Here is a 72,089-nt window from a genome sequence, read left to right as displayed (position 1 = left end):
GTAGTCACCAGGAAATTTGATGTTATGGAGTTCTCTTTATTTTTCAGCATGAAGTACATGCAAATTGGTCATCATTTCAAATCAAAATGAGTCACTTCCAAATAAATGAGACCAAAGGGATACGAACAAGGTTGCCCTCAAGGTTTGTAGCTTCTTTTGTTTCCAAATATAATGAGCCTGCTCATAACAGCTTTATAATTGATTTCTTAGTCCCATTGTGGTTTGTGTGCCTAAGGCTTTCTCTGCTCTATGTTGTGCATCGTCTCTTAGCATCTGAATGACTCGAGTATGAAAACTTCATTCCTGGAATAAATTGAATAAGAATATCCATTTCCAAGCTCATACTGGAAATAACCTCAACCATTTTGTTCTCATAGATGTAATATTTACCTTACATAACATTTTGAGATGTTAGGTTTAGTAGGCAAGTTTTATGAATTGTAACTCTGAATGTGAAGGAAATTGGACAATCAAACAAGCAAATCAATGGCCTCAGATTTCTTGCTCACCATTCCTTCTCCACTTTTCTGTTGAAAATCATTTCATGAAACCTGCTGCTTGGGAGTGAAGTTTTGTTTAGGAAGTGTTAATTTATAAAGTATGCTGAGCAGCTTTAATAGATGAATTTTGTGCTCATAGATTCACAGGTATGCAGTACGGAACCAGAAACTATGGTCCAACTCATCCATGCTGAACGTGACACTTGTATGAGCCAAACATGTTCAACCACTTCCACTGGCAGTTTATTCCATTTATGCACCCACACTCTGTATGAAAAAAAATTCTCCTTGGATCTTTTTTAAATCTTTCTATTCTCACCTTAAGCCTATGATTCCCTCTCCCAGTAAACAAGACACCCTACCTATGCCACTCATGATTTTATACACCACTATAATGTTTTGCCTCAATGTCCTGTGCACCAAGGAATAGCCTACCAAACTTTTCCCTACAGCTCAAGCCCTTCAGTCCTATCAACGTTCTTTAAATGTACTATTCTGATGAACTGAATATAATATCCTTCATGTCTGACTGACCACAGAGCTTGACCTTGTGATAATCAGTTCCAGTCACAAACCTCCGTATTGGAAACACAAATATATGGTTTCAAATTTATTAAGCTCCCCAGAATGAAGAAATGATTACAGAAGAGTGCTTAAGTCAACATTACTATTGCTGATCTATTTTTAAACTCTATAGATATTTTTAAAGAAAACCCGGTAGACATTTTTCAGGCAGGTAGCTAATCAGACAGCTGGCTATTCAGGTTGATGATTATCTGAGCAATCTATTCACCAATGGGCATTTAGCATGATTTCATCCTCTGGACGAGTGGGATCACTCTGCTATGGAGAGGGGAGACTGCCTTTTGATCGCTGGTGGGATCTCTTTGCTATGGAGAGGGAAGACTGCCATTTCATCGCTGGTGGTGTTACTCTGCTTATGAGAGGGGAGACTGTCTTTTGATTGCTGGTGGGATCTTTTTGCTATGGAGTGGCGAGACTGCCTTTTGATTGCTTGGGGATTTCTCTGCTGCCAAAGCAGGAATGGCCTGCCACTGTGCCTGGAAAATGCTACCCAGGTTTTCTGCATTTTGAATATGGGCTTGGATTATAAACATTTATCAGTCTTATAGTGTCTTATATTCTGTGTTCTTCAACCAGTTTTTTTTTTTGCGTATGGGGGGATGGGGATTTAGTCGATGTACCTGTTCAAATTTTGTTTTTCTTGTGTAGTGAGGAGGGGTTTGGGGACTGATGATCATGCTGTAGTTCTTTTCTTTCTTGCTTTCATGGGTATCTGGGGAAGAAGAATTTCAGAGTTGTATACTTTGGTAATAAATAATCCTTTGAACCTTTGTTATAAACCTGAATGGCGGCAGACCATTTAACTTCAAGAGTAGAGGTATTAAAGCAGATACAAAGATTTGTTCGTTCAGCATTAGGATCTGCACATACAGGTGTCCCCCGCTTTTCGAACGTTCGCTTTACAAACCTCACTGTTACGAAAGACCTACATTAGTACCCTGTTTTCGCTTTCAGAAAGTGTTTTCACTGTTATGAAAAAAAATTCAGCGTGTGATAAAAAATCAGCGCACGAAAAAATCAGTGCACGATAAAAGGCAGAGCGCGCCCCGAGCAGCCGCTCTTCCCGGATTGGGAACGGCATTGCTTTAACACGAGCCTGTGAGCAGCCATTTGCAAAATAAGTTCTATGGTATCGGAAAAGCCTGAAAGAGCTCGTAAGGGTGTTACACTTACGGTAAAACTAGACATAACTAAGCGTTTTGATCATGGTGAACGAAGTAAGGACAACGTGAGTTTGGCTTGTGGAAGTTGACGAAGATGATGCTGAAGAGGTTTTGGCATCCCATCACCAAGAACTGACAGATGAAAAGCTGATGCAATTAGAAGAAAAAAGGATAACAATCGAAACCAAATGAGTAACGATAAAGTACGACTTTAATTTTGCAAGGGTACGTCGGTTTGGGAGATATTTGCAGGATGGTTTGAATCCTTATTGAAGAACTGTGTGATAGAAAAATGCGCGGGGCTCAGCAGTCAAGCAAGCCTTCCACATCAGCCACAGCAGACTACGAACCTCGACCTTCGACGTCAAGGCGGGCAGTCATAGGAGAAGATGAACTACCTGCTCTACTGGAAACAGACGATGAGATGACACCCCAATGTCGCACCACCCCAACCCCCAGGCCATGGACAGATAACAATTCGCGGAGAATGCAATGGTAGCCAGGAGACACACAGCACATCTTTAAGAAAAAAGCTGAAATAAACATGCTAGTTACGTAAGTGCCGCCAACACGTAATTGTCGGCCCAGATCAGAGGTGATGCAATCAGAAATCAGCACTGACCTTGGCCGACAATTACGTGCTGGGCAGCACCTGATGAATTAGCATGTTTATTTCAGCTTTTTTCTTAAAGATGTGCTGTGTGCCTCCCGGCTATCGCTGGACCCCTGGGTGCTTCGCGGCAATGGATCGGTTGGTGGCCCGAAGGCTGGGGGCCACTGCACCACCCAGCCTGCGACGACTCAGTCTAACACACCATCATCAGTGTGCTCTGCGCTGTCTTCCCGATTCCGGTAAGTGATACTACACTGTACATACATTATTTCTACTTTATACAGGCTGTGTATTTTTACATGTTATTTGGTATGATTTGGCAGCTTCGTAGCTTAAAGGTTACCGGAGAGCGTTTGCGCCGTGTTTTTGCCAACAGCGCTTGCGTGAGATTTTCTGCCAAAGGCGCTTGTGTGAGATTTTCACTACGGAGAAGAGTTCAGTAATGATTGTGGAAAAGTATTTCTACCTTATATAGGCTGTGTATTTATCATATTATTCCTGCTTTTATTATATGTTACTGTTATTTTAGCTTTTATGTGTTATTTGGCATGATTCGGTAGGTTATTTTTGGGTCTGCGAACGCTCACAAAATTTTCCCATAAAAATAAATGATAATTGCTTCTTTGCTTTACAACATTTCAGCTTATGAACCATTTCATAGGAACGCTCTACCTTCGGATGGCGGGGGAAACCTGTATTCTGTTAGGATTCGCCATATATTTGTCAAGAATTGGAATCTTGGTTGATACTTCTGCCCTTCATTCTGAATTCATCCTTGTGCAAATCCTCTGACTTTGCTGCTGCTCTTCTTGGAAGTTCCTTTTAAAAGAGATAGCTTTGTAATAGTCCAAGAAAAATCTAATTCAGAATACATGTTTAAATTAAATCCTTGCCTGAGGATTTTGTACAGGCAATGAAAGGCAAACTCAGCACTTGTGCTGACTGCTCAGGCCAGCTTTCTTGGCTTGTCTTAGTTCCCTTTCACTTTCTGTGGGCATAATTTGGTCCCATTTCCCCCGTCATCATCCTTATTTCCATCAGTGACTTTCGAGCTGTTGACTGAATGCCTTGGACTGGGAAAATAGTCCTTCCACATTAGGACATGCGAACTCCAGGGAGTTGAGAAAGCAGGCAATACATGCAGATGGTGGATCCTTATCAGACAAATCTCATAAATTTATTAGTGCCCTACACATACCATTAATAATATAGTCAGTTACTTTCCCTGCCACTGATTCAGATTATTTGGTCTGTGATCTCTTCATTTCCCCTCTCTTCCTCTTGTATATTGAGACTGTATTTGTTACTTTCTAATCTGCAGGGATCATTCTCATTTTTGGAAAACCTGGAATATTGAAACCACTCTGAGCCTACTACTTTTAACTTCTTAGTTATCAAATCCAGGAAATTGCTTAGCATTGACTCTCATTAATTTCCCCAGTAATTTAAATTACTAATGTGGATTACTTTTATGTTTCTTATTCTTATTGGACTATTGGTTCCTCACAGTTTCAGGGATAAATTTTGTTTCATCTACTTTGAAGATAAAAAGAGATTATCTAATGTTCATGCTATTTCCTTATTCCCCATTATGATTTCTTTTAAGGTCATTGAGTTATAGTGTTATACTGTATGAAAACAAGCCATAAGACGATAAGACACAGGAGCAGAATTAGGCCATTTGGCCCATCGAGTCTCCTCTGCAATTCAACCATGGCTGATCCTTTTCTCCCCACCTCAGCCCACTCCCCAGCCTTCTCCCCATAACGTTTGATGCCGTGGCCAATCAAGAACCTATCAATATTCACCTTAAATAGACCCAACAAACTGGCCTCCACAGTTGCCTGTAGTACCAAATTCCACAAATTCACCACCCTCTGGCTAAAGGAATTTCTCCGCATCTCCATTTGAAATGGATGTCCCTCTATCCTGAATCTGTGCTCTCTTGTTCTAGACTCGCCCTACCATGGGAAACATTCTTTCCACATCTACATCTACATTCTTTCAACATTCAAAAGGTTTCAATGAGATTCCCCCTCATCCTTCTAAATACGAGTGAGTACAGACCCAGAGCCATCAAATGTTCCTTGTATGATAACCTGTTCATTCCCGGAATCATCCTTGTGAACCTCCTCTGAACCCTTTCCAATACCAGCTCACCTTTTCTTAGATAAGGAGCCTAAAACTGTTTAAAATACTAAAAGTGAGAACTCACCAGTGCCCTATAAATCCCCAGCATCAAATCCCTACTCTTATATTTTAGATCTCCTGATATGAATGCTAACATCGCATTTACCTTTCTCACCACTGACTCAAGCTGCAAATCGACCTTCAGGGAGTTCTGCACAAGGACTGCCAAGTTTCTTAGCATCTCAGATTTTTGGAGTTTCTCCTATTTAGAAAATAGTCTGTATTTCTTATACCAAAATGCATGACAACGTTGTACTTCATTTACCATATTTCTTGCCCATTCTCCTAATCTGTCCAAATCCTTCTGTTTCTACAAATCTACCTGTCCCTCCACCAATCTCCGTATCATCTGAAAACTTGGCAACAAAACCATTGTATTTTATCATCTCAATCATTGATATACAGCATAGAAAGAAGCGGTCCCAAAATTGACACCAACGGAACACCACGAGATCTGGAAGCCAACCAGAAAAGGATCCTATTATTCCCACTCACTTCCTCTTCCCAATCAACCAATGCTCTAACCATGCTAGTAACTTTCTGTAATACCATGGACTCTTAACTTGGTAAGCAGCCTCATTAGATTAGATTAGATTCAACTTTATTGTCATTGTGCCAAGTATAGATACAAAGCCAATAAAATGCGGTTTGCATCTAACCAGAAATGCAAAGAATAGTGCTATTTACAAAATAACTGCGAATAAAAATTAAGTGCTACAGCACACAAACATAAAAGTACTGAGACAGTACAATATGGGTGCAATACTGCTTAGCACTGTGATGTGAGGTTCAGCAGGGTCACAGCCTCAGGGAAGAAGCTCTTCCTGTGCCCGCTGGTGCGGGAGCGGAGGCTCCTGTAGCGCCTACCGGATGGGAGGAGAGTAAAAAGTCCATGGTTAGAGTGAGATGCATCCTTGATAATGCTTTTCACCCTGCCCAGGCAGTGTTTATGGTAGATGTTCTCAACGGTGGGCAATTGGGTGCTGATAATCTGCTGGGCAGTTTTCACCACACTCTGGAGTGCTTTGGGGTCTGATACGGGACAATTGCCATACCACACTGAGATGCAGTTGGTGAGTATGCTCTTAATGGTACAGCGGTAAAAGTCCGTCAGTCTCCTGGGACAGAGGTGAGCTTTCTTGATGCTCTGTAGGAAATAAAGGCGCTGTTGCACCCTTTTGATCAGAATGGAGGAGTTCAGGGACCAGGTGAGATCCTCAGAAATGCGAACACTAAGGAATTTTAAGCTTGATACATGCTCCACTATAGCTCCGTTGATGTAGGTGGGGATGTGAGCATGGCTCCTGGCATGCCTGAAGTCCACAATGATCTCCTTGATCTTCTGGGTGTTAAGGGCCAGGATGTTGTCGGCACACCACGCGGCCAGGTGCTGGATCTCGTCCCTGTAGGCTGTCTTGTCATCCCCTCTGATCAGGCCAACCACTGTGGTGTCGTCATGTGTGGCATCTTGTCAAAGACCTTCAGAAAATTCAAATACACAACATCCACTGTATCTCCTTTATCTATCCTAGTTGTAATCTCATCAAAGATTACACGTTTGACTTCCCTTGTCAGACGTGGTGTCATGGTCCGGTCTGTGAAGTCTGCATTCCGGTTCATGGTCCAGCCCATCAATTCCTTATTCTGGGTTTTCCTGTTTTCTCTTGTCCCATTGGGTGCCTTAATTGAAGCACCTGATTCTTGTTTTGGGCTGGCACATAAATACCTCTCAAACCAAGGATTTGGCTGCTGGACTGTTCTCTCTCTTGCTCCCTCTTCCCTCCCTTCTGAATCCCTGGCAGTTACTTCTACACTAACCTTTGTCTGTAACCTTCACCTGCTACCTTGCCTGCAACCTCACTTGTATTGCTGTCAAGTTCAACTGCTGGAGTGAGACTGGAGCTTTGCCACGCCAAGATAAGGAATTATCTATTGTTGAGGTTGGAACTGTCTCTTTTTGTCCCTGTGTTTAGTATCTGTGTCAAAGAAGAGTCCTGGCCCTAGTCCTGTTCCCAAGGAGAGGGGTCCTGGCTCTGGGTTCTGTGTACAAGTCCTGGCTGTATGTCCTGCTCCCAAGGAGGGGTTCTGACTCTGTGTAAAACCCCAGCCCTTAGTTCTGTTCTCAAGGAGGAGTCTAAGGCTCTGTGTTCCAAGACCAAGTCCAGCTGCTGTGTTCCAGCCCTATCCAAATCTGAGCTTTGTGTCCTCATCTAGTTCTGGTGCCTTGCCCAGCCCTGGAGTTCCTTGCTCAGCCTGGTGCTGGATATTCATTGTCCTGTGCTGGGATTCCTCATCCTGTCCTGTAGCCATTTCTTGTCCTCGCCTAGATCCGGGGTCCAGACCAAGCCACATCCTAGAACCTTGTCCTGTCCAAGTCAAGGCTTTGTGTTCTCATCCCGTCCATGTGACTCGTCCTGTGCAGGAGTTCCACATCCAGTCATGTAGCCACATCCTGTCCTTGCTAAGATCCTAATCCTGAGTCCTAGCCCAGACCCGGGTTCCGGTTCCGAGTCAAGACCTAGCTTCCTAGTCTCCACCAAGACCCAGGTTCTGGGTCCTTGTCCAGGCTCTGGTTCTGGAGTTCTGTGTTCCTAGTCCAGGCTCCTTGTTCTTAGTTCTACATCTGTCCTGTGTTTCTAGTCCAAGTCCTTGTCTAGGCCCTGAATCCTAGTCTCGTCCAGGACCTGTGTCATTGTCCAGCATTGTTTCTTCCTGTCTCACCTAGCTATCTCGATAACCCTAGTCCTGTTCCTACTACTTCAGGGTCTGTCTTGCATTTGGGTCCACCGCCAACATGCCCCCTTGTAACACATGGTTTTGCTATTTGAGTGTTTTTGTTTTTGGAATACATCTATGCTGTACCTTCCTCATTTCTCCCAAAAACTCAGGCCATTTCTGCTCTGCTGTCATCCCTGCCAGCATCTATTTCCAATTTCCTTTGGCCAAATTTCTCTCATACCACTGTAATTTCCTTTACTTCACTGAAATACCGCTACACCAGACTTTACTCTCTCGCTATCAAATTTCAAGTTGAACTCAATCATGTTGTGATCACTGGCTTCTAAGTGTTCCTTTACCTTAAGCTCCCTAATTGGCTCTGGTTCATTGCATAATAGTCAATTTAGTATAGCTGATGCCCTCATGGGCTCAGTGACTAGCTGCTCTAAAATTCAACAAATTTGACCTCTTGACATCAATTACCAACCTGATTTTCCCAATCTACAGGTATGTTAAAATCTCCCATGACTCCTATAACATTGTCCTTTTGACACACCTTTTTTATTTCCTATTGTAATCTGTAGTCCACATCCCAGCTGCTGTTTGGAGGCCTATAACTGCCATCAGAGACCTTTTACCCTTGCAGATTTTTAACTGAACCCACAAGGATTCAACATCTTCCAATATGTCACATCTTTCTAATGAACCTTGCCACTCCCTTTACCTACCTTCCAATTCCTCTGATACAATGTGTAACCTTGGCCGTTCAGCTCCTAGCTACAACCATCCTCAGCCATGATTCAGTGATGGCCGCAACATCATACCTGACAATCTGTAAAAGTGCAACATGATTATCCACTTTATTTCTTGTACTCCATGCATTGAGATTTAACACTTTGAGTACTTTATTTGCTACCCTTTCTGATTCTGCATCCCTAATGCACTGATACTCACTGTACTGGCTGCAAACTTGTCCTATCATCTGCCTGCTCTTCCTGACAGTCTGACTGCATGGTATCTTTTCGTTTTTACCATCCATCATATCCTGAGTCCTTTCACTCCAGTTCTCAGTCCCCTGCCATAATTAGTTTAAACCCTGCTCAACAGCTCTAATAAACCTGCTTACGAGAATATTGGTCCCCTCAGATTCAGGTGCAACCCATCCCTTTTGTACAGGCCATACCTTCCCCCAGTAGAGATCCCAATGATCCAAGAATCTGAAGCCCTGTCGCCTGCACCAGCTTCTCAGCCAAACATTTATCTGCCAAATCACTGGCATGTGGTACAGGTAGCAATCCAGAAATCACTACCCTGGAGGTGTTGCTTCATAGCTTTCAGTTAGCTCTCTAAATTCTCTCTTCAGGGCCTCTTTCCTTTTCCTTCCTGTCATTGGTACCAATATATACCAAGGCATCTGGCTGTTCTCCCGCCCCCTCCAAAATGTTGCAGTCACGATCCGAGATGTCCCTGACACTGGATCCTGGGAGGCAACATACCATCTGGGTGTCCCTCCAAGTCCACAGAGTCTCCTGACTATTGAGTCCCCTATCACTACTATTCCTCTCTTCTCCCTCTTTCCTTTCTATACCACAGATCTATGTTCAGTGTCAGTAACCTGGTCTCCGTGGCAATTCCCCTGGGATGTCATCCCCCACAACAGTATACTTATTATTGAGGGGAATGACCACAGAGGTCATCTACACTAACTGCCTATTCACCTTCCCATTCCTCCTCCTGACAGTCACCCAGCTACCTGCCTCCTGCAACCTAGGGGTGATTACTTCCCTGTAATTCCAATCAATGATCTGCTCACTCACCTGTACAAGCTGAAAGTCATCCAGCTGCTGCTCCAGATCCCTAACATGGTCTTCAAGGATGCACCACACAGACTAAGTTCCCTGGGAGACTCTGGATTTCCCAAGACTCCAACATCCAGCCCTTCAGCCCAAATCATCCATGTCGACTGTGTTGCACAGCAGGCTGACACCATCTGCACTTGTTTGGCCCTTAGCCATTTAATTTCTTCCTGTGCGGATAACAATCTAGCTGTCTTTTAAATATTGCTAATGTGGCTGCCTCAATCACTACTTCTGCCAGCTTGATGGAAATGTGCACACCTTTTATGTAAAGAAGTTGTGCCTTATGGCTTATTTAAATCACTTGTCTTTTATCTTGATGCCCTGTTGTTTTTAGCACCTTCTCTTTGGGGTAACGACTATGGGACCCTGTCTCAATTTTTCATGATCAGATATACCTCCATCAGGTCACTATTCAATCTCCTATCTTCAAGGCTATAAAGCCTTCGTCTCCACAATATCTCTTGTAATTCAGGCCCCCAAGTACAGACAACATTCCAGTAATTTTTCCTGCATCCTTCTAGTATCATAAAAAGGCTAATCTGGGTTACTGCTAAATTTGGGAAGTGGGGGGAGTTGGTGAGGGGAGGTGAACTAATAGCTAATATATTTGCGGGCAGGTTTGTTAGAACTGTTGGGAGGGTTTAAAATATTTTAGCAGGGGTTGGGAACCAGAAAGATAGGATTGAGGATGGGGCAGTTTGTCTACAAGTTGGTGTAGTGTGTGGTAAGACTGAGGAAGGACAGGCAGATGATAGAGCAAAATTGCAGTCAATGGGATGATTTGAAATATAAGATGCGGTGGAAATCAGAAAGGGTGATGAATACAGGTTTTTAGGTGTCATATTTGAATACACAGAGCATACAGAATAAGGTAGATGATATTGTTGCGCAGTTAGAAATTGGCAGGTACGACGTGGTAGGCATCACTGAGTCATGGCTGAAGGATCATAGTTGGGAGCTTAACATCCAAGGATACACATTGTATCGAAGGAACTGGCAGGTAGACAGATGGGGTGGTGTAGCTCTATTGCTAAAAATGAAATCAAATCCTTAGAAAGGGGTGACATAGGATTGGAAGATGTAGAATTCTTATGGGTAGAATTAAGAAAATTCAAGGGTAAGAAGACCCTGATAGGCTTCACATACAGGTCTCCAAATAGTAGGAAGGATGGGGGATTAAAATTATAGTAGAAGATTTAAAAAAAAGGCATGTAAAAAGGGCAATGTTACAATAGTGATGGGGGATTTCAATATGCAGATTACTTATTCCTCTCTGTGACACATCAGGCTGCAACCTTGCCATTGCTTTAGCATTTTGTCTGCTTTTTATTGAGGTTGAGTTACGCGCACAATACTCAACCCAGCACCGACTGAACGTGTGCAAGAAGCAGGCGAGATTTGAACCCCGGAGCACTCACCTCAAAGTCCGGTGCTGACACCATGACACCACTAGCCTGCTGCAACATGCAGTAGATTGGGAAAGTCAGGTTGGTCCCAGGAGAGGGAATTTGTAGAATGCCTACAAACAAGATGGCTTTTTAGAGCAGCTTGTGGTTGAGTCCACTCAGGGAAAGGCAATTTTGGATTGGACGTTGTGTAATGAACCAGATTTGATTAGGGTGCTTAAAATAAAGGAACCCTTAGGCAATAGTGATCATAATATGATAGAATTTATGCCAGACTTTGAGAGAGAGAAGATGAAGCCTGATGTATCAGTGTTACAGTGAACTAAAGGGAATTACAGAGGCATGAAAGAGAAGCTGGCCGAAGTTGATTGGAAGTGGACACTAGTAGGGATGACGGCAGAATAGCAATGGCTGGAGTTTCTGGGGGCAATTTGGAAGATGCAGGATAGATATATCTTGAAGATGAAGATGTATTCCAAAGGGAGGATGAGGAAATTGGGCTGACAAGGGAATTCAAAGATGGCATAAAAGTAAAAGAGAGGACATATGATATAGCAAAAAATAGTGGGAAGTCAGAGGATTGGGAAGCTTTTAAAAATCAGCAGAAGGCATCTAAAAAGCCATAAGGGGAGAAAAGATAAAATATAAAAATAAGCTAGCCAATAATATAAAAGAGGAATCCAAAAGTTCTTCAAATATATAAAGAGTAAAAGAGAGTTGAGATTGGATATCACACCGCTGGAAAATGATGCTGCAGAGGTAGTAATGGAGGACAAAGAAATGGCGGTCTAACTTAGAACGTATTTTGTGTCAGTCTCTCTGTGGAAAAGACTAGCTAAACGCCTGAAACTTGAGTGTTACAGGGCAGATGTGAGTGTTGTTGCTAAGAAGAAACTGAAGGTAGATAAGTCATTTGGACCAGATGGACTATAGCCCTGGGTTCCTAAAGAGGTAGCTGAAGAGATTATGGAGGCATTAATAATGATCTTTCAAGAATCACTAGATTCTGGGATGCTTCCGGAAGACTGGAAAATTGCAAATGTCAATTCCACAAATTAAGAAGGGAGGGAGGTGGAAGAAAGGAAATTACAGACCAGTTAGCCTGACTTCAGTAGCTGGGTGATTGTTGGGATCAATTATTAATTATGAGGTTGTGTGGAACTTAGAGGCATATGATAAAATTGGCCAAAGTCAACATGGTTTTGTTAAGGGAATAACCTGTTTGGCAAATCTGTTAGAATTCTTTGAGGAAATAACAGGCAGGATAGACAAAGGAGAGTCAGTGGATGTTATTTACTTGGATTTTCAGAAGGCCTTTGAGAAGGTGTTATACATGGGGCTGCTTAACAAAATAAGAACTCAAGGTATTACAGGAAAGATACTAGCAAGAATAGGACGTTGGTTGACTTGAAGGAGGCAAAGAATCAGAATAATGGGGGCCTTTTTTGGCTGCTGGTGACTAGCTGTGTTCTGCAAGGGCTAGTGTTGGGACTGCTACTTTTCATGCTATATGTCTTGATTTGGATGATGGAATTGGTAACTTTGTGGTCAAATTTGTGGATGATACAAAGATGGGTGGAGGGGCTGGTAGTGGTAACAAAGCAGTAAGTCTGCAGAAAGACTTGGGAGACTGAGCAAAGAAGTGGCAGATGGAATTATAGTGTAGGAATGAGTATGGTCATTTACTTCGGTAGAATGAATAAAGGCATTGACTATTTTCTAAACAAGGAGAAATTTCAAAAATCAGAGGAGCAAATGGACTTGGGAGTCTTTGTGCAGGATTCCCCAAATGTTAACTGGCAGGTTGTGTCAGTGGGTTGATGGTAAAGAAGGATAATGGGAAGTTAGCATTCATTTAGAGAAGATTAAAATTTAAGAGCAAGGATATAATGTTGAGGCTTTATAAGCCATTGGTTATACAACTCTTAGAGTATTGTGAGCAGCTTTGGGCCCCTTATCTAATTAGAGATTGTCCAGAGGAGGTTCATGAAAATGACTCCAGGAATAAAAAGGTTAACGTAAGAGGAGCGCTTGATTGCTCTAGGTCTGTACTCACTGGAATTTAGAAGAATGAGGGGGAATCTCATTGAAATGTGTCGAATATTGAGAGGTCTGGATAGAGCGGACATGAGGAGGATACTTCTTATAGTGGGTGAGTCTAGGACCTGGCAGCATAGCCTCAGGTTAGAGGGGCATCCATTTAGTACAGATGAAGAGGAATTTCTTTAGCCAGAGGACAGGGTATCTGTTGAATTCATTGCCATCAACAGTTGTGGAGGCCAAGTCATTGAGTATATTTGAACTGGAGATTGATGGGTTCTCAATTAGTCAGGACGTCAAAGGTTATTAGGAGAAGGCAGTGGAATATGGTTGAGAGGGATAATAAATCAGACACAATTAAATGGCAGAGCAAATTTGATGGACCAAACAGCCTAATTCTGCTTCTATGTGTTATGGTCTTTTAATATCTTCCATATAAAAGCATAACCAAAACTGTACACAGTACTTCAGTTGTGGCTTCACCAATGTCTTGTATCACTGCATCATTACTTCTCATCTCCCTTTCTCAGTGCCCTCACTGATGAAGGCCAGCGTGTCAAACAACTTATTGACCACTCAATCTTCTAGTGAGGCCACTTTCAATGAAGTTATTAACTTGCACTTCTAGATTCATCTGTTCCATTATACTCCTCAAGGCCCTACCATTCACAAATCCTACACTAATCTGATCTTTTGAAATGCAATATTTCTCATTTATCTGGATTGAAAGCTTCTTGCCAATTCTCAGCTCACACGCCTAGCTGATCAAGATCCCCCTGTAATTTTTCATAAGTTATCTACAACACAATTTGTTATAGTGCCATCTGCAAAATTTACCAATGATGCCATGTACATTCACATTCAAATCATTATTATAAGTTATAACCAACAAAGGCTCCAGAACTGATACCTGTGGCATGCCACAAAGACAGGTTTCCTGTCTGAGAAACAACCCCTGATCATCCCCCTCTTCTTCCTACAACGGAATCAATTATAAATCCAATCTGCTTTTTCCCCCTATCGAAACATCCAGACTAGCCTGCCATGAGAATCCTTGTCAAAGGCCTTGTGAAAGTCGATATAGACAATATCCATTGCTCTACCCTCATGTATCTTTATCTTAGCTTCTTGAAGAACTCCAAAGCCATGCTGACTGTTCCAAATCAAATCCTATCTCTCCAAATGCTGGTAGATCCTATCCCTCAGCATTTGCTCCAGCAAGTTATTCACCACTGATGTCAAAGTCTTTAGCTTGTTGTTTTCCTTGTATATTCCTTAATGTTTTAAAACAAAGATATCACATTAGCCTTTGGAACTTAGCCTGTGGCCAAAGATGAAGCAAAAGTGTCTGTCTACTCTATCTTCATACAAAGTCCAAGAATGCACTGTCTCTTGTATTTTTGTCTCTTTCTTAGAGAAAACTCCTTCCTAAAGAGTTTTTTAAACTAATCTCATCTTTACATACCTGAAGAAATCTTTAAAATCCATTTTCATGCCTTTCTAGTTGAATCTTTTTCTTTGTTAATTTCTTGGCCACCCATTACTGAATTCTAAAATCCTCAGCTTTTCCATTCATGTTGAAAACACTTTAAGCCTATTTGTTTAATATATTGCTTTCTTTAAGTATTCTTGCAAAGCACTTTAGCTGCACTTGAGCCAATTTCAAGCAAAGGAATTTGTTTATTCTCAACCTGTCCTCATCAAGTAGCTGTTGAAACAAGAAGTGATCAAACATGATGACATAGGTCCTCCTGAAGTTTTAAACTCAATATTAGAACATTTCTCAGGGACTATAACCAGAATATATATTTTTCTATTAGTAACATGCTTATAATTTTATCCTCAGTACAGGGGGCTAAATATGAATTTATCTCCAGATGCAAGGTCATCAGATAGCATTGTGATGATAAACTCAGGATATTTGTGGTGAATGGCATCTCTGTATTTTAGAACATAGAATTAAAATTAACAAGCAAATTCAACAATCATAAGCAGAGTAGGGATAGGAACAGAAGTCTGAATGTTTAGGAGAAAACAGTAGATGAAGTCTTCAGAGAAATACAATCAGTTTATTTATTGTTCAGAATTTTGTAAATAGTTCCAAAGGGTCACTGGCTTCATATTGTCAGTTTTCAATTTAATGATGTTTCTTTTGTACTGGAGGGAATCTTGAGATATAAAATCTAATTTGAAAGCTTCAATGACCTATTCACTTAAAAAGAGCTGACTTTATCATTTCAAAATGATGTGATAGAGCTGGAGAGGGTGCAGAGGAGCTTCACCAGGTTGATGCCTGTAACATTGTCATATAGATGCAAACATACATTATGTTTTAGACCTCAGCTAATTTTCATAATACTTCACCTCAACTTATGTTTCATTTAACAATATATATTAAAATTACCCATGTAAAATATACTTCAGGTAATAATGAATCATTGTAAAATTTGATTATATAAGGCATATGGTCAGAAGCTTATCTCTTTGCAACTGGCCATGCATTGAATATTGTGTCCAGTCTTGTATTTCTACTCCACTCTCCTAACAATACCCTATATCCCTTGATTTTCTCAGAGTCTAAAACCCTATCAGTCTCAGTCCTGAATATAATCAGTAATTGAAGGGACAATCATTTGGAGTAGGAAATTCCTAAGATTAATAACCTTCCCAGTGAAGAATTTTCACCTCATTTCAGTCCTAAATGATTGATCCTTTATCCCAAACTGCATGCTGGTTCTGTAGTCACCATTCAGACAAAGCTGCTGCTTAGGCCTGTCAAATCTTTTCAGAATCCCAGAGCAGAAAGCCACATGTTCTTATCTTGAGAACAGTTGTGGCAGAGATGGGGAAATTAAGAATTAAGGATGGTATCATTATAAGATCAGGATGGTTGGAGATATAATCAAGGTAGTTGAGGGAGTTGCTTGTCTGTTATTTGTGGTTTGATTTTACTGTATTTCTTTGTTCTACTGTGAATGCTTATATGAAAATGGATCTCAGGGTAGTAGCATATGGTGACATATACAGACTTAGATAATACAGTTACTCTGAATTTTGGTGAGCTTGTGAAAGATAGCAGTGGCAAATCCATCTCCTGGGATTTGACAGACCTAGAGAAGCATCAGAGATCATCCAGGTGAATTTGAGAGTAGGGTGGAAGTTGGTGGCAGTGGAGATGAAATAGGGTTTTCAGAATCTCATATATTTCAATGAGGTTATTATTATCAGGGACTCAGCAAGGTGATGGGCCCTTTCAGCTCAAAGAGCCTTCGGCACTCACATGTCTTTGTATTTTGTAAATTCCAGTGATGCTCATCCAATTCAATCTCACTCTATCTCCCAGGAATTAACCTTGTGAACTTTTCTTTCAATGCCATAAGTAAATACTTGTATAAGCATTGAGAATCCAGTTGCAGTCTCGCCAAGCTCTGTAGAGTTGGAGCCAGAATCTTGCACCAACCATTTACCTTCCTTAGTACTTCACCTGTCTGTTGTTAGGGCTCTGTGCCTCTGTACTAAGAGTCTTAAATCCCTGTGAAGATCAGCATTGAACAGTTATTGCCATTTTAAAATATGCCATGTTTCCAATGAAGTGTTCTTTCTATAACCTTGAAAAGCTGTCATGATTGTGGTTTTTTTTTGCCTTTTCAACTGTCACCTAATGAAATTATGGAAAAAAATATTGTGTTTTGAACATTTTTCATTATTTAACCTCAGACCTAACCATGCCTTTTGCTAGCCAACATCAAACCGGTGTGTTTCTGATTAGATTATTATTGCTGATTTTCCCTTTTGCTGATCCAGTTAATATTGGAAGAATAGGTAGCATGCTGAGATAAAATGGCCATTAATCCACACTGTTAGTATAGTTCTGGGTTCTACTTTTGAGTTCTTTGTATAGGTCATGGGCCTGTATTCAACATAAATATAATCTTGCACATCAGCCAGGTAACACCATCTTGTTATGCAAAGCTAATAGATATTTAACCAAAAAAAAACCTGCTGGCTATAATAGCTGCAAGAGGTGGTTCAACTAAGTATTGAGCAAAAGGGATGAATACTTTGAACTGCTGACGTTCCAGTTTTTGAATTTTCAATATCTCATGCTTTACAATTTTCCTCATTTTTTGAGCTCAACTGTGTAAAAAGGAGCATGTGATTCACAAATAAAAGATATCGGTTACATTATTAAAGTCCCTGGCTGTAATACTCATTTATGTGAACAAAGTTAGGGGCTGAATACTTCTTCAAAGCACTGTACCTACAATTATTCCTATTTTAAACAGCCTTACAGGAAGCTGTCAGTAATCAGACTGACTGTATCCAAATGGAGAGAAAAAGAAGTATAATTTGATGTCTTAACAATATGAACAAATGATAAAATTTTAGAGACAGTGTGAATGAGCTGTAATTACAGTTCATGTTTTCAGGAAGAGCAGAATTTTGCACAATGCATATTCATTAAGTTTCTCTGAGCTGTGCTTCCACCACTGACTTTAAAATGTTAAGTACCTATTATAAATAAGAAATTGACTTTATAGCTCAATTACTTCTATCCTAGCTGATTGGAAGATGATTTGGCTAAAAATAACCTGCAAAGTTATTCTGTCACTCTGCATTTACTATGACTGCTTGTCCACTGCATTCACGGTGACATTAACTCTAGCAGCTTGTCTTTCTGCTGACTCCCGCTGTCAGCCTCACAAGATAGACATCATTCTGGTGAAGACGGTGAACAAGTATTGCAACAACATCAAATACACTATGTTATTTTGACAGCAGCCTACTGAATACTACTTTCCTCTTTCTTACAAGGATTCAATCTTGTAGAAAGTAATCACATTGTTATACACACAAAAAATGCTGGTGAATGCAGCAGGCCAGGCAGCATCTATAGGAAGAGGTACAGCTGACGTTTCGGGCCTTCGCCAGGACTAACTGAAAGAAGAGATAGGAAGAGATTTGAAAGTGGGAGGGGGAAGGGGAGATCCAAAATGATAGGAGAAGATAGGGGGAGGGATGGAGGTAAGAGCTGGAAAGTTGATTGGCAAAAGGGATACAAGGCTGGAGAAGAGAGAGGATCATGAGACGGGAGGCCTAGGGAGAAAGAAAGGGGGAGGTGGAAGCCAAGACAATGGATAAGGAGTATAGTGAGAGGGATAGAGTTGTGTCATTTGTTTTTCATTGCAACTTGTACGGGCTCCAAGCAGAAAGGAAAATAAGCCATTTTAGGAATGAGTGTGGGTTAAACAATCAACAGCATGGAGAGAAACTTCAGAGGTGGTTTGAAGTGAATGTAGGCATCCTTCCCTCCCAATGTCTGTTGGCTGAATGAGATCAATTGACTTGATTTTTATGCAAAAATAATTAAATTAACTTTTTTTTTCAAATGTAAACATAATAAGATAAAACAGTGTAAAATAATAAGATTTATGATTAACTTATTGGAAGAAAGTATAGAATTAATCATTAAAACTGTTCATACAACCCCAGGCCATTCAGAAATCCAGTTAAATTAACACAATTTAGGGCATATAATGTTTATTTTTCTCTTCTGATGCATCTTTTAATTCAACCTTTGGATGAAAAAGAGTATCCACAAAGTAGCTATTTTTCTTGGAAATAGGACGCACTGATTTGTGAGAAGCATGTTAGTTTAGTGAGTATAATTTCTACAGCAACCTTCTGTTGAATGTTAGATCAGATTCATCTTTGACAAGTGGTAATTTTAGAGATCTGCCCAAAAAGTGCAATGTGTGTATCAACATGTTCCAAACTTCAGCACCATGGAACAACATTATGCATAGAGGCCAGGTTCTGGTACTCCATTGATAACCTTTACATTAAGTCCAGTGACATCTGATAACACACTCAGCTGAGAAGCTGAATGAACAGGTTTTTTCTAGCCCCTCAGCTGTACACCAGCCATAGCAAAGAGGCTTTTTGGCAGCACAAGTAATCAGATGGTCATTGGCTTAGTATATGATCGGGCTCCTTGCTTTCTATTGATTGCCTTTCTGCTTGTGACCTGCTCCCTCAATTGGAATGAGCAAAGCAACAAAACCAGCACAACCTTGCAAGTCTGTGGCTGCAAAAGGTTAATGTGGCCATTGGGCTAGTGCAGGAGTCAACCTAAAGATGTGGACTAGTTCCAGTCGGATCCATCCTATTTATTCCATTCAAAGAAGTAGGATAAACACTGTTGTATTCAGTGTAATATTGCAGGAAGAACCATTTGTATTTTAGCAACAGTTACTTCTAGTTTGTTACATGTGTATTGATAATGGTGGAAATACAGTATGTACACTCTGGTGTAAGAATTCAAGATTAACTCATGGGTGATTAATATTCATAAGATAATAACTATATAAATTGTATTTGAGTTATGAGTATGTTATTTACTCATTACTGTATTGGCAGTGGGTTTGATTGACAATTAATTAGACTTTTGTTTGACACTGATAATTGAAAAATAGTAGAACAGAATTCAAAGCAAAATGGATAAATTCCTGTATATCAATTTCACTTGAAGTTACTGGAGTATAGTTAGGAAGTCAAATGGACGTTATTTGTCATTAAACAAAAGAGCTTGCAAAAATACATACCTCCTTTCTGCTATTTAGAGACCAACATACAACTAACTTAGAGTGAGGCTCTCACTGGAAACTTCTCCCCAAGTATTTTGCAGTGTATTCCAAGAACAATTGTCGATCTCTAAAGTGAACAGGGCCAATAATTGTATGAGCCACAAATGCTCTAGCACACGATGAACAATATCACATCTTCACCTGAAGATGTTTCTCTATATCTGAATGCTTCAGGAGAACCATCGACCAAAACATGCCCTGTGATAATCTCATCAGTCTGACAACCCATCTCTAACTGTAACTTGAAATCAGAAACGCGCTGAGGGGTGCAATAACCATAACCTTTCACTCAACATGGAAAAAAAAACAAAGAAATAATTCTCAATTTCAGGAAATCAAGAAGGTACGAACAAGCTACACCACCCATAAATGGTGAAGCAGTGGAAAGGGTCTCCAGCTTTAAATTCTTGGAAGTGAACATCACAGCAGAGCTCTCTTGGACCATCTACATGTCCTTGATACTAGGAAAGGCTCAGCAGCACCTATATTATCTTATAAGTTTAAAGAAAGCAAATCTTCCCCAAAAGCTGCTGATAATCTTTCACCAAGGTGTAACTGAGAGCATGCTGACTTACTGCATGAGAGTATGGTACACTACCTGCAATAAGATCAATCAAAGAGCATATCAATGAGTGATCAGGACTGCACAGAACATCAGTAGGATACAACTACCAGATATGGAAACCATCCACAACTCATGATGTCTACGGCAGGCTCACAAAATCATGATGGACTCATCCCACGCTAGTAATTACCTGTTCAATCTCCTACCATCCAGCAGTTGCTGTCATGCAACTGAACAATGGGAATCACCTACGCTCTGTCTGCCAGAGAAAGCAGGATCTCCCAGTGTCCACACATTTTAATTCCACGTCCCATTCCCATTCTGATATGTCTATCCACGGCTTCCTCTACTGTAAAGATGAAGCCACACTCAGGTTGGAGGAACAACACCTTATATTCCGTCTGGGTAGCCTCCAACCTGATGGCATGAACATTGACTTCTCAAACTTCTGCTAATGCCCCACCTTATCCGTTATTTATTTATATACACACATTCTTTTACTCTCTCTCCTTTTTCTCCCTCTGTCCCTCTCACTATACCCCTTGCCCATCCTCTGGACTTGCCCCTCTCCCTTTCTTTCTCCCTAGGCTTCCAGTCCCATGATCCTCTCATATCACTTTTGCCAATCAACTGTCCAGCTCTTGGCCCCATCCCTCCCCCTCCTGTCTTCTCCTATCATTTCGGATCCCCCCCTCCCCCTCCCCCTCCCACTTTCAAATCTCTTACTAGCTTTTCTTTCGGTTAGTCCTGTTGAAGGGTCTCAGCCCGAAATGTCGACTGTACCTCTTCCTAGAGATGCTGCCTGACCTGCAGCGTTCACCAGCAACTTTTATGTGTGTTGCTTATCCAAAATTGATGGTTTAAAAAAATATTTGAAATGGATATTACTAGAAAGAACAAAATTATTTAACTCAAAAAATCTACGAAACTGAAACCAAGTTCTTAATGTATGTTTAATAATGGGATTAAAGTCTTGTCTATTAATCTTAGAAAACAAAAAGGAAAGAGCAGCTCCCAATAACGAGGCCAAAGAGAACCCCTTCGTCCAGTTTTCCTCCAAATCCAACCATGAAAGACAATCATGTATGTCTGAATAATGAATCCAAAAAGTAATATATTGAGCAACATACATCAAAGTTGCTGGTGAACGCAGCAGGCCAAGCAGCATCTATAGGAAGAGGCGCAGTCGACGTTTCAGGCCGAGACCCTTCGTCAGGACTAGTCGACTGTGCCTCTTCCTATAGATGCTGCTTGGCCTGCTGCGTTCACCAGCAACTTTGATGTATGTTGCTTGAATTTCCAGCATCTGCAGAATTCCTGTTGTTTGCGTTTAAAAAGTAATATATTGAATTTTAATTGCCCAATAATACATTATAAAATTTGGCAAAGCCATACCACCGTCCTTTTTTAATTTCTACAGTAAGGGTTTACTCAGTCTAGGATTTTTATTATTCCAAATATAAGGTAAGATTTTAGAGTATATTCTGTCAAAAAAAATGTTTTAGGAACAAAGGAAGGAACTGCCTGAAATGTATATAACAATTTCCGTAGAACTATCATTTTAATAGCATTAATTTGACCTATTAATGATAATGTCATAGATGACCATTTAGAAAGCATTTGTTGGGTGTAATCAATTAATGAGAGAAACTTATATTTATACAGGTCCTTAAAATTTTTAGTAATTTTAATACCAAGATAAGTAAAATAATTTTTAGCAATACTAAAAGGTACTTGATGATATTGATCCTAGTAATTATTAATGGGAAACAACTCACTTTTATGTAAATTTAATTTATATCCAGAAAAACTACTGAATTCAGAAAATATAGATAACTTAGAAGGATTAGATTTCCTAGGATCTGAAATATAAACTAACAGGTCATCTGCATGCAACGAAACCTTGTGTACTTTGTCCCCTCTCTTAATACCCTGAACAGTATTGGAATCTCTAAGAGCAATAGCAAGGGGTTCTAAAGCCATGTTAAATAATAAAGGGCTAAGAGGACATCCCTGCCTAGTGCCTCTGTATAATCTAAAGTAAGGAGATTTTTGATTATTAGTTATAACCGCAGCCATAGGGGCTTGATAGATCAATTTGATCCAAGAAATAAATCCTGGACCAAAATTAAATCTTTCCAAAACCTCAAGTAAGTAAGACCGCTCCACCCTATCAAAGGCTTTCTCTGCATCAAGAGAAACAACACATTCAGATTCCTTAGATAGAGAAGAGTGAATAATGTTTAATAATCTTCGACTGTTAAAATGTGAATATCTATTATTAATAAATCCAGTTTGATCATTGGAAATAACACTAGATAAAATACTTTCAAGTCTATTAGCCAAGATCTTAGAAAGAATTTTAAAATCCACATTCAGTAGAGAGATTGGTCTATAGGAAGTGCATTCAGTTAACTCTTTTCCTTTTTTAGGAATTAATGAGATTGATGCTTCATAAAAAGTTTTCGGGAGATTCCCGGAGGATATAGAATCAGTGAAAATTTGACATAAATGAGGTGTAAGTATTTAATTGAAAGTCTTATAAAATTCCACTGTATATCCATCCGGTCCCAGAGCTTTACCTGGTTGGGAAGAGGATATAGCCCTTGCTATTTCATCTTCTTTAATAGGTGCATCTAATGTATTCATATCTTGGTTAGAAATTTTAGGTATATTCAATTTTTGCAAAAATCTATTCATAAAAGTAATATTGTCTGAAAATTCAGATTTATAAAGGGTAGAGTAGAAATCCATAAATGCCTTATTAATTTCATAAGGATCTACCGTTTCAGTTCCATCAGGTCTTCGTATTTTCAGGATCTGTCTTCCAGCCATATTTGCTTTTAACTGACCAGCCAATAATTTGCCTGACCTGTTCCCATGTATATATAAAATTGGCTTTTAGATTTAAGAAGTTGCTGCTCATTGGGAAAAGTCAAAAGCAAATCATGCTGCGTTTGGAGTTCCACCCTTTCCTTAAAGAGATCTTCACTCGACATTACTGAATAAACTTTATTTATTTCTTTAATCCTATTAGTAATCAGTAAAAGTTCCGCCTTGGTTTTCCTTCTTAAACCTGCTAAGTATGAAATTATCTGTCCCCTAAGAAAAGATTTCATCGTATCCCAAATAACCAAATTTGGCATTCCTGCAGTTGTATTTAATTCATAAAATAGAGAAATTTGCTCTTTAATAAAATTTACAAAGGTTGAATCTTGTAGCAATGTAGCATCAAATCTCCACTGAGGTATCTTCAGAATATTATCAGAGAACTTCAAGGTTAGTTTCATGGGTGCATGATCTGACAACGCAATCACATCATAAGCACAATCAGTGACAGAGAGCACCAATCGCGTGTCCAGCAAAAGAAAACCAATTCTTGAGTATTTATAGTATACATGTGGAAATAAAAGAAAAATCCTTATCTTTAGGATGCCTAAATCTACAAATATCGACCAAACCGTATTCTAATAAAAAAGAATTAATACAAGTCGCAGCTTTATTAGGAAATGACAGATCGGTGGATGATCTGTCAAATTGACGGATTGAGACAGCAGTTAAAGTCACTGCCCATAATCAACTTATATTTATTTAAATTTGGCAGCACAGAAAATAGCTTCTTAAAAAATTCAGGGTTCTCTATATTAGGTGCATAAACACACACCAAAGCCACCTTTTGGCCACATAACAGACCAGTAACAATCAAATATCTTCCAATTAAATCAGTAAGATTAAAATGTACAAAAGGGATTTTAGAATTAATAAAAATAGATACCCCTCTTATTTTATTTACTGATAAAGAATGAAATAATGGTCCCTTCCAAAATGAAAAGATTTTCATCCTGCCTATGGATATGAGTCTCCTGCTCAAAAATAATATCCGCATGAAGTGTTTCTAATTTCTTAAAAATCTTTCTGCACTTAATAGGTTGGTTCATACTGTTCAGATGCCAAGATATTGGGGCACATCTCGTCCAGTCCTGGTGCTTATCCAACTTGATGCTTTCCAAAAGCTCCAGCACATCCTTTTTCCTAATATCCACATGCTCAAGCTTTTCAGTCCGCTGTAAGTTATCCCTACAATCACCAAGATCCTTTTCTGTAATGAATATTGAAGCAAGGTACTCATTAAGTACATCTGCTATCCCCTCCGGTTCCATACACACTTTTCCACTGTCACACTTGATTGGTCCTATTCTCTCACGTCTTTTCCTCTTGCTCTTCACATACTTGGGGTTTTCCTTAATCCTGTCTGCTAAGGGCTTCTCATAGCCCCTTCTGGCTCTCCTAATTTCTTTCTTAAGCTCCTTCCTGTTGGCCTTATAATCTTCCAGCTTTCTATCATTACCTAGCTTTTTGAACCTTTCGTAAGCTCTTCTTTTCTTCTTTACTAGATTTACAACAGCCTTTGTACACCACGGTTCCTGTACCCTACCTTCTTTTCCCTGTCTCATTGGAACTTACCTATGTAGAACTCCACTCAAATATCCCCTGAACATTTGCCAATTTTGTTCGGTACATTTCCCTGAGAACATCTGTTCCCAATTTATGCTTCCAAGTTCTTGCCTGATAACCTCATATTTCCCCTTACTCCAATTAAATGCTTTCCTAACTTGTCTGTTCTTATCTCTCTCCAATGCTGATCTCTATCTCTAAAATGCTCTCCCACTGAGAGATCTGACACCTGACCAGGTTCATTTCCCAATACCTGATCAAGTACAGCCTCTCCTCTTGTAGGCTTAGCTACATATTGTGTCAAGAAACCTTCCTGAACACACCTAACAAACTCCACCCCATCTAAACCCCTCACTCTAGGGACATGCCAATCGATATTTGGGAAATTAAAATCTCCCACCACGACAACCCTGTTATTATTACACCTTTCCTGAATCTGTCTCCCTATCTGCTCCTCGATGTCCCTGTAACTATTGGATGGTCTATAAAAAACACCCATTAGAGTTATTGACCGCTTCCTATTCCTAACTTCTACCCATAGAGACTCCGTAAACAATCCCTTTATGTCTTCCTCCTTTGCTGCAGCCATGACACATCTCCCTGATCAACAGTGCCGCTTGTAACTTAGATGTCACTCTAAATAACACAGACATTATTTTAAAGTTAGCCATTGTGTTTTTAGTCACTGGATTGCCAGTATGCTGTTTTGCATTGAATGGAGTAGTACTGCAATCCTGTTGTCTTCAGCAATGACAATGAATCTCTAACTTAACAGAGTACCAGGTCTGCTGAGATCCATCCCTGTGTAATAGGGAATGGACTTGGGTTGCTTTCTCTCTTCTTACTCCTGCTCTTCATAGAGCACAAAACATATAGTAGAATATTGAACAGTATAGGCCCTTTAGCCCACAATGTTGTATCAACCTTTTAAAGTATTCTCAGATCAATCTAAGTCCTCCCTCCTACATAACCCTCCATTTTTTCTATCGCTCGTTTGTCTGTCTAAGAGTTTCTTAAATGCCCCTAATGTATCTGCCTCTACCACCACTTTTGGTAGGGCATTCCACACACCCGCCATTCTGTGTAAAGAACCTACCTCTGACTTCACCCTGAACTTTTCTCTAATCACCTGAAATTTCTTTCTGCTTGTATTAGCCATCTCCACCCTGGGAGAAAGTCTCTGGCTATCCAGAATCAGAATCAGAATCAGGTTTATTATCACTGGCATGTGACATGAAATTTCCACTATATCTATGCCTCTTATCATCTTGTACAGTTCTATCAAGTCGTCTCTCATCCTCTTTCACTCCAAAGAGAAAAGTTCTAGCACGTTCAACCTATTCTCATAAGACATCCTTTCTACTCCAGGATTCATCCTGGTAAATCTCCTCTCCGCCCTCTCTAAAGCTTCCACAGCCTTCTATAATGAGACAAACAGAACAGAACACATTATTCCAAGTGGAGTCTAACCAGGGTTTTAAAGAATTGTAACATTACCCCACGACTCTTGAACTCAATCCCCTGGAAATTTATGCCAACACACCATTTTCCTTCTTAACATCTCTCTCAACTTGCTTGGCAACTTTGAGGGATCTATGGATGTGAACTCCAAGATTCCTCTGTTCCTCAATACTGTGGAGAATCCTTCCATTAACCCTGTATTCTGCCTGAAATCTAACCTTCCAAATAAATCGTTACTGGCTTGAACTCCACTTTCTTCTTCTCCTCCCAGCTCTGCATCCTGTCAATATAACATTGCAACCTACAATACCCCTCCACGCTATCCACAACACCTTTATGTCATTTGAAAACTTATTAACCCACCTTCCATTTCTCATTCCAAGTCATTTATAAAAATCACAAGGAGCAGGGGTCCTAGACCATTCCCTGCACAAGACCACTGGTCACTGACCTACTTCGTGTTTTCTTGTTTCTTCCCCAGTCTTGTAGCTGCTCACCGAGTAACTACAATACTTGTCAACGGGGTCAATAAATTACGCCTGGATATAGAACTTCAAAAAATATATTCCAAGGTTATTTCACTCAGAAGTGAAGTAAAATAATGTTTTATGTTCCTTTTTATGCACAAATTGAGTAACCATTGATGTAAGTGTGGGGAAGAATAAAATAGAATTACTATGGGATTAAGACAGGTGAGTGAATAATTTTTTGGTGTGGGATTGTTGGGCTAAATATCATCTTCCTGTGCTATATGAATCTCTGAATAATGAGTCTATTCCCAAGTTTAGTACTCCCACTGACTGATTACTTTGACAGGATTCTCTATGCTCACTTCTTAGTGCTCCATCTCAGCCTGCTCTTACTATTTAGCTAGGCGCAATGCCCAATATTTTATAAATTTTAACCTTCCATCCATCAGAGATATTCATCAGAAGTGCTGCAAATGCAGGGCCCTTAGCATTGTCTATGATCCTTCCCATCCATCTAACAATCTCTTTAACCCACAACCATCCAGCAGGAGGTACCACAGCACAAGGACAAGAACTGTTAGGGTGGGAAAGAGATGCTTCTCCCAGGAAGACTACTGAACACCCTGCCTCCACCCAGTTCTCACCACGTATGAAGCACCAGTAGCATTATACTGTTTACTTCTTAACTTGTGTCGCAAATAAATGTGCCTTATAATTTGTTAATTTACTAGAGGTAATATTACATTCTGTGTTATGTGTGTGAGTTATATGTACTGTGTTGTGCAACTTGGTCCGGAGGAACATCATTTCGTTTGGCAGTATACATGAGTATGGTTGAATGGCAGTAATCTTGAACTTGAACTGTGGGAAATCTGCTTGTATGAATATAAATGATTGCAAAATGCAGCAGATTTCTCACCCAGATTTACTGATTATGAGCCAGAGAATTTATAGGTGTTAAATACTCTGTAAGTCAAACTGATAAATATAGAAAATGCCTGAACTACTGATATGGTAATTGCACTGTATAAATTCAAAAGAAATCCCTCTGCAGTTCTGCACAGCAATTTATATAGTTTTCGTTTAGGTTAATTAAACTAAAGCATTTTTGGCAGCCTGTTTACATCATGTTAGGAAATGGCTTTGCTGAGAAAGTTATCAGTAGACGACTTGCTTCAGGCGAGTCAATAGGTGAAGAGTGATCATGAAAAGTCCACTGCTACTGTGAATTGGGATGATGTTTTTGCAGTGAAATGTACTATGGACATGTGGTCGATGTTTGGGGATCTCTTGCAGGATGTTAGGGATAAATTTGTCCCGGTGAGGAAGACAAAGAATGGTAGGGTGAAGGAACCATGGGTGACAAGTGAAGTGGAAAGGCTAGTTAGGTGGAAGAAGGCAGCAGACATGAGGTTTAGGAAGCAAGGATCAGATGGGTCTATTAAGGAATATAGGGTAGCAAGAAAGGAGCTTAAGAAGGGGCTGAGGAGAGCAAGAAGGGAGCATGAGAAGGCTTTGGCAACTAGGGTAAAGGAAAACCCCAAGGCATTCTTCAATTATGTGAAGAACAAAAGGATGACAGGAGTGAAGATAGGACTGATTAGAGATAAAGGTGGGAAGACGTGCTTGGAGGCTGTGGAAGTGAGCGAGGTCCTCAATGAATACCTCTCTTCGGTATTCACCAATGAGAGGGAACTTGATGATGGTGAGGACAATATGAGTGAGGTTGATGTTCTGCAGCATGTTGATATTAAAGGAGAGGAGGTGTTGGAGTTGTTAAAATACATTAGGACGGATAAGTCCCCAGGGCCTGACAGAATATTCCCCAGGCTGATCCATGAGGCGAGGGAAGAGATTGCTGAGCCTCTGGCTAGGATTTTTATGTCCTTGTTGTCCACGGGAATGCTACCGGAGTATTGGAGGGAGGCGAATGTTGTCCCCTTGTTCAAAAAAGGTAGTAGGTATAGTCCAGGTAATTATAGACCAGTGTGCTGAACGTCTGTGGTGGCAAAGCTGTTGGAAAAAAATTTTAGAGATAGGATCTATGAGCATTTAGAGAATAATGGTCTGATCAGGGACAGTCAGCATGGCTTTGTAAAGAGCAGATCATGTCTAACAATCCTGATAGAGTTCTTTGAGGAGGTGACCAGGCATATAGATGAGGGTAATGCAGTGGATGTACTCTACATGGATTTTAGTAAGGTATTTGACAAGTTTCCACATGGTATTCAGAAAGTCAGAAGGCATGGGATCCAGGGAAGTCTGGCCAGGTGGATTCAGAATTGGCTTGCCTGCAGAAAGCAGAGGGTCGTGGTGGAGGGAGTACGTTCGGATTGGAGGGTTGTGAATAGTGGTGTCCCACAAGGATCGGTTCTGGGACCTCTACTTTTCATGATTTTTATTACCGACCTGGATGTGGGGTAGAAGGTTGGTTTTGGCAAGTTTGCAGATGACACAAAGGTTGGTGGTGTTGTGGATAGTGCAGAGGATTGTCGAAGATTGGAGAGAGACTTTGATAGGATGCAGAAGTGGGCTGAGAAGTGACAGATGGATTTCAACCCGGAGAAGTGTGAGGTGGTACACTTTGGAAGGACAAACTCCAAGGCAGAGTACAAAGTAAATGGCAGGATACTTGGTAGTGTGGAGGAGCAGAGGGATCTGGGGGTACATGTCCACAGATCCCTGAAAGTTGCCTCACAGGTAGATAGGGTAGTTAAGAAAGCTTATGGAGTGTTAGCTTTCACAAGTCGAGGGACAGAGTTTAAGAGTCACAGGATAATGATGCAGCTCTATAAAACTGTACTTAGGTCACATTTGGAGTACTGTGTCCCGTTCTGGTCACCTAACTATAGGAAGGATGTGGTAGCATTGGAAAGGGTACAGAGGAGATTTACCAGGATGCTGCCTGGTTTAGAGAGTATGCATTATGATCAGAGATTAAGGGAGCTAGGGCTTTACTCTCTGGAGAGAAGGAGGATGAGAGGAGACATGATAGAGGTATACAAGATATTAAGAGGAATAGATAGAGTGGACAGCCAGCGCCTCTTTCCCAGGGCACCACAAGAAGACATGGCTTTAAGGTAAGGGGTGGGAAGTTCACGGGGGATATTAGAGGAAGGTTTTTTACTCAGAGAGTGGTTCGTGTGTGGAATGCACTGCCTGAGTCAATGGTGGAGGAAGATAGACTAGTGAAATTTAAGAGACTACTCGACAGGTATATGGATGAATTTAAGGTGGGGGGCTATAAGGGAGGCAGGGTTTAAGGGTCAGCACAACATTGTGGGCCGAAGAGGCTGTACTGTACTGTTCTATATTCTATATTCTATGTTCGACCAAGAATGATTTGAAAAGCTTACTACAGGATATATAGTGGCTTAATGGAAATACTGAGGCATCAGATATACAAGGAAATGAAGTTAGTGAATTGTGATGAGTAAATGGATATTTCTAGGATTGGAGAACTATAGGAAGTAAGTAACACGTGACACCAGTAGAACTTTGAAGCACTTCCCCCAGAGAACAAGATCTCCATGGGTGATGTGACATATTTCCATGTATCTGCCTTATTTCCCTAAATAAGATGGCACTGAGCTACACAAGGTGGTGCTGAGCTGCAATATCAATCAGGTTTGTAGCTTAGTGTTTTTTAAAGTTCGTAGGGATGGTTTTAAAAATAGTGTGGGGGATTGGGTGTCAAGTTCAGAGAGAAGGATAGGGAGGAATAAGAAATCCGGGTTGATGAACGTAGAATTGGACAAAGTCCTGGATTTGGAGTCAACGTTCTGTGATGAGTCCTCGGGATTAGCAAGTCCAGAGTTGAAGCCAGAGGTTGAAATCTACAGAGGTTGAAGACCGAAGTCAGAGAGTCTGGAGGTCATGACCTGATGTCTGTGAGTGTAGGCTTGGGACAAGTGGTTGAAGGACTCATGTGAATCTGAGAATACGGGCCTAGATTTGTCATAGTCATAGTCATGGTTATAGTCATAGTCATACTTTATTGATCCCAGGGGGAAATTGGTTTTTGTTACAGTTGCACCATAAATAATAAATAATAATAGAACCATAAATAGTTAAATAGTAATATGTAAATTATGCCAGTAAATTATGAAATAAGTCCAGGACCAGCCTATTGGCACAGGGTGTCTGACCCTCCAAGGGAGGAGTTGTAAAGTTTGATGGCCACAGGCAGGAATGACTTCCGACGATGCTCTGTGTTGCATCTCGGTGGAATGAGTCTCTGGCTGAATGTACTCCTGTGCCCACCCAGTACATTACGTAGTGGATGCGAGACATTGACCAAGATGGCATGCAACTTAGACAGCATCCTCTTTTCAGACACCACCATCAGAGAGTCCAGTTCCATACCCACAACATCACTGGCCTTACGAATAAGTTTGTTGATTCTGTTGGTGTCTGCTACCCTCAGCCTGCTGCCCCAGCACACAACAGCAAACATGATTGCACTGGCCACCACAGACTCGTAGAACATCCTCAGCATCGTCCGGCAGATGTTAAAGGACCTCAGTCTCCTCAGGAAATAGAGACGGCTCTGACCCTTCTCATAGACAGCCTCTGTGTTCTTTGACCAGTCCAGTTTATTGTCAATTCATATCCCCAGGTATTTGTAATCCTCCACCATGTCCACACTGACCCCCGGATGGAAACAGGGGTCACCGGTACCTTAGCTCTCCTCAGGTCTACCACCAGCTCCTTAGTCTTTTTCACATTAAGCTGCAGATAATTCTGCTCACACCATGTGACAAAGTTTCCTACCGTAGCCCTGTACTCAGTCTCATCTCCCTTGCTGATGCATCCAACTATGGCAGAGTCATCCGAAAACTTCTGAAGATGACAAGACTCTGTGCAGTAGTTGAAGTCCGAGGTGTAAATGGTGAAGAGAAAGAGAGACAAGACAGTCCCCTGTGGAGCCCCAGTGCTGCTGATCACTCTGTTGGACACACGTATTGTGGTCTGCCAGTCAGGTAATCAAAAATCCATGACACCAGGGAAGCATCCACCTGCATTGCTGTCAGCTTCTCCCCCAGCAGAGCAGGGTGGATGGTGTTGAACGCACTGGAGAAGTCAAAAAACATGACTCTCACAGTGCTTGCTGGCTTGTCCAGGTGGGCGTAGACACAGTTCAGCAGGTAGACGACGGCATCCTCAACTCCTAGTCGGGGCTGGTAGGCAAACTGGAGGGGATCCAAGTGTGTCCTGACCATAGGCCGGAGCAGCTCCAGAACAAGTCTCTCCAGGGTCTTCATGATGTGGGAGGTCAATGCCACCGGTCTGTAGTCATTGAGGCCGCTGGGGCACAGCGTCTTTGGCACAGGGACGAGGCAGGACGTCTTCCACGGTACAGGAACCCTCCGAAGCCTCAGGCTCAGGTTGAATACATGGCGAAGTACTGCACATAGCTGAGGGGCACAGGCTTTGAGCACCCTGGTACTGACATCATCCAGTCCTGCAGCCTTGCTTGGGTTGAGACGTTTCAGCTGTCTTCTCACCTGTTCAGCCGTGAAGCCCACCAAGGTGGTTTTGTGTGGGGGAGGGGTATAGTCACGAGAGCAGGGTGGGGGACTGTGAAGAGGGGTAGGAGGGGAGAGTGGATTATGTGCTGATTGGGGGCCGACAACAGATGGCTCATGTGGGGGATGGGCAGGGGTCAGAATGTCAAATCTGTTAAAGAACAGGTTAAATTCGTTGGCCCTGTCCATACTGCCCTCAGCTCCTCCAGCAAATCCTTAGGTTGTGTTAGTTTTTAACGCAAATGGTGTATAACAATGTGTGTCTTGATGTACATGTGCTAAATAAATAATTCTGAATAACTTTGATCAACATATATGAACAATCTCGTATTTGTGATTATCAGTTCACCAGTTGTAGTACTAAGTCCAGAACCTCAACTTGAAATATAGAAGTGCAGATATTGAAAATCCAAAACAGAAACAAAAATTCTGGAAGAAAGGAAGTTAACATTTCAGGTCAAAGACTCTTTATCATGACAAGAGAAGAAGGAAATAAGTCTGATTTAAATTGGTGAAAGGGAATGCCTTGACAGGACAGAGACCAAAGTTGTCAAGGTATCCAAAGTACTTTCACTGTGGAAGAAACTGGTAGTATGCCAAAGGTTTGAGTGTGTCGGGGCAGAAGTAAGTGAAACTGCCATTATTAGACAGAAGGTGCTCGGGAAATTGGAAGATCTGAATGTAGATAAGTCATCTGGACCAGATGGTCTACATCACAGGGTTCTAAAGGAGGTATCTGAAGAGGCTGTGGAGGCATCAGTAATAATCTTTTAAAAATCAATAGATTATGGCATGGTTCTGAAGTATCGGAAAACTTAAAAATTTCACTACACTCTTCAAGAAGGGAGGGGCAGAAGAAAGGACATTATAGGCAAATTAGTCTGACTTCAGTGGTTGGGAAGGTGTTGGTGTCAATTGTTAAGAATGTGGTTTTGGGTACTTGGAGGTGCATGATAAAATAGGTCAAAATCAGCATGGTTTCCTTAAGGGAAAAATTTGCCTCACAAAACTGTTGGAATTCTGTGAAGAAATAACATACAGGATAGACAAAGGAAAACCTGTGGATGTTGTGTACTTGGATATTCAACAGGCCTTTGACAAAATGCCATACCTGAGGCTGCTTAACAAGTTAAGAGGCCATGGTATTAGAGGAAAGATGCTAGCATGGATAAAGCAGTGGCTGATTGGCAGGTAGCTAAGAGGGAGAATACAGGGAGCCATTTCTGGTTGGCTGCCAGTGACTAGTGGTCTTCCAAAGGGGTCTGTTTTGGGACCTATTCATTTTACGTTATATGTCAATGATTTGGATGATGGAATTGATGGCCTTGTGGCCAAGTTTACCGATGATATGAAGATAGGTGTAAGAGCAGGTGGTGCTGAAGAGGCAGGGAGGCTGCGGAAGGTCTTAAACAAATTAGGAGAATGGGCAAAGAAGTGACAGATGGAATACAGTGTCGGGAAGTGTATGGTCATGCACCTTGGTTGAAGAAATAAAAGCATAGATCAATTTTTAAGTGGTGAGAAAATTCTAAACTCAGAGGTGCAAAGGGACTTGGGAGTCCTCATTCAGGATTCTCTAAAGGTTAATTTGCGGGTTGAGTCAGTGGTAGGAAGGCAAATGCATTGCTAGCATTCATTTTGAGAGGACCAGAATATAAAAGCAGGGATGTAATATTGAGGCTTTATAAGGCCCTAGTAAGGTCTCAGTCGGAGTATTGTGAACAGCTTTGTGCCTGTTATCTCAGAAAGGACGTGCTGAAATTGGAAAGAGTTCAGAGGAGGTTCTCAAGAATGATTCCGTGAATGAAGGGGTTACCATGTGAGGACCAATATTTGGCTCTGAACCTGTATTGACTTTAATTCAGAAGAATGAGGGAGGATTTTATTGAAACCTATCAAATGTTGAAAGGCCTCAATAGAGTAGACGTGGAGAGGAAGTTTCCTATAGTGGGGAGAGTCTAGGACCAGAGGGCACAGCCTCAGAATAGAGGGATGTCCATTCAGAAAGTAGATGAGAAGGAATTTCCTAAGCCAGAGGGTGGTGAATCTGTGGAACTTGTTGTTTGAGTGGGCAGAGGTTGATTGATTCTTGATTAGTCAGGGGATGAAGGGTTACGGCAGAAGGCAAGAGATTCAGGCTGAGAGGGAAATGCATCAGACACGATTTTATGTTGGAGCAGGCTTGATGGGCCCTATGTCCTAATTCTGCTTCGATATCTTATGGTCATATGGTGTTATGATCTAAAAGCCTACATTTAGAGATGAAAGGGAAAAGAAGGATAAATTGTGGACAGATAAAAAAGAGTTGGTTTCCTAAAATCAAGCAATTAATTCCTAAGGATTGCAACATACAGAAATGTAAAATGAGGTGCAGAATTTTGACCTTATGTTGGACATCGTTGGAGCACTGTCGGTGACTTGAGACAAAGAGGTCATAGTGGAACTGGAAGAGAATATTTAAATTTCAGAATAGTGGAGACTCTTGTGAACTAGAGGAAGTTTTCAACCAAGTCATTGACCAGTCTGTTTTTAGTTCCTCCAAAAGAGATGAAATTACATTCTAATCTGTAATAGAATACTTTAAAATGAAAGAACATAGAACAGAACAGCACTGCGCAGATCACTTGGCTCATTATAATATGCAGAACTTGATGCTAATTATTTTCTAAATGTCCTCCTCATCCCTCAATTCATTTTATATTCATGGGTCCATCAAAAAGCCTCTAAAACTCCACCAAATTACCAGCCACCACTACTATCTCTGGTAATCTATAACAGGCAACTACCTCTCTCTGTGTAAGAAAAATGACCCCCTCATGTTACCTTTAAACTTATCTCTTCTAAACTTAAAAGCATGTTCTCTGGTGTTTGACATTTCTGCCTTATAAAGAAGTTTGACTGTTTTCTATGTCTCTCCTAATTATGAAAACCACTATCAAGTCTTCCCTCAGCTTCTGAAGCTCTATGTAAAACAACCTGTTTGTACGGCTTTCCTTACCCTCTAAGTTAGGCAGCTTCCTCTTCTGTGCCTTCTCCAGACATTCTACGTCCTTCCAATAATGAGGTGAACCAAATTGCATGTAATACTCTAAGAATTCTGACTAGTTTTATGTAGCTGCTGCATGCTTCCTTACTTTTATACTCAACACTCCTACCAAAGATGGCAAGCATACATGATTAGATTAGATTAGATTCAACTTTATTGTCATTGTGCTGAGTACAGATACAAAGCCAATGAAATGCAGTTAGCATCTAACCAGACATGCAAAGAATAGTATTATTTACAAATAACTGTGAATAAGAAGTGCTACAGCACAGAAATATAACAGTAGTGAGACAGTACAATATGGGTGCATGCAGCTGGGTAAGCATACATAATGACTTACCCACCTGCACGGCTAACTGAGGATTTGGACCCTCGAAATCCCTCTGTACCTCAACGTTATTTACGGGTCTATCTTTAAGTTTCCTCCTTTTCTTTGACCTCACAAAATGCTGCATGTCACACTTGGCTGGAAAACTTCACCTGTCACTTCTCTGCCCATATCAGTAACTGATCTCTATCACGGTGTATTCTTTGATTCTGCTTTACTCTCTCCACAACTCCACTTGTCTGATTATTTTCCTGCTATCTTTATATTCCACAAAGGGCCAGGCTGACTTTAGCTTCCCAAACCTTACGTATGCTTCTTTTCCCTTCCTGACTTAATTTAGGACCTCTCACATCATTCAAGGTTCTCTTACCTTAAAATCATTGTCTCCAGTCCTTATTGGAACATGCTGATCATGAGCTCTGGTCAATTGGTCTTTAAACAACTCACACAGATGTGGATTTGTCCAACGACAGTTGTTCCCAATCAACACCCTTTAACTCCTGTCTCATTGTGTTGTCCTCCCTAAATTTAGTAACTTCCCACAAGGCATGATTTTACCTTTACTCATAGCTACCTTAAAATATAATATATTGTGATCACTGTTCCCACGATGTTCATCCACTACTGGGTTTGTCACATGGCCTGGCTCATATTCCAAAACCAAGAGCAGTATGTTCTCTTCTCTGTGCAGTATGTTCTTTCCTCTCTCATCACATACTGTTTCAAGGACTCTTCTTTGATGCACTGAAGAAATCCTGCCCCATATAAGCCTCTTGTGTTAAGGAAGTTCTAATAAATACTAGGGAAGTTAAAATGCTCCACCGTGATGCCCTCATAAACAAGAGAAAATCTGCAGATGCTGGAAATCCGAGCAACACACACAAAATGTTGGAGGAACTCAAGAGGCCATAAATCATCTATGGGAATAGGTACAGTTGACACTTCGGCCTGAATCATCGACTGTACTTTTTTCCATAGATGCTGGCTGGCCTTCTGAGTTTCTCCAGTATTTTGTGTGTATTACTATGATGTCCTTTTCTTTTCACATCTTTCCATAATCTGCATACATATCTAATCCTCCACCTCTCAGTGGATATTGGAGGGCCTATAGTAATATCTCATCAGTGTAATTGCACCTTTCTTGTTTCAGAGCTCCACTCATTCTGTCTTCTTTGAATATAACTTTGTTTTCTCTGTTACCTTTTTTTTTCAAACTAGAACTGCGTAATTGCAGTTCAGCATAATTTCCCCACTTTTTTTTTGTTTGGCTCTATTGTCTATATCTTCCAATGAATGTAGTGATATGAAGAAACAAGGGGCTAGAACAGAATTGCTTGCTGGATTTCTGCCAGCAATATGCCATAGTGGTTTGTCACATTCAAGCAGGTGAATGAGTGTATTCTCAAGCATCAGGATAATCACTGTGAAATATAAAGCATCCTGATTGCTTTCCATGATAAAAGGAATGATCCAAATTAATCATCCTTATCCAGGCCAAGCTTGTATTGACATATAACCTTCACTTTGTCCTTTCAATTTACTCATTGAAAAATTGTTCCTTTGTCTCTAAAATTAAATGTAGCAAATTAGAATTTAAATCATCAAAGTTTTAACCACCTCTACTTCTACCAGCTAGAGAGATAATTGTCTTATTTATTTGGTTTTATGTAGTCAGTAAAATGAACTTGTTATCTCAGAAATTGGTAGTGAAATACATCAAAATCCAGAGGAATATGAATTCCCAGGAATTACATCTTTGTCAGCCCATTTCACTCAGTAGGAAATTCATGAACCATAAACCCTGATAACAGCACAGTCCAATTAACACCCATTCCAGATGTTAACATTTGCTGACTCAACGCTAACAAAAAGTTCATCTAGATCGCAGTATCAAACAAAAGATTGATTTTGAATTTAATGCTGATCATTTCTAAGATTTATATCAATTTAAATAAGCCACAGTATACTATATTTTCTCATAGAAAAGTTAATAAAACCTACAACTAGTTTGTTCACACTTACAACACGCTGGAGGAACTCAGCAGCTTGGGCACCTTCCGTGGAAACGCTCAGTCGACGTTTCGGGCCGGAACCCTTCATCAGGGCTGAAGAGGGAAGGGGCTGAGGCCCTATAAAGAAGGTGGGGGGAGGGTGGGAAGGAGAAGGCTGGTAGGTTCCAGGTGAAAAACCAGTAAGGGGAAAGATAAAGGGGTGAGGGTGGGAGGCAGGGAGGTGATAGGCAGGAAAGGTGAAGAAAGAATAGGGGAAAACACAATGGGTAGTGGAAGGAGGTGGAACCATGAGGGAGGTAGTAGGCAGCTGGGGGAGGGGGCAGAGTGACATAGGGATAGGGGAAGGGATAGGGGGGGAGGGAATTACTGGAAGTTGGAGAATTCTATGTTCATACCAAGGGGCTGGAGACTACCTGGACGGTATATGAGGTGTTGCTCCTCCAACCTGAGTTTAGCCTCATCATGGCAGTAGAGGAGGCCATGTATGGACATATCTGAATGGGAGTGGGAAGCAGAGTTGAAGTGGGTGGCTACTGGGAGATCCTGTCTGCTCCGGATCTAGTTTGTTCACACAGCTAATTTGAGTCTTGCAAAAATAATGCATTATTTAGAAGTCTGGTCTTCAAAAGTTAGAACAAGTCTTAAAAGCACACAAGTTTATTATACTTAAAGGAACTAAAGGATAAATAAAAACAAAACAGGCAAAGAGTACGGTGCCAAAAAACATGGATGGGCCATTAATATACATCCCACCAGATCTAAGCTTCCATAGTAATCAAACTCAAATTATCTTTGTTTCTCATCATCCCTTTGAAAATGATCTGCTATGTACACGTGAAAATACATCCTTATTCCAATCACCCTTTTCTCATGCAACACCTATCAATCATATTCTCTGTCTCACACCTACAGCCATCTGTTCTAATTACACTGTCCACTTGAGTGTGGCGCACACACACACGAATTCCTGGATTCCTATTCAAAATATATGAAGGGCATATTTATTGATATCAATTTTCATTTAACTTGCAGCGCTTAATAGAAACCTTTTTCCAAAATGGAACCTGCAACCCACCTTTCTTGCAGAAAGCTTGTGGATAAATGAACAATCTAATGTTCTGATTATTACTTCACATGATAGAAGCTAGTCTCCAGAGCAAATTGTTCTCAAGGTGACAGACATAAAACACTTCATTACCAAGGTTTTAACAGATTTTTCAAGGGAACCATTTTATCCCTGATAACCTTCAAATGGTCGTGTTTAGCAAGCACTCAAGATACTGAGTACCATCATCAGCAAACAAGAAACAGCTTACCCCACACCCTTCAAATCATTGTCGTGGTTTTCAGTTAGACTTGTTTGAAAAAATCATTGCTCAATTATTATCAATGTATAACCTGCAGCACCAGGGATCCCAACACACTGGATCATTGCTACACTACGATTAGGAATGCCTGCCATTCGGTGTCAAGACTACCTTTCAGGATATCTGATGACTTGGGTGTCCTGCTCTTACCCGCATACAGGCAGAGGCAACAAAGTGGTGGCCGTGGGAGGCAGAGGAGCGATTACAGGATTTCTTTAAGTTGGTGGACTGGGCCATGTTCAAGGACTTGGCATAAGCTCTGAACAAGTACTCCACAGTTGTCATGGAAATTATAAAAACAGATGTGGACGAGTGTGTCCCCACAAAATCATTCAATGTTTTCCTCATCCAGAAACCCTGGATGAACCATGAGATCTGCAACCTACTGAGGGCCAAGTCAGTGGTATTCAGGTCTTATGATGAAGTGAAGTACAAAAGGTACAGACAGCTACAAACTCCGGAAAGGCATCTCACATGCAAAGTGCCAATTCCAGACCAAACTTGAATCACCAAAGGATGCTCGACAGCCATGGCAAGGCTTGAATCCTGCAAATGAAAGCCAAGTGACATAGTTGACATCAAGGTTTTGTTCCTCTATGAGCTCAGTGCCCTTTATGCTTGCTTTGACTGTTGAAACATGAAGGCATCTTCAAAAACTCCCACAGACCCTGATGACCTTGTGATTTCAGTGTCTGAGGTTGCATGAGAGATCCTCCATTATGTCTTGCTTAAGTTTGGAGAAAATAAGGAGTCGGGCAGTTGATACATCTTTTAAATTTGAGCAAACTTGGCCACCTTTTATTCAGTATTTTCATATGATCTAATTCTTTTTATTTTTTCAGTTAATTTTTTTTTTCGTTTCCGTGAAGTTTTAGATTTGACCAGAAGGATTTTTCCTTGTTTTAACTGTATCCTCAAAATGGACTGCCCGGTCCCCCTTTTTTTTTTGTTTTAGGTTAGTTCAGTGGGTTTTTATTTTCTCAATAACAGAAATCTTCAGTCCTTTTTTTCCAATGAACTGTTAAGAAGAGAAGTGTTTTCTTTCTTTATATCAGCTTAATACTGTGATTTTGACAGTGTATATTCCTTTCTTTGTACTATTATTGAAATATGTATCTGAGATAACCTCTCCTCTGGTTTGTATTTATCCTTATTCTTTTAAGTCAATAAAAAAAGATTGAAAGTGAGAGATCCTTCAAGAGGGTGAACCCATGGAAAGCATCCACCCCAGACAGGGTACCTGGCCAAGTACTGACGACCTGTGCTGATTAGGTGGCTGGAGTGCTCACTGAAACCTTTAACCACTCACTTCGGCAGTCTGAAGTAGCCGCCTGCTTCAAGTAGGCTTCAATTATACCTGTGCCCAAGTAAAAGGTGATAATCTGCCTTAATGACTATCGTTCAGTAGCACTTATGACCACTGTGATGAAGTGCTTTGAGAGCTTGGTGCTGAAACAAATCACTTCCTGCCTAAGCAGTGACTTGGATCTACCCCAATTAGCCTACTTTCACAACAGGACAACAGCAAATGCCATTCCATTGGCTCTTCACTCAACCCCAGAAGTTCTAGACAGCAAAGACGCATACATCAGGATGCTCTTCACTGACTACAGTTTGACACAACAACAACCTCTCACTCAACGTCAGCAAAACCAAGCAGCTGATTATTGACACTGGGGGAGGAAATCGAAGATCCATGAGCCAGTCCTCAGGGGATCAGAGGTGGAAAGGGTCAGCAACCTTAAATTCCTCAGTGTTATAATTTCAGAGTATTTGTTCTGGGTCCAGAACACAAGTGCCATTATGAAGAAAGCACAGCAGCACCTCTACTTTCTTAAAAAAGATTTGGTATATCATCTAAATCTTCTATAGATGTGTAGTGGAAAGTACATGAAATGGTTGCATCCCATCTTGGTATAGAAACATCATTGCCCTTGAATGGATGTGTCTACAAACAGTAGTGGATACAGCCCAGTCCATCAATGGTAAAGCCCTCTGAGCATATCTACATAGATGGCTGTCTCAGGGAAGCAGCATCCATCATATTACCATTAGACCATAAAACATAGGAGCAGAATTAGGCCATTCAGCCCATCAAGTTCACTCTGCCATTTCATCGTGGCTGACCCTGGATCCCATTCGACCCCATACACATACCTGCTCACCATATCCCTTGATGCCGCAACCAATCGGGAATATATCAATTTCCTCTTTAAATATACCCACGGACTTGGCGTCAACTGCAGTCTGTGGCAGAGCATTTCACAAGTTCACCACTGTTTGGTTAAAAAAATTCCTCCTTACTTCTGTTCTAAATGGTCACCCCTCAATTTTGAGGCTGTGCCTGTTAGTTCTGGATACCCCTATCAGAGGAAACATCCTCTCCACATCCACCCTATCTAGTCCTTTCAACATTTGGTATGTTTCAATGAGATTGCCATGCAGTCTTCTAAATTCCAGTGAGTACAGGCCCAAACCTGCCAAACACTCCTCATATGTTAACCCCTTCATTCCCGGAATCATCTTCAATAACCTCCTCTGGACTCTCTCCAATGACAACACATCCTTTCTGAGATAAAAGGCCCAAAACTGTTGACAATACTCCAAGTGCAGACTGACCGGTGTTTTATAAAGCTTCAGCATTATATTTTTATGTTCTGTTCCCTTGAAATAAATGCCAACATTGCATTTGCCTTCTTTACCACAGACTCAACCTGTGAATTAGCCTTCTGGGAGTCTTGCACGAGGACTCCTGAGTTCCTTTGGACCTCTGATGATTGAATTTTCTCCCTATTTAGATAATAGTTTGCACTATTGTTCTTTTTACCAAAAAATGTATTATCATACATTTCCCAACACCGTATTCCATCTGCCACTTTTTTGCCCATTCTTCCAATTTGTCTAAGTCCTGTTGCAATCACATTGCTTCCTCAGCACTACCTATCCCTCCAACTATCTTCGTATTATCCGCAAACTTTGCCACAAAGCCATCAATTCCATGATCTGAATCATTGACAATGTGAAAAGTAGCAGTCCCAAGACTGACCCCTGAGGAACACCACTAGTCACTGGCAGCCAACCAAAAAAGGCCCCCTTTATTCCCGCTCATCATTTAATGACCCCTACCATCCTAACCATGCTGTCTTCTTACTGCTGTCACCAGGAAAAAGATAAAGGAGCCATATAACCAGATTTAGGAACAGTTGTTAACCCTCAACCATTGGGCTCTTGAACCAGAGAGGATAACTTCACTCAATTTCACTCACCCCAACTTAACTGTTCCCACAACCTATGGACTCACAACCTGGCACTCAACGTCATGTGGACTTCAAGAAGGGTAAGACGAAGAAACACATACCAATCCTCATAGAGGGATCAGAAGTGGAGAGAGTGAGCAGTTTCAAGTTCCTGGATGTCAAGATCTCTGAGCATCTAACCTGGTCCCAACATAGTGATGCAGTTATAAAGAAGGCAAGACAGCGGCTATACTTCATTAGGAGTTTGAAGAGATTTGGTATGTCAACAAGTACACTCAAAAACTTCTATAGATGCACCATAGACAGCATTCTGACAGGTTGCATCCTTGGTATGTGGGGTTGGGGGTTCTACTGCACAGGACCGAAAGAAGCTGCAGAGGATTGTAAATTTATTTGGCTCCATCTTGGGTACTAGCCTATAAAGTACCCAGGACATCTTTAAGGAGTGATGTCTCAGAAAGGCAGCATCCACTATTAAGGACCTCCAGCACCCAGGGCATGCCCTTTTCTCACTATTACCATCAGGTAGGAGATACAGAAGCCTGAAGGCACACACTCAGCGATTCAGGAACAGCTTCTTCCCCTCTGCCATCCGATTCCTAAATGGACATTGAACCCTTGGACAATATCTCACTTTTTATAATGTATAATATTTCTGTTTTTTGCACAATATTTAATCTATTCAATATATGTATACTGTAATTGGTTTATCATTATTATTTTATTTATTTTTTTCTCTCTCTGCTAGATTATGTATTGGATTGTACTGCTGCTGCTACGTTAACAAATTTCACGTCACTTGCCGGTGATAATAAACCTGATTCTGATTCTGATTTCAAGGACTCTTCATCTCATGTTCTCAATATTTACTTTTCTTTCTTTTTGTATTTGTACAGTTTGTTGTCTTTTGCACATTGATTGTTTGTTAGGAGCAGTCTTTCATTGATTCTACTGTGTTTCTTGTATTTGCTGTGAATGTCCACAAGGAAATGAACCTCAGGGTTGTATAGTATGACATATATCTACTTTGATAATAAATTTAATTTAAACTTTGAAATGCTCAGGTGGAATCAACTGACCAACAAATGATCCAGACATTTATCTTAAATTACAGATAAAATGTTAGTTTCTTTTTAATATTTAATTTGGGAAATACAGAAGCTTTGACCTCCTTGGAACTAAATGTCAAAATAATTATATGAAGTGGAGAAAACAGCGGGTGTTGTGCTGTTTTTTTAAATCAGAATTTGAAATCTCCAGGACGAAGATTCTCTAAAGTTAAGCTTAGCTCCACATCACCTTCAATTTTCAGAAGATCTACCAACACACATCAGTTGTTATATTTAAAATCGTGTTAATATGAAATTACTAAGTTCTTGAAAATTGTGAGCTGCACAAACAAGTTATGCTGAGATGTGGGGTTCATGAACATATTTTGCAAGTATGGTTAGATATTTTTAGTCATCATCTTCGTTACTTTTGCTTCTGTGAAAGTAAATTAAAATCATTAATTTCTGTCTGTTCTCTACACTCTGTTCATAAAGACAGGAATGCAGTGGGCAGCTTGTGTAATTTACTGGATGAAATAATGTGGTAATAGAGTAATCATTAATCATGCTGGTGTTTTCTTGCTTCCCGTTCAGTGTGAAATAACTTGATAATAGAGTAATCATTAATTATATAGCTAGCTTTTTTCATCTACGATACAGGTAGGGATGGTAGGTGTCAAAGACAGGCTAACATTTATCACTCATCTCTAAATTTCATTGAGAATGGCTGCTGAATAACCTCCTTATTGCAACTATTATATATATATATATAGTCATGGTTGTTCAGAGATAGAAACTGCAGTGTTAGTTATTCTGAGTTAAGCAATAATAATCTCAATAAATTGTCTGATGCCATAGATTTTGCCTTTGCTATCCTAATGGAAGATAGCAGTATACAGTATTAAGTTCTTATATATTTATATATAAATACTTATATAAACTGAAGGTGTTGAAGCTCTGTGATCAATGTTTCTACTGTAATCCTGAAACAAATGGTCCTCTGAAGCCTCAGCCTGCAGAAGCAATTCTAGATCTCTGAGGCCTATGGTAGCTGAGTGATTATGTTACCTAGATAGCAATCAAAGGGATGAACTATTGATCTATAGTCATGAGCAGAACCCTCAATGACAGCTTGGAATAAAATATCACATACAGTCAGCCCTCCGTATCTGCGGGTTCTGCATCCGCGGATCGAAAATACTTTGAAAAAAAAATTCCAGAAAGTTCCAAAAAGCAAAACTTGAATTTGCCGCGCACCGAGCACTACGCTGAATCCACGCGAATGAAGTGATGTGTAGGCATACCCTGCTGTAGCCTCCCGCCATTTCACAGATCCTCAGTCTCTCTCCAGCACTCGTCATTTGAGCATTGTTCGCCTCGCGTCTCATTCATTCGCTACTTGTGTTTTGAGCGAGAGGAAGGAGTTTGAGGCTAGTAAGGGATGGCTGGCTGGCTATGTAAAGCACTACAGCCTTAAGAACTTAGAGATCACGGGAGAATCGGCATTGGCTGATGCCGAGGCAGCATCAGCGTTCCCAGAAGAGCGTCTGTACTGAACATGTACAGACATTTTTTTTCTTGTCATTATTCCCTAAACAATACAGCATAACATCTACTTACATAGCATTTACACTGTATTAGGTATTATAAGTAATCTAGAGATGATTTAAAGTATACATGCGTAGGTTATATGCAAATACTACACCATTTTATCTAAGGGACTTGAGCATCTGTGGATTTTGGTTTCCACGGTGGGGTCCTGGAACCAATTTCCCGTGGATACTGAGGGACGACTGTAGTTAAAAACTTCATGAAAAATTGGGGGCCATGAAGCTATCCTATAGTCATAAAAGTAAAATGCCTGATTTATAAACGCAAACAGGAGGAAATCTGCAGATGCTGGAATTTCAAGCTACTTTTTCTTCCTCTGTCCCTCTCACTATACCCCTTGCCCATCCTCTGGGCATCCCCCCTCCCGCTTTCTTTCTCCCTGGGCCTCCTGTCCCATGATCCTCTCATATCCCTTTTGCCGATCAACTGTCCAGCTCTTGGCTCCATCCCTCCCCCTCCTGTCTTCTCTTATCAATTTGGATCTCCCCCTCCCCCTTTCAAATCTCTTACTAGCTCTTCTTTCAGTTAGTCCTGACAAAGGGTTTCGGCCCGAAATGTCGACTGTACCTCTTCCTAGAGATGCTGCCTGGCCTGCTGCGTTCACCAGCAACTTTTATGTGTATTGCCTGATTTATCATGGTCCAACAGAGAAAGAAACATGATGAAGGGTCTGGGCCCAAAAAGTCAACTGTTCATTTCCCTCTATAAATGCTGCCTAATCTGCTTTGTGTGTCATGCTAAAGAAATCTGCTCTCCCAATGATATGTGGATCCTAGGTCCACAGGAATACGGTGGCCTCTAAAGTGCTCTATCATGACAGTCAGCTCAGCGTCTACTGGTAATGCCACATACTGTGAATGCCTATGAAATATAATACCCATCCCACTATTTTGTTTTCAACTTCTGACTCTGCTTCCTTCACTTTGCTCTATAGACTTATTTGTAACATGTTCCTCTGCATCAGCAGTGTTGTAGAAATGATTGCTAGTGCTGATTTCAAAGGCTAGATCTTAATTTTTTATCCACTTTCTGACCTTTAATGATTTCAGAAACAGGCACTTCAAAACAGAGCTTGTGACATTATAGGTTTATCAAGTGCATAAGTAACTTTGAAAACAGTAAATCTTGTGATAAATAAATCTTTTCAAAGCAGGGTGCATATCAGCCGTAACTGTGTTTTGCAAAAACAAAAATTCAAAGTAGAAATAGCTAACTTTCTGTGCTTCCATTGTTATCTTCAGCTTTTCTTCTGTTCTCCATTAATCATCTTTCTATATTTTCAATTTAGAAATTCCGAACAATGCGAATAGTTGTGTCCAATCAAGAAAATGGTTTAATTTCTCTTTGAACTATATATTGAAGAATTTTTATCAGACAGAACTTTCTTTCCATCTAGCAAGCTATACTTAGGGGGAATCTGAGGGGGACTTCCTCACTCATAGGGTGGTACGTGTGGAAATATCTGCCAGCGGATGTAGTAGATGTGAATTCAATTGTAACATTCAAGAGAAGTTTGGATAGGGACATTGGTGAGCATGGCTATGGTTAGGTGCAGGTAGATGGGACTAGGCAGAAGATCAGGCAAATAATAAAAATAATTTTTGATTTTGCTTTAGTGGGAACTGACCTGGTCCCTGGACCCTAAATGAGCAGTTCTCTCGTTGGTGTGTCCCTGCCTGGAAAGTCTCCGTGTTTATTGTAAGTCTTGTTGATGTGATGCCTGCATGATATGGAAGAGATTTTAGTAGGTAACAACAAGATAAGGCTGAAATATTTTGATCTTGACTTTTGCTGAAATATGCATCAGATGGGTGATACATGCAGTCTTCCCTTTTTGGATCAATTCAATAATCATATAAATGCTTAGGTACAAAAGGATTGAAATTCCCTCCATAACTTTATTGATTCTGTTATGCTTTCTTAACAAAGGCCCACTCATTGCTTCTCTTCCCCTTCCCAACCCTCACAACCTGCCCAACACCTTCCTTGGGTTCCCCACCTCTTTCACATTATTCCATGGTCTACTATCCTCTCCTATCAGGTACTTTCTTCAAACCTTTACTTCTTCCAACTATCACCTTCCAGCTTCTCACATCCTTCTTATTCATGCTCCCTTTCCCACTCACCTACCCTATCCTTTCTCATCTGGACTCAGGTATCTCCTGCCAGCTTCTACTCCTACCCCTCCCTCCATCTTTATTGTGGCTTCAGCCCCATTTCTTTTCAGTCCTAATGAAGGGTCTCAGTCTGAAACATCAATTGTTCATTTCCCTCCATAGATGCTGCCTGACCTGCAGAGTTCCTCCAGCATTTTTTATGAATGTAGTTAGTGAGATATACAATTAGATTAGATTAGATTGGATTGGATTATGAGGACAAGCAGTCCTCTTTTATTGTCATTTAATAATGCATGCATTAAGAAATGATACAATGTTTCTCCAAAATGATATCACAGAAACACATGGCAAACTGACTGAAAAACTGACAAAAACCACATAATTATAATACATAGTTACAACAGTGCAAAGCAATACCGTACGTTGATAAAGAACAGACAATGGGCACAGTAAAATGTCTCAAAGTCTCTAGAAAGTCCCATCATCTCATGCAGATGGTGAACCTCCAGCACCGCAAACTTGCCGATGCAGCATCCTGGAAGCATCCGACCACAGACCGACTCTGTCCTTCCGAAAACTCCGAGCCTCCGAACAGTTCTCCGACACCGAGCACCATCTCTGCCGAGCGCTTCAACACCGGCCCTGGAAACAGGCAATAGGCAAACCGAGGATTTGGGGCCTTCCCCTCTGGAGATTCTTGATCGCACAGTAGCAGCGGCAGCGAAGCGGGCATTTCAGAAGTTTCTCCAGGTGTTCCTCCATGCTTCTCATGGCTGTCTCCATCAAATCAGGATTGTGCACGGTCCCTACTTAACAAATACGATATCATTCGGAACGGCCGCGCACGCTGCGTCGTGCCGCCATCTTCTCCCTTCTCCTGAATTTCCTGCAAATATAAATATACTGCATATATATATATATATATGGGACTGAAGTGTGTACTATATTGACCAAAGTGAGCTATGCTAGTTATTGTGCAATGTTCAAGTGACTGTTCATGTCATGGGCCCATCTGTACAACCAAAGTTGTAGCTGTTACTGAACTGTCATTAAGCATATTGCTTCACTTCTGTTGGAGGATACACAAAGAAAAATTCAATGCCTAGGACTTATGTTCCCTCTAAGCTGTGCGCGTGTGCGCGTGCACACACATTTTTCAACCAGCGCACAAAGGAAATTAATGTGCGCACAAAAGGTTAGTTACCTAAAATAAAGTAGTAGTTAATAATTATACTTATTGAAAATAATCTTTCAGCAAATGTTTCTGTTAACTAGTTAGTCGGTTTTTCAAATACCACAATGCATGTCATTAATTTACATCACCTCACCTTTCCTGTTCCGGGATCTGGGAGACAATGTTTCGTGGAGTGACAAAGTGAAAGTTTTGCTATGCTAACAACGTGAAGAAAACATCACAAAAGATACAAGTTCACTGTTGACTTTTATAAATAGTCTTTGTGTTCATTTAGAAGAAAGGCTTCCTGAAGATGAGGTAAAAGAATGGTCAGCTTTTGATTTCTTCTCAATTGCAGATTGTGACTTCACATTTGGCGATGAACAAGTTAATGCCTTATGTCTAAAATATCATGATTTTCTAGCTGAAAATACTGTAATAGTTAGACAGTTTAATGATTTTGAATTTTCCGTGCGAGAAAAAATTAAATCCAAACTGATTTCAAACTTAGCTCAAATGGTGGCATTTGTACTTCAAAATGAAAAGTTTTGTGACCATGCGCAGTTGATGGATATTGGGGGAACCTTTCTTGCGTCTAGTGCGGACTGTGAGTGAGGTTTTAGCCTAATGAATCAACTCAAAAACAAACTGAGAAACCGTTTAGGTGAATGTCATTTGGATATGTTAATGAGAATCAAAAGCTATCATCGAACCATAGAACATTACAGCACAGAAACAGGCCTTTTGGCCCTTCTTGGTTGTGCCGAACCATTTTTCTGCATCGTCCCACTGACCTGCACACGGACCATATCCCTCCATACACCTCTCATCCATGTAGCTGTCCAAGTTTTCCGTTTTCTTTTTTTTTGTAATTTATTTTTTATTGAATTTCGTCATCAAACATTTCCATAAGATGTATTTCAGATACTGTACATATATTATATAATCACTGTACATATATAATTTGTCACCAATCTCCACATCATATTTATTTGATAGAAAGGAGAGGAAAGAAAGGACAATCGAAAGAAGAAAACTATGTACAGAGTAGGGAGTGATTTTTTTTCACAACGTATTCATTGACTTGTGAGAATAAAATCAGGCCTATAAGGTGTTATGTAGTTAAACCATTTTTTCCAGTATGAATAAAATTGTTCCAACTTATGATTAACAGATGCTGTTATCTTCATTTTGTAAATGTCCATTGTAATTTCAATCCATACATTTAGAGTTGGGCTTTCCTGTGATAACCATTTCCTGGCAAGGGTCTTTTTACCAGCCGCCAGCGGTACATTCATTAAATATTTATCTCTTTTCAACCATTCTTGAGGTATATACCCAAAATATATAATGCCCCTGTTTGCTGAAGAAGTTGTGGAAATCAAAATGCAAACCATTATATTTTTTGGGAATGCCCTGTTATCAAAGACTATTGGAATGGGATACATAATGCTCTACAAGACATCTTTAAATGTGAAATACCCTTTGAGAGTAAGACCATATCAATTGGATGGAAGTTCTATTAGTCTAGATAGAGTTTACAAAGCATGGATAAATGCCAAAGACAGGAGAAAGATAAAAATAACTGACTTAAATATGTTATTTTGTTGTTATTCTGTGCAGTTTTATGTCAAATATTTTATAAAGCTACATAAACTATGCATTCAGTGCGCACATACTTTTGTCACAGGAAAAAAATTTGCATAACGTAAGATTTTTGCACACACTGACTACTAAAAATTAGAGGGAACATTGCCTAGGACACAAACAAATTCTAAAGAGTCAGGGCTAGATGAGGGAGATTCAGTGGAGGAATTTCTGTGTCTGTGGCTGGGACCTCAGTTGGAGCTGGAAGGCTTGCTACCTCAGCGGCTTATCCATGTTCACGATTCAAGATTCTGAATTGTTTATTGTTATTTTCAGTACACAAGTGTAGAGGAGAATGAAATAATTTACTCCAGCTCTGATGCAACACAAAAAAGCACAATAAGATAAAGAACATAATAATAACAAAAATATATATATATAAATACAAAAGATAGCTTATATACATACAGTAGATGGCTGTATGGCACTAACACAGGAGCATCTTTACATAAAGTGACTGACAGAAAATGAAAAATTAGTGGTTGTTGGGGGAGTGGAGGTTAATGGCTGGAAATGTTGATCAGCATAACCGCTTTGAGAAAGTAATTGTTTTTGAATCTGGTGGTCCTGGTGTGGCCCTGACAGGAGTGGGACAAGCAGTCCACGAGGATGGTGGGTAGATGAAATAGTGTTAAATGCTTCACTGAGTGGGTCTGCTCAGGAACTCCACTGGAGGGTGTGTGACTTGGAGAATGAGATCATTTGCAGCATGATTGATTTAGAAGTCAGGTGATCAAGGAGTTGGAGCCAGGAATCAATGAGGAGTCAAGTGACTAAGGAGTTTTTGCAGGGCGATTAGGTGGGTGGAGTTTGTTTGTTTTTTTGGAAAGATCAGCAAGACCATATTGGTGAGTTGGGGAGCTTGCAGTAGAAGTGGGATGCTAGTGGGGATTAACAATCGAATGTAAATTATAACACTCACATTATTCTGGTCCTTATCCAACACTGTAGAATGAAAAAAGTGTTTCCTGGAAATCTTAAATGAATAGCATTTCTGAGACAACATGTTTTGCAATGTTCCAAAATAAAATTCTCTGGTTGAATTCCCATACAACTGCAAAGGAACCTGGAAATGGTTGCTATGGCTCCTCAGCCAGGAAACAATATATTTTCAGCACAGAGTACTGAGAAAACAGTGATGTACAATTGAGTTTCCAGATAAATATGCTGGAAATGTAAAATAAATTTTGAAGTAAGGCTTTCCAAGTGAAATTCGTTATCCCATACAGACCAACTGGGTGGGAGTACCCTACACAAAGGACTGAGCATTGTATTCTGGATTGAGTCTTTCTTCAGAACTGACATGGATAGACATACGCTGTATGTCAACAAAATGGTGAGAGGTCAACACACAGTGAAGCAAAGGTTATGCCCATATGCCCAAAATGAATTCGAATCATTAGAAAGAGGTGAAATAGGATCGGAAGTTGTTGAATCATTATGGATAGAGCTAAGGAACTGCAAGGGTAAAAAGACCTTGATGGGAGTCATATATAGAGACCATCAAACAGTAGTAAAGATGTGGTCTACAGATTACAATGGGGGGTGGAAAATATATGTCAAAAGGACAATATTACAATAGTGATGGAGGATTTCAAATATGCAGGTAGATTGGGAAAATCAGGTTGGTGCTGAATCCCAATGGAGGCAATTTCTAGAATGCCTTCGAGCTGGCTTTTTAGAGCAACTCATGGTTGAGCCCACTAGGGGATCAGCTGTTCTGGATTAGGTGTTGTTCAATGAACTGGAATTAATTAGAGCTTGAGGTAAAGGAACCCTTAGGAGTCAGTGATCATAGCATGATAGAATTCATCCTGCAATTTAAGAAGGAGAAGCTAAAGTCAGATGTATCATATTAGAGTGGAGTAAAGGAAATTACAGAGGCATGAGAGAGGAGCTGGCCAAAATTGATTGGAAAAGAACCTGGCAGGCATGATAGCAGAGCAGGAATGGCTGGAATTTCTGGGGTCAATTCAAAAGCTGCAGGATATAAACATTGCAAAGAGGAACAAGTATTCTGAAGGCAGGATGACACAACAATGGCTGGCAAGAGAAGTCAATGCCTATAGAAAAGCCAAAGAGAGAGCATACAATAGAGCAAAAATTAGTGGGAAGTTAAAGAATTGGTAAGCTTTTAAAAACCAGCAGAAGGCAACTAAAGAAGGAAAAGATGGGATAAGAAGATAAATGTACCAATAATATTCAAATGATGCAAGTAGTTCCATTTATTATCAGAGAATGTATACAGTAAACAACCTGAAACTCTTAGTATCACAGGCATCCACGAAAAATAGCAGAACCCTAAATGAATGAACAACAGAAAAGCCTGAGAACCCCAAAGCCCCTTCCTCCACCACACCCAGGCAAGCAGTAGCAAAACAGTAATTTCCCCCCTACCTATTTAAGCAAAAGACATCAGCACCCACCAAGCAAAATCAAAGCAATTAAAGAGAGAACATGACCTACAGATAACAAAAACTATTGTTTACCTGACAGTTCAACATACCACAGGCTCTCTCACTCACTAACAAGGGACAGAGAGATGTCACCCATTTTACAGCGAAAGGGGAGACCAACAAACAGTTGCTGTTACAGTCTCCTAGTGTGTCATGTCGCTTTTTTTCCCCAAGATTCTCCAGAATTGGCAGCAAATCTTCCCACCATCGGGAGAAAGAGCAAGTACAGAGTACAATCAATTGATAACAGAGACCTCTATCCACAGCATCCGCCACTGCAAAATCCTGATATTCATTTTCCTGTGACATTTCAGTTGGCAGCACCAGCCTAGAATTTGTCATCTACAGGGCTGCGCAGGGCCACACCCCAGCATCTTCCATGACATGCCTGGAGAATGTCAGAAAACGGCTGGGCGACCTGTGAGATCCAAGAATGGAACTCATCGCTGTAAAAAAGACTGCAGTCTGAGTGCTGTTGCAGATCAGGGACCTCAATAGAATCCCAGCCATCTTAAAAAGGAAAAAGAGACATTAAAGAAAGGAATTTAATTGGTTTCCACAGATGAGCTCAAAGAAGCAGTCATTCGGAGCCATCTTAACTCAGTCCACTTTAATATTATTAAGGATACCAAAAGTTTCTACAGATATATAAAGTGTAAAAGAGGGGCAAGAGTAGATATCAGATCATTGGAAAATGTTGCTGGAGAGGTAGTAATGGGGGAAAAGGAACTGGCAGACAAACTGAATAAGTATGTTGCATCAGTTTTCAGTGTGGAAGACGATCAGAATGTGCAAAGTTTGATAGTTTTAGGGGGCAAGAGTGTGTAAAGTTGCCATTACTAGAGAGAGGGCTCTTGGAAAACTGAAAGCTCTGAGGGTAGATAAGTCACTTGGCCTAGATGGTATACATCCCCAGGGTTCAGAATGAGGTGCCTGAAGAGACTATGTAGGCATTAGTAATGATCTTTCAAGAATCAATTCATTCTTTCATGGTTCTGGAGGACTGAAAAATTGCTAATGTCATTCCACTGTTCAAGGAAGGAAAGAAGCAGAAGAAAGGAAATTATAAGCCAGTTAGTCTGACCTCAGTGGTTGGGAAGGTGTTGGAATCGATTGTTAAGGATGTGGTGTTGGGGTACCTGGAAGCACATGAGAAAATAAGTTGTATTCAGCATGGTTTCCTTAAGGGAAAATCTTGCCTGACCAATCTGTTGTAATTCTTTGAAGAGATAATAAGCAGGTTAGACAAAGGAGTATCAGTGGATGCTTTCAGAAGGCCTTTGACAAGGTGCATCACATGAGGCAGCTTAACAAGTTAAGAAGGTGGAGGGATAGGTAGTTTTGAGAAAGCAGGAAGGCTACAGAAGAACTTAGACAGATTAGGAGAATGGGCAAAGAAGTGGCAGATGGAATACAGTGTCGGGAATTATATGGTCATGCACTTTGATAGAAGAAATAAAAGAATCGATTATTTTCTAAATGGAGAGAAAATTCAAAAATCTAAATTGCAAAGGGACTTGGGAGTCCTTATGTATGATTCTACTACTACTACTACTACTACTACATCAACTCAGGCCTAGGGGGCTGGCATCTGGCAAATCATACATACAAGGCATGTATGATTCCCTAAAGGTTAATTTGCAGGTTAAGTCAGTGGTGAGGAAGGCAAATGTAATGTAATGCTAGCATTTATTTTGAGAGGATTAGAATATGAAAGCAAGGATGTAATGTTGAGGTTTTATAAGTCACTGGTGAAGCCTCAGTTGGAGTATTGTGAGCTGCTTTGGCCCCTAATCTAAAAAAAGAATGTGTTGACATTGGAAAGGTATCAAAGGAGGTTCACGAAAATGATTCCGGGATGGAAAGGTTTGTCATTTGAGGAGCATTTGATAGTTCTGGGCCTCTACTCAATGGAATTCAAAAGAATGAGGGGTGACCTCATTGAAACCTATCGAATTTTGAAAGGTTTAGGTAGAGTGGATATGGAGAAGATATTTTGTATATTGGAAAAGTCGAAGGCCAGAGGATACAGCCTCAGGATAGATCAGAGATGAGGAGGAACTTCTTTAGCCAGAGGGTGATGAATCTATGGAATTTGTTGCCACAGCCATCTGTGGAGGCCAGGTTACTGGGTATATTTAATGTGGTGGTTGATGGTTTCATGATTTGTAAAGGCATCAAAGGCTATGAGAAGAAGGCAGAAAAATGGGTTAAGAGGGATAGTAAATCAGCCATGATTGATGTTGGAGCAGACTTAATGGGCCAAATTGTCTAATTCTTCTCCTATGTCTAATGGTCTTATGTTCACACTCAACACCCTCCACACTGCTTGTTTGTTCGGGAGTGGGGTAACCAAATAAAATGGAAGATAGCCTATTGTTGAGTGTGTTGACAACCAAGGTCTGCTTGTTTAGCCCTTGTGTTCAGAAGTCATCAGAGAGAACTCAAGACAAAAATTAAAAAGAGCCTTTCAAACTCTTATGCTGGAAGTTCAACTTGTTGCTCGCCATACCACCAAATGTAACTCCTATCAGCTGTCTCTTTTCCATTATGTCAGGTCAAGAACAGATCTCCTTCATCACGAAATGTTTTAACTTATTCACATTTTCCAGTAGTCTTTTTCCAGTGTATAAACACCGTATGTCAAGATATGTGGCTCAGGTCAGAGCTCTGTCCACGAAGGGAAACGAGGAATGGATGCGGCAAGCCTCACACAAAAACTGGGCTGCTTTAAAGACTCAGTCTGTGAAAACCTTTAAATAGATTTTGAAGCATAAAATGAATTTTGGCAATTTTAAGATGCTGTCATCATTGCCTGGCACAGATTAAATCAAATTAGAATGAGACAGATTGCTGTAGGAAGAAAAGGAGATTGGTCCAGAAGGTCAAGGCAAGTGGTATCCAAGGCGATCTGACTAATTAGATCTAAATTTGGTCTGGTAATATGAGGTAGAAGTCATGGTAGAAAGATGCTTCTTTGATGGAAAGTCAGGGTCTAGTGTGTACCACAGGGACTGGTACAGCGACTTTTGATGTTTGTAACATACAGTATATTCATGGCTTGAATGTATAAGGTGGAAAAATTATATTAAATTTGTCTATTACATGAAAATGTGGAATATAGAATAGATGGAATTTAATCCCAACATGTGATGTGGTGCATTTTGGGAAGGCAAGCTCAAGTAGGACATTTAGAGTAAAGGGCAGAATATGAGGGAATGGTGATCAGCAGAGCATTCTTTGGGCTCAAATCTATTATACGTTGAAAATGGCAACACAACTAAGCAGCATGGTGAAAAGGCAGATGGCGTGCTTCATATGTTAGGGCACAGAATATAAAAGTTAGGATGTTATGCTGTAATTTTACAAAATACCAGTTAGAATACATTTGGAGTATCATGTACATATGTGGCTGTCACACACAAGGGAAGATGTGCTTGCGCTGGAGAGAATGCAGAAAAGATTCACCGGGATGTTGCCTTGATTGGTGAACTTCAGTTATAGGCAAAGACAGGATAGGCTGGACTTGTTTTCCCTGGAGTAAAGGAAGCTGAAGCTAGAAATGTGTAAAATTATAAGAGGAATAGATAGAGTAGATAGCCAGGATGTTTTTTCTGACTGCAGGAGTATCAAAACAAGAGGGAAATGGTTTAACATGAAAGGAAGGAATGCTAAAGGGGAATTGAGAATCAGAATCAGATTTAATATCACTGGCATATTGTACTGTCTGTACAATAGCAGAACAATGCAATACATAATAATAGAGAAAAAACTGATTTACAGTAAATATATATAATAGCTAAATTAATTAAGTAGGGCAAACATAGAAATAAAAAATGAGGTAGAGTTCATGGGTGCCCATTTCCATTCAGAAATTGGATGGCAGAAGGGAAGAAGCTGTTCCTGAATCATTGAGTGTGTGCCTTTAGGCATCTGTACCTCCTTCCTGATGAGAACAAGGCAGGACCTGGGTGACGGGTCTCCTTAATGGTGGAGGTGAGCTTTTTGAGCCATCGTTCTTTTAATATGTCCTGGATGCCATGAAGGCTAGTTCCATGATGGAGCTGACTAAGTTTACATCTCTCAGCAACTTATTTCAAGGCTCAGCTTATTCTGAGGGCTAAGCTTTTTTTACACAGAGGGTGTTTGATATCCGTACATTTTCAGTGGAGATGGTGGGATCATATGCAATCATTGAACTGAAGATTTATTTAGATAGATATTTGGATATTTATTTACCTATTTATTTTTTGAGATACAACATTGAATAGGCCTTTCTGGCTTTTCAAGTCAAACCGTGCAGCAACCCTCAATTTAACCCTAGCCTAATCATAGGACAATTTACATTGATCAACTGTTCTACCAACCGAGCCACCTTTGGACTGTGAGAGGAAACTGGAACACACAGAGAAAACCCACGAGGTCACGGGGGAATGTACAAACTCTTTATAGACAGTGATAGGAAAGAGGCAAGACACAATATGATATGGCTCTAATGCAAATATGTGGGATCTGTAAGTATGGGCAAAATTGAGCAAGGATGTGGTAGACCATACAATCCATTTTGTGTTGAACTACTCAACGATTCTGACTGTAGGGTCCAAAGTCCAGACGAAGAGAAATAACAATTTGTTCCTCTCAGTGCTGACGACATTAGCAACAAGTTGCATATTTTCACTTAGACGCGTTAAATTAGCCTTGAGCAATAAGCTTGCTGTATGGTTTTAAATCCCACCTTTGTACAATCAGCCTCCCACACAAGATTTACCATGATCAATTAATTATGGGTAAACATAGTAACGTTGGCAGGAACAATGAGCCCCTGAAGCACAAGTACATTTTGGATTGCTAGTAAATAAGCTTCATAAGAATTTCATGAGATGGAGATTTTAATGAAAAATGATATGTCTTGCTGAAATATTTTGTTTTATTATATTTATAGCAATCTGTCATTTGTTTCTAGTAAGAACCAACCCAGAATAATGTGAAGCATAGCAGATCTATATTTTGCCACTGATATATTTATCGCACACTTAGTTACATGACTAATGTTTCTAGAAACCAAGGTTAAGATGCTTTCAATTTATAAGTTACCAATAATATGCATGCAAATGATTAATTCAATCAATTATCCAATCTGGCACTGGAATTAAAACACCGCAATTAGAGATATACTTCCAGAAAACTTAAGCTTTAAGTAAAATGTTAAAATTCACAATAGTAACAATGGCCTAAACAATGATATGCAAAGTAACAAAGGTGGATTCAGAAGAATTAAAAAGTCAAATCCCTATGCTAAATAGGAAAGATATAACAATTTAATTTTACAAGTCTGGGTTGACTGATAACCAACATACTTGCTGAAGGCTTTAACTCGTGAATGATTACACAGTCTCTTTAAAAAACATCCTTTATAGAATAATTCCTGGAGCAGGAAGGGACCTTCTCTCTATTCCCAGAAATAGCCTGTGAAAGAATGTAGAAGAGGAGAATATAAAAGATAAATTAGAGGTCTTGTTTTATGTTATGTGCATTAAATTGTTTAAAGCTGTTCGTTGCGCGGAAAGGGAAGTCCAAGAAGGTAAAGCTCTGTAAAAATAGCTGTCCTACAGTCTTACCCTCTTAGTAAAACCAGTGAAAAAGACTGAAACTTACCTGGTAAATATGCACATTTTACACGATCTGATAACAAGTCAATTGAATTGCCATCTATTAGAGCAAGTACCAAGTCACTAGGTAGGCCATGTTAATCTTTAGCTGAAGGTACAGAAAGAAAATGAACTAAGTCTATAAGATATCATTAAGAGAGGTAGTATAAAAGGTGAAGTTACATTCAGATTTGTGAGTGTAAGTGCTGATCTTTTCTTCTTTTCTTTACATAGACTACTCCCAAAGCATTCAAGAAAACATTCAAGGTGGCAGGGTGGTGCAGCTAGAACTTGAAGGCATAAATGCTAAGTATGGTGAAGACCCTGTTTCCATACTCTATGAAAATGCATCTATCTGTTAAGGCCACAAAGTCATTTGAAGAGACTGCCAAATGTAGAATGGGAGGATATTATTCTCTTTAGACCACTAATCCCAATGTATGGAATTCAGAGCCATTGTCCAGGTGCCTTCCCCTGGGACCTTCTACTACTGACTTTATCAGTGTTTTCAGAACCAGGAGCCAGTTCCTACATTCAGCTACCTTCACTGGAAGCTCACCCATCTCCCATCTCTTTTGCCAACCACAAGAGAAAAAAAGGACTGACAATGGACATACACTGCTTTAAGGATTGTTGGTCCCACAAGACCTGCATCAGAATCTTCCTTTCGAATGGGACCAATTACTACCTGCAGGCAGGCTGAACTCCAGACATGAACCTCAAGCTGGATCTTTGCATTGCTGTAGGCAATGCTTGATGTTATTTATTTATTTATTGATTGATTGATTGATTGATTGATTGAGCTACAGCATGGAAAAAGCCCTTCCTGCCCTTCAAGCTGCACCGGCCAGCAATCCCCCAATATATTCCTGGCTTAATCACAGAACAATTTACAATGAGCAATTAACCTACCAATCTTTGGAATGTGGGAGGAAACCAGACTCAGCGGAAAGCCACGTGGTCATGGGGAGAACGTACAAACTCCTGACAGCAGTGGCGGGAATTGAAACTGAGTCATCTGTACTGTAAAGTGTTGTGCTAACCACTATGCTACTGTGCAGCCCATGTTTTATCTTTCTTTCACAAGGCATTAGGTACCCAATGGATTTCAGGTTAGGGTTGTGGACACTTACCGATTAGATATCCCATCCGCTTGATATGACTCAGACACCAGAATCAGGTTAATTATCACTGACACATGGGTTGTGTTAAATTTTGTAAAATACAGGATGAAATTCTGAACAGTTCAAAGTGACAATTTAACTCTTTGTGAGTTGACTTCGTGTAGGGTATCTGTACAAGTTAAACACTGTAGGTTTGTTAGTGTCTTAAAAGTTTTCTGAAAGTAGCTGGATGTCTTCTTAGTCTCAGACACCACTAACATTAAGGTGTCTGTTAATGACTAAGTGTCTGTTGATTACTTTGAGAGCTAGTTTGATGGATTTTTTCTTAGTGTCTGTCAAATTGGCTTGATTAATTCTTTTTGGATTCGAGTTTATCACTTAAATGTAATATTAATATTATTTTGTAACTAAAGAAATGTTAAGTCCTGAATACTGGTGGACTGATGCATAAGGAATAACCATTAAAGAGTTGAACAGTATGTTGAACACTGAGTTAATAAACACATGAATTGTTTAAATGAAAGAAACCAGGCTGAGTTAATGGCATGAGACCAAAAGATCAAAGAGTTTGTCTGTTTCTGTATGTCTCTCTATGCTCGTGGAATTCCTCTTTATTGCATGGTTCTTTGGACTTCACCTCTAGACTGAGGGATTGTGATTGGTGCAAATATCCCCGAGTGATTTCATGAGGCAGAAGTCAGAGTTCCTCTGAAAACAACAATAGTTGTGGTAACTAAAAATCATGAGCCCTGAAATCATTGTGAAAATCTTTGTAACTTACCACGTAGTATTTTGTGTGATACTACTTGAATGACAAACGTTATCATGGATTATGTCATATCTGCATGCCTCACTTAAAGTAAAAACTAAGTGTGCATATTCTCCCTGGTTCTATATTATTCTTTTGATTAGTTCCTGGAAAAACAAAACATAACAGTGGTAAAAATATGTTTTAAAATAAACTCGAGATGACTACCTACTATTGAATTGCAGGTAGGTGTTTGAGTTGAATAAAATTGCGGCAGGTATTTTTTTGCAAGTGGGAGAGAAAGATGGTACACTTAAAGAAAGACAGAAAACGGTGAAATTCATGGGTTCATAAACAGTGAGTTATCAGTGATAATATTAATACATTTTTTAAAAAAGCAGAAGTGGCTGGCTACATCAGAAAGATAGGTGAATTTGATTGCACAACAGACAATGAATACTGAAAGAATTGAACAGTGTTTCGAAAGAAATGAAATAGCCGGTGAAAAACAAGTGCCAGTGTTGCTGAGTGCAATTGGTAGAAAAGCATACAGTATGCTTAGAAGTTTGCTGCTTCAACCAAACCAGTCGAAATGAGCTTTGCTGCTATTAAAAATGTAATGCAAGACCATTTAGAACTGAAACCACTGGTGTTTGCAGAATGCTTTAGATTTCATAAGCAGAAATGTGCTGGAGCTTTTGGAAAGCATCACGTTGGATAAGTCTCCAGGACCGGATGAGATGTACCCCAGTGGGAGGTGAGGGAGAATATTGCTGAGCTTCTGGCAATGATCTTTGCATCATCAATGGGGATGGTAGAGGTTCCAGAGGATTGGAGGGTTGAAAATGTTATTCCCCTATTCAAGAAAGGGAATAGAGATAGCCCAAGAAAGTATAGACCAGTGAGTCTTATTTCAGTGATTGATAAGTTGATGGAAAAGATCTTGAGAGGCAGGATTTATGAACATCTGGAGAGGCATAATATGATTAGGAATAGTCAGCATGACTTTGTCAAAGGCAGGATGTGCCTTATGAGCCTGATTGAATTTTTTGAGGATGTGACTAAACACGTTGATGGAGGTAGAGCTGTAAATGTTGTGTATATGGATTTCAGCAAGGCATTTGATAAGGTACCCCATGCAAGGCTTATTGACAAAGTAAGGAGGCATGGGATCCATGGGGACCTTGCTTTGTGGATCCAGAATTGGCTTGCCCACAGAAGGCAAAGAGTGGTTGTAGATGGGCCACATTGTGCATGGAGGTTGGTGACCAGTAGTGTGCTGGGACCCCTTCTCTTTGTGATTTTTATAAATTAACTCACTTCAGGAAGGAGGTGGAAACTATAGAAAGGGTGCAGAGGAGATTTACAAGGCTTTACACTACATTTGGTTCCTTATACCATCCATGATAACTAGCCAGTGAACTAGATTGCATGGAGGCTAAAAGAATTCTCTTCAAGGTTGAGTAGAGCCCATTGGCAGTGCCAGTGGTTCCAGTAGCCAAGAAGGATGGGTTTGTGGTGATTTAAGTTCGCTATCAACCCAGTACTGAAAGTAAGTGAATACCCTCTGCCAAGGATAGAGGAAATCTTTGCAAACTTTTCTGGAGGGAAAAACTTCAGCAAAGTGGACTTGGCTGAAGCCTACCTACAGATGGAGATGGATGAAGAATCTAAAGAGTTTCTCACCATAAACATCCACAAGAGGCTTTATTACTATAATAGTCTTATTTTTGGAATAGCATGTGCACCTGCACTCAGACAGAAAGTTCTGGATGGGGTGGTGCAAGGCTGCCCAGGCAGTCCGTGTTACCTGGGTGACATCATTGTTAACAGTGGGGATGACAAGGACCATCTCTAAAATCTTAAGGGAGTGTAGAAAAGATTAGAAGATTATGAATTCAGATCACAATGCAACAAGTGTGAATTCTTTAAACAAAGTATCACTTCATGTGGTCATATCATTTATGCAGAAGTATTACACAAGTATGCTGAGAAAGTTCAAGCAATGGTGGATGCCCCAAGGCCAAAAGGTGTATCGCAGTTGTGGTCCTTTTTAAGAGCTGTATTTACGATAACAGGTTCCAGCCAAACCTGGCTACTGTGCTTCATCCCTTGAACTCATTATTACAGATCGGGAAGAAATGGCAATGGACAGAGCAGTGTGAAATTGCTTTCCAAAAGGCAAAGGAAATGGTGATGTTAGATACTGTGCTCACACATTATGATCCACATCATCCAGTGAAGCTTGTTTGTGATGCCTCGCCTTATGGAATAGATGCAGTCACGTCACGTTATGAGTGATGGAAGTGAATGCCCCATACATTTGCATCATGTTTTCTTACCACTGCAGAGAAAAATTATGCACAGAATGACAGAGAGGCCTTGGGTCTGCTTTGAGGTGGATAATATTTCAACCAATACTTGTTTGGGAGAGTGTTTGCCCTCATACTGGTTGTCAATCCACAGAAAGGTGTTCCACTAACAGCAGCAGCACAAATGCAAGAATGGGCTCCGTTTCCTGCAGGACACGATTAGAAAATCGATTTCAAAGAGATGACTAATCATGGAAATGCTGATGGATTGTCCTGTTTACCCTTGGAAAAGGAAATTCCTGAAACATTTACAAAAGAGGACACTCCTGATGATGTATTCTCCCTAACACAAATCTAAAGTTTCTCTATTAAGGCAGAAATCATCCAAAGGGAAACCGGAAGAGACCCCATCCTGTCTCAGGTCTGAGTGGCAACTCAAAATGACTGGAATGTGCAGCAGAAATTCCAGTTCCCCCATTTTTACCAGTACTGGGATGAACTTGCCCTTAACGGGGGTTGCCTTATGTGGGGATTGAGAGTTGTTGTACCATCTAAGCTGAGAGCCAAATGTTGGAGGAGCTACATGCTGGTCATCTAGGCAAGGTCAAAATGTTGGCTTGAAGCTTTATTTAGCGGCCTGGGATAGATCAGCAGATGAAGCAGCTTGTCATGTCCTGTTCAGATGCCAACATGTCCAGAAGAAAAATATTCAGAGCTGTCAGAACTACTTCTTGCAGCCCCAACATCAACTCCTACAACCACCATGGAGGAGGCCCCAGAACCTGAGATTGTTTCACAGCCACAGGTCTCACCTGCCAAACCCCTTGACCTCTCTGGTGAGGAAAACTGTTATCCCACAAGACTAAGGGATCCTTCAGTGCGGTTAAGTCTTTAGGCCCGAACACCAACGTAAAATTTCTATGTTGTGGATATCTCTTTAGTATTCGATTATATAGTACACTGTGTACATAAATAGATAGGTGATTAGAAAGCAATATGTTATCTATTCAAGGGTTACTTGAGACTCTGGTAAAGGGCTACCAGAAATTCCTGAGCTTTGAATATTTGAACAATCCATTTTAAAGAAGAAACTTGTTCACATGCAACTAATAATTTTCTGGTTTGAACAAGAAACACAGAATCCTGAAAATAGATAGGTTTAAGATGAGAATCTGAAATGGACTTGGATTATAATGGCCTGAAATACATCTCAAATTTCAGAGAGATTCTCTTAACTTTAAGATTTAGAAGGGAAATTTGAGGGATGCCACATACAGCTACATTTCATTACTTATGTCCTTTTGGGTTGAAATGGAAATCAGTGATAGCAGAACATGGCATTCGCAATGGCCATAGGATTTACTTTAACGGCACAAAACTACTGGCTTTTAGAATCTCCTAGTGAAGGAAGCCATTGAAATAAAACTAGAGAAAAAGAATTTTAACGAAGATATAGGTCTTGCTCTAAGTAAGAATTAGAATTCAATTGTAAACAAGGTGGGACAGCGGAATCCTGATTGGTTGAGGACATGTTAATCAGGAGGGATGGATGACGAGGGTATATGTACCACTGGACTAGACATCCCTAATGAAGATGGCAGAGTTTGTCATCGAATCATTGGATAAAATCATTATCTGTACCCGGCTGGAAGCACAAGAAAAGTTTATTCATTACTTACATTGTTTATGCAGGAGATTAAAAGAACACCAAGGACATTTTCTCCCACTGTGTCAGAGTCTAAAGGAATATTCACTGAATAAAAACAATGTAAGATATGCCATATATTCATGTTTCTTATAACATTAAATAAATTGGTACTGTCAGTGGAACATTTGGGTATAGATTCAAGCTTTCAAGCCTCAAGGTGGCGATTGCGTAAAACAGTCATCAGCAAGACCACGATAGATTAGGTGAATTCTGCTTCAGGAAAAAATAAATAGAGATTTGAAGGAATGGGTTACTGAGGAGAAATAAATTCTGGGCATTTCATCCTTATTTTTTATTTTCATATTGAACCAGTAAGAAATTAAAAAAAAGGAAAGCTCCTCATCATTGGGCATAAAAAAAACAAATGCTCAAAAAAAGTGAAAATTCTTCAAATAAACAATGAAGTTTAATGAATATCACTTTCAATTGTTCACTTCAATTCACTTCAGTTTCAAAGTTTCACTTATGATTCCACTTTCCACAAAGATAAAATCAAATGATTAGCTTCCTGAATACAAACATTCAATTTGTGTGTGTTGCACTGAGCTCCAGGAAACTTGCTTCTTTCGTTTGGCAGTCCATTCCTGTTCTGTTCCCTCTGTCCTTGTCCTCCTTCCTTGAGTTAATGAAATGCACTGCAAGATGGAGAACTACATCTCATTTTTCTGATGGATACTTTAAATCCTTCCTACCCTCTAAGTTTTGTTTAAAAACTTTAGATTTCGTCTGTAACTCAGTGTACTAGTTTGCAGATGGATTGTCACCATCTGATCTCAAAGAACGATGAGTCAGAGTACTGGAGGGAGACAGCTAAACTCGTGGCATGCTGTCATGACAACAGCCTTTCCCCCAATGTCAGTAAAACAAAGGAACTGATAATTGGCTTCAGGAAGTGGTGGAGGGGAGGGGGGCAGTGCACACTTGTTTATATCAATGTCCCTGAGTTTGAGAAGGTTAAAAGTTTCAAGTTGCTAGACGTGAACTTCACTGGTAGTCTATATTAGAGCAACCATATGGACACAATAGTAAACAAAGTGTACCAACACCTCTACTTCCTCAGGAGGCTCAAGAACTTTGACATGATCCTTTGACCCTCACCAATTTTTATCAATGTACCAAAGAAAGCACCCTATGCAGATGTATCAACACACATCAAAGTTGCTGGTGAACGCAGCAGGCCAGGCAGCATCTGTAGGAAGAGGTGCAGTCGACGTTTCAAGCCGAGACCCTTCGTCAGGACTACCAGATGTATCATCGCTTTATACTGCAGACAATTGTGGATAAAGATGAACACATTGCAGAAGTCAGCCTCCCCTCTATGGACTCTTTGAAATGAACTAATGAACTGAAATGATCCTTTCTCTTCACCAATAACACCTCGGACTTTAACTACTGCACAGAGTCTTGTCATCTTCAGAAGTTTTCGGATGACTCTGCCATAGTTGGATGCATCAGCAAGGGAGATGAGGCTGAGTACAGGGCTACGGTAGGAAACTTTGTCACATGGTGTGAGTAGAATTATCTGCAGCTTAATGTGAAAAAGACTAAGGAGCTGGTGGTAGACCTGAGGAGAGCTAAGGTACCAGTGACCCCTGTTTCCATCCAGGGGGTCAGTGTGGACGTGGTGGAGGATTACAAATACCTGGGGATACGAATTGACAAAAACTGGACTGGTCAAAGAATACTGAGGCTGTCTACAAGAAGGGCCAGAGCCGTCTCTATTTCTTGAGGAGACTGAGGTCCTTTAACATCTGCCAGACGATGCTGAGGATGTTCTACGAGTCTGTGGTTGCCAGAACGATCATGTTTGCTGTTGTGTGCTGAGGCAGCAGGCTGAGGGTAACAGACACCAACAGAATCAACAAACTCATTTGTAAGGCCAGTGATGTTGTGGGGATGGAGCTGGACTCTCTGACGGTGGTGTCTGAAAAGAGGATGTTGTCTAACTTGCATGCCATCTTGGTCAATGTCTCCGATCCACTACATAATGTACTGGTTGGGCACAGGAGTACATTCAGCCAGAGACTCATTCCACCGAGATGCAGCACAGAGCATCATAGGAAGTCATTCCTGCCTGTGGTCATCAAATTTCACAACTCCACCCTTGGAGGGTCAGACATCCTGAGCCAATAATTTACTGGCATAATTTACATATTACTATTTAACTATTTATGGTTCTATTACTATTTATTATTTATGAAGCAACTGTAACGAAAACCAATTTCCCCCGGGATTAATAAAGTATGACTATGACTACTATGACTGGCATTCAAAACTAAATTTTTCACAATTGAAGTGAATAACAGCATTCCAAACCAAAATTGAGTCCTCAGGTCTGAACCCTGAAGCAACTCAGAGTAGGCCCAAAGCCTCGGTTATAAGTTCATCATATTAGTGGGCACAGAGCACAGCAGCCAGGGCAGTCTTCATAGCTTCGGCACATCGCAAAGGATGAGCAAAATTGGTTCTTGTTCTGACCGACACCCTATCTATTCAGTCTATCTGGACCAGCTTTAAATTGACCCAATGACAGAACAGCAAAAGTCTCCGCGCCACGGGGAGAGGAGTGACCATCGCGGAGAGCGAGTGAAATCAGCCTGCGTCTCCGAGTTGGGCTGGTGTTTAAATGGTGCAAACAGTGCATTATACCTCACACTCCAACCTGGGTATTGCTACTGCAAAGTCTCCAGGACTAGATTTCGCAGCCCAGTGACCTGCTCTGTGCCCAGTTTTCACCGACTAGCGACTCATTCTGGGCCCAGATTTCACTGCCCAGCCCGAAGCTACTCTCAAGCTCTTCAAATCAGATTGGCACCCAGAGTGATCCAACTTCACATCCGGGCCAGAAGAACAAATATGGGAACTCCTTTGGCTGGGATTCTGCAATGCACCATTTTGACTCACTCCCGAACTCAGCTCAACATCGTTTACCCCTTCACTGTTTGCATTGATAATTTAACACAATTTCCTCAGAAAAGGTATTTTTAGTGATGCTTTTTTGTCAGAGTTCCTAGCTTTTTGACTATTGGAAGCTTTTGCACATTCTTGGTAGTGCCATCTTAACCGGAAGGAGTGACAATAATAAAACACTTTACCAATTTACCCGGTTCAATTTCTTTTGGACAAGTGACTGGTCACAACAAACTGAATTTTGTCTTTTGAGTCATAGAGTCATAAAGCACTACAGCACAGAAGCAGGCCCTTTAGCCCATCCAGATCATGCCAAACTGTTATTCTTCCTAGACCCATCATCCTACACCTGTACCAGAGTTCTCCATACCCCTCTCATACATGTACTTATCTAAACTTCTCTTAAAAGTTGTAGTTAAAATCACATCCACCACTTCTGCTGACAGCTCATTCCACACTCACACTACCTTCTCAGTGAAGAAGTTTTTCCTTAAATATTTCACTTTACATCTTTAACCTATAATATCTAGTTCTGCTCTCACCCAACCTCAGTGGAAAAATCCTGTTTGCATTAACCTGTTCATAATCCTTATCATTTTATACAGCTCTATCAAATCTTCCCTCCAAACTCCTGACTTATTCAACCTTTCCCCATAATTCAGGTCCTTAAGTTGTGGCAACATTCTTGTAAATTTTCTCTGTGAGACTGGGTAAGATATTCAATAAAGGACTCCTATATTTTAAGTAATTTAATTAATCCCACGACTGTTTTGAAGAAGAATAGTTACCCCTAATTTTCTGGCTAAAATTCATCTTTCCCAACACCAGTAAAAATACTTTTTATTGGGTCATTATTGCACTGTTCCCTGTGAGAGCTTGTTTGAAAAATAGCTGCTGTGTTTCCCAGAATGACCATGAAGTTGCCTCACCTTTTGTAAAAATCCTTGGGATATCCGGAGGTCATGAAAGATACAAGTCACATGCCTTTCCTTCTGATCTCTTCCTCACCTCTTGTCTCTGGTCATACAGCTTAAAAACAAGTTAGAACTGAAGTATCTAGCAGTTCACAAACAAGAGAAAATCTGCGGATGCTGGAAATCCCAGCAACGCACATAAAATGCTGGAGGAACTCAGTAGGCCAGGCAGTGCCTATGGAAAAGAGTAAACAGTCGACATTTCAGAATGCATTAGTCTTGGCTCAAAACATTGACTGTTTAATCTTTTCCATAGATGCTGCTTGACCTGCTCAGTTCCTCCAGCATTTTGTGTGTGTATCTAGCAGTGCATTGCCTAAAATGTTAACTCTCCATAAATGCTGTCAGACTCACTGACTATTCCCAGCATCTTCCCTTTTTTTTTAATATCAGTTAACATCACTTTTGGTTTATGAGCTCAGCTCAGTAATTAACCTCTGGCAGCAATTCCAGCAGCACCCAAACTGTGTAAGTGAATCATCATGATCAGCACCAGCATCACATTACACCTGCCATGAAGTTAATCCATTACACCCTGAATACTCTCCACATGATTTTGTTGTAGAATCAGTCAAGCTCCTGCTCCTTCAGCTGGCTAGCTTTGAACAGCTTTAATAACTCGACCTGTATTTGCGTGTCCTTATACTCTTCTGCTTATTCCAGTGTTAATGCATTGTGGCCTGAAGATCCTATTTTAAAGTAAGTATTCTGAGAGCTGATTCACAAATGTACTAATTCATTTTCAGCACTGACACTACCCCGACAGTGAAAATCTCTGTGCCATTTGATATTCATCACTTTGCTTTAGTCCTCAATCCCTACAATGCTGAGCTATCCATTCCAATCAGACAAAGCATCTAACACACAAACTGCACATTTTAATATTTAAAGGATCATTTTAGTGTCATTTTGTAATGTATGATTTTGGAACCAAGTTATCAATTAATATATATTTTTAAAATTTTATCTGTACTGTATAATATTTAATTTATTAGATCAGGTAGCATTTGTCATAGAGGTAGCATTTTAAAATATGATAGGGATTGAACATTTTATAGTGGGAGGTGGGGAGCACCGTGATTGTGCATATGTTTCATGTTGGCAAGAAGCAGGAGAAATGGCATGGGATACACTGGAATATGATTTTGACAGGAAGTGCATGGGCCAGATTGGGAAAAAATGGGGCTGCATGGGCAATGTGTTTTCTCCCCATAGTGGAGTGGCAGATGGAAAGTCCAGATGGAAAGTGTGAACATTTAATTTCACCGGTGAGTGGAGCACATTTACAATGGGAAATCAGAGCGAATTGTTCTCAATCTTCATTGAACAAAGTGCAAATGAAGAAACTGAGTCCTACATGGCCTAACAAATTAGTCACCTAAATGAATATGAGACTGCAGTAAAAAGATAACAGCTTCCTCTACTTCTCTTTCGAAGGATATATATGTTTCAATAGGTACATTTAATGTCAGGGAAATGTATATAATATACACCCTAAAATCTATTTTTCTCTGCAAACATCTACGAAAACAGAGGAGTATCCAAAGAAAGAATGACAGTTAAATGTTAGAACCCCAAGCCCCCCCCACCTCCCCCCTCCCACACATAAGCCCCAGCAAAGCAAGTACCCCTCCCCCATTCCCCACCAGCAAAAAAGCATCGGCACCCCCCACTGAGCACTCAAGTAGCAGCAAAGCATTAATAAAGACACAGGCTTGCAGTACCCCAAAGACTACTCGTTCACCCGGTATTCGACATACCACAGGCTTTGTCTTTCCCCGTTTCACAGTGAGAGGGGAGACATAACAAAACAACTTACTGATTTATGGCGTTAAAAGTCTGTTGCGTCACTTTTTCGGAGCTCTGTGCCCAAGGAACTCAGGTCCCTGGGCACTCAGCCAGCAGCCAGCTCGCTGCTTTCCATTTTCCGTGTACTCCCATGACACATCAGGCAGCAGCACAGGCCTCAAATCAGCCTGTCCCCAGAGCCACGAAAATCCAGCACGCTGAAGGCACGCTAGTCTTCCAGGCAGCTTCCTTGGCATATCGCAAAGCGGCCAGTTGTGAGGCCCTGAGGGCGGGTCCCATTTCCGCAAAGAACCAAAATTCAGCATGTAACTCCAGATCAGGGTCTTCAAAAGAGCCTTGAAAGGGAAAAAAAGAGATATCAAAGATAGAAATAGAGCTGTTTCATATAGATGTGAAATAGAAACAGGAGTAAGCCACATGATCCCTCTACCGTTTGACAAGATCATAGTGGATTGTAACTTCAATACTACATTCTAATCTACCTTTGCTAACCTTCAATTCCTCAACTTTCCATGAATCTATTCAACTTTGCTCTAAAGGTATTCAAAAATTCTACTTCCAATGCCCTTTGCTGAAGTATTCCAATGATCCTACAAACAAATGTACTCTCTGAAATGAGTGACTTCTTATTTTTAAACAGTGACTCCTTGTTCTTGATTCTCTCAAAAGCGGGAATATTACCTCTATATCCATCGTGTTAAGATTACTTAAAATCTCTCAGATTTCAGAAAAATCCCTTCTCACTCCAGTGGATGCAAGGCTAACCTATCTAACTTATATTCATGAAATAACTCATAACTTCCAGATATTTCCAGATATTATTCTAGTAAACATTGAACAACTGTAATTTTACTGCATTAGCATTATTCGCTAAGTGAGATCAATACCACACACTGTGCTCTGGATGAGATTTCATCTAGTGTTCAGGGTCTGATCACTGGTGAGTACAGAGTTTGAGGCCTAGTGTGTTTAGGGTCTTCATTCATTGCTTTCAGCGAGTCCTGGGGTCAAAAGCAAGTTCAAAGGACTGGAAGTTGAGAAGGCCAGATGGCTAGAGTCCTTGAGACTGAATTACTGCAAGTCCACTGGGGAAGTCAAAGTCCAATGTCTGTGAATCTGAGTCCACTGGAGACTGAAGAAGGCCTGTCCTGGTCTTGGAAGACTGTGTGTGTGTGTGTGTGTGTGTGTGTGTGTGTGTGTGTGCGTGTGTGTGTGTGTGTGTGTGTGTGTGTGTGTGTGTGTGTGTGTGTGTGTGTGTGTAGGGGGAAATGGTTGGGAGGAACAGGGCTTGTTTTGCTGTTGTTGCTTTTGTCACTTGTTGTGTTCTGGATACTGTGTTGTTCTGCTGAGTATGGTAGACATTCTATGTTGGCACCAGAATATCATGGCACTTGCTCCCAGCACATCCTTAGGTGTGTTGGCTGTTAAGGCAAACAACACATTTCACTGTAAACTCGAGCAAGTCTGTAGGTGCTGGAACTCCAAATCAACACAGGGAAAATACTGGAGGAACTCAGCAGGTCAGGCAGCATCTATGAGGAGAATAAGCAGTAGATGTTTTGGGCCAAAACTCTTCTTCAGGACTCAACTTCATTGTATGTTTTGACATACATCTGATAAATAAATCTGAATCTGAATTAATGCCTAATGGAATCCATCCATCCTCAAATATAATGACATGCTCCTCACTGCGCAGTATCTCCAAAGGATAGAAAGCAAAATCAAACACTATATTGATTGGGAGTATAGACTGTAACATTAACCCCGCACTTTCTCAGACTCTCTCAAGGCAATATTACACATTTATAGCACTTAGAAAACAGTCACCAACATCCCAAAATGTGTTCTTATTGAATTGACTTTCCAAAGGAATGAGAGACATGATTCCAAGAATACTGGAAAACCCAATGTTTTAATGCATATGCTTTATACAGCAAAATGTTTATTAAACCTGAAATTAGAGCAGAAATAATTGAAAATCAAAAATGACAGAAGGTCAAGGAGCATTTTTAAAACTCATTATGTTCTCTTCAACCGTAACCTCGAAATTTAAATGTGTATTTTAGTATAATTAGAAAAAAGTAGGAGAAGGGTGGAAGGCTGAAACTAATTAAAGATTAGGCAATTACAGTGGAGGAATGGAAATTTTGAATGACCTTTAGATTTGTTTGATAAATTAGAAGTCATCGATAAGGGTAATGTATTAAAAGAAGGTTGATGAAAGTAAGTACTGTATGTGGAAAGAAAATGGAGGGATCTAGATGAAGAAAAGTGAAAATGTGACAGGAAGAAAAAGAGTGAAAGAATGAGAGAAGAAAAAATGGCTGGCAGCAAGTTCAGCCGGTATGAAATTATTTCCAAAGATATTCATTCAGGAGAGAAAAGTCAGGTCCATTTCACCAGCAACCACTGCTATAAGAGAGAATTTAGCCTAGGTGTTAAGATACTAAAGAATTAAATTGGGCCACTGAAAATACCACAACTGATTTGGGGAATGGTCCCTTTGTTTCTCTTTTCACAGATGTTGCTTAACCTTCTGACTGCTTCCTACATTTTCTGTTAGTATTTTAAAATTTCATCAGCAGTTGTTTG

Source organism: Mobula hypostoma, chromosome 3 (genome assembly GCF_963921235.1).
Source record: "Mobula hypostoma chromosome 3, sMobHyp1.1, whole genome shotgun sequence".
In the NCBI taxonomy this organism is placed as follows: Eukaryota; Metazoa; Chordata; class Chondrichthyes; order Myliobatiformes; family Myliobatidae; genus Mobula; species Mobula hypostoma.
This window is presented reverse-complemented; position numbering follows the sequence as displayed.